The 72,089-nt window shown below is 40.6% G+C and overlaps 2 protein-coding genes across 2 annotated transcripts in view; one reads left to right on the top strand and one right to left on the bottom strand.

The window, feature by feature from the left end:
* The first annotated feature begins 3,970 nt into the window (after positions 1-3,970).
* Positions 3,971-56,618, top strand: enox1 (ecto-NOX disulfide-thiol exchanger 1). The gene is made up of 14 exons (XM_059342392.1): positions 3,971-4,070; positions 15,449-15,577; positions 21,385-21,552; positions 22,823-23,029; positions 23,758-23,991; positions 27,285-27,497; positions 30,309-30,415; positions 35,166-35,280; positions 36,262-36,473; positions 38,265-38,372; positions 41,540-41,596; positions 48,817-48,919; positions 54,753-54,838; positions 54,965-56,618. The coding sequence occupies exons 1-14, from the start codon at positions 3,971-3,973 to the stop codon at positions 55,094-55,096; spliced, it is 1,971 nt and encodes a 656-aa protein (XP_059198375.1). The 3' UTR covers positions 55,097-56,618.
* Positions 56,619-65,066: 8,448 nt separating this feature from the next.
* Positions 65,067-72,089, bottom strand: part of ttn.2 (titin, tandem duplicate 2) — a 219,891-nt gene continuing 212,868 nt past the window's right edge. The window contains exons 250-253 of the mRNA XM_059342393.1: positions 67,877-72,089; positions 66,918-67,819; positions 66,540-66,812; positions 65,067-66,367 (exon numbers count right to left, since the gene is read on the bottom strand). The exon at positions 67,877-72,089 is cut by the window's right edge and continues 675 nt beyond it. Of these exons, the coding sequence (XP_059198376.1) occupies positions 66,075-66,367; positions 66,540-66,812; positions 66,918-67,819; positions 67,877-72,089 (5,681 nt within the window). The 3' untranslated portion in view covers positions 65,067-66,074. The remainder of the gene's footprint in view (positions 66,368-66,539; positions 66,813-66,917; positions 67,820-67,876) is intronic.

Below are 72,089 nucleotides of genomic sequence, written 5' to 3' on the forward strand. Positions count from 1 at the left end.
AACTGAACACTGTGTGACCTTCAGCTCAGATCTGGATTTAAAAAAAATCTTCTCATATTTTATAAGCCAAACAGTGAAAGCAGTTGTGTTTTTTTCAGCCCGACTGCACGTCTGTAAATAATCAGATTAAATCTGAGATTTGTTTTTAACGATAAATCAGAAATATGAAACCGTTGAATGTGCAGCACATGTGGAATTATTCCTTCTCCATTCTGTCAGCTCCATGAATTCATTCTGCTCTGTTGTTGTAGGTGTCCTTGCAGAGGACACACACACACACACACACACACACACACACACACACACACACACACACACACACACAGGAGGAGGGGGATGGGAGCGTTGGAGCCGTGACAGCAGAGGAGTGTTTGGTTTTGCTGTCACACTGCATGATCCTCAGCTCTCACCTGCACACACACACACACACACACACACACATACACATGCACAAACACACACACAAACCCCCTCTGTGTCTCTGTGTGTTTATATGTGAGAGAGATTCAGTGTTTGTTTGATGCTGAAGCTGCAGCTCACATGATGCGTGATTGATCACACACACACACACACATACACACACACACACACACACACACACACATACACACACACACACACACACACACACACACACACACACACACACACACATTGTAGCATTCCATCTGGCAGAGGTCCACACAGTAATTCATGTTCATGTTGCATCTGTTCCTCAGAGCTGCAGAGGAACCTGTATGTCTGCACAAAGAGAAACCTCATTAACATTTTCACACATTCTACAGAACCAGAACCAGAACCAGTGCGTTTCTGTGGCTGCTGCATGTTTTCATTTTTAGCTGCGTCAGGCGCTCCACAGAAACGTCCCGACCCGTCCTCGCCCTGAGAGCTGCAGCGTGTCCTGCAGGTCGAGTGTGTGAGTGCATGAACATATGCGGCTGCAGACAGAATTTGCACTGAAAGACGACAGAATATTATTGAGTGTGCTTGTAAGAGCCACTATATCCTCTCCACCAGGCTTCTTCCTATTTATTCTTCCGTTTCTTCCGTGGTGTTTTTTCGGTCGACTCCTCCCAGAGTTTTGGTCTCACATACCCTAAAAAGGTATCAAATCGACCGGCTCGGCCATGACAAGCGTGCTGTGACTTTTCTAAGGGTTTCGACAAACGGTTCAAATTATTCAGCAAAAACATGCCAAAAAATCCCCCAATGCTATTCATAGCTAGAGTGCAGAGGGAGAGAAAAATTTGTCTAAAATAAATTTGGAAACTGCGCACCAGGCCGCAAATTCCACTCTACAGAAATAATTTATACATAGAAACGTTGGGAAATTTGTCTTCTCACTCACATTGGTGTGGTAAAGCTGTCAGAGTTATAGTTTGGGCGTAGGACGCACAGATGCGCCACCAACACCACCCACAGCCTCATACACCGCCGAGTAGAAAGGAGGGAAAATTTCTGGAGGAAAGAAGAGGTACCAGTTTCTTCTGATCACTCTAAAGAACAATTTCTTCATTTTTCTTCACAAAACACACATGTAGACGTTCAGGAAGAACTCAGGATGCTCAAAGTGAAGTCGGTTCACTGATAGGAGCTACGGTTTGGACAAAATGCTTTCTGTTTGAGGGGAACTTTTAGCTGGTTTTCTCTCTCTCAGTGGCATCAAATGTCACAGGAGCTGTGGTTGATTGCTCTGCTCTGATTGGTGGCAGCCAGCTCGCCCAGGTTGCTTGGCTACCAAAATATCTTTAGAAATTTTCTCGTGAAATATTAATGTTTTTAACCAACAGTTATTACAGCATCATAGTTTATTATAATCTATAATAATTGTGAACTCAGTAGTATTTCATCACAGAGATGCTACTGATCATTTATCATTTTATCACCTTTCATTATTACCAGAAGCCCACTGACCATATATCTATATCTATATCTACATCTTTATCTATATCTAGATATTGTTCTATATTATATCATAGTTTATATGTTGTTTATTTATTCTCTATGTAGGCTGGCATTCAGTTTTGCAAAGTCAAGTCGATTATTTAATTGACAGAATATTAACTGCCAGGTCATTTGTCATGCAGAAACATCAGAAAATGATATTTTCAGTCTCATTAATCTGCAGATTTCCACCTTTTATCTGTTTTATATTATGTTAAATTGAATGAACTAAATGTTTTAAGACATGATCCTGGACATTTTTACTGTTTTCGATATTTTATAGACTGAACAAATGAATAATCTGCAGAAGAATCTGTATAAAATTAATAATTATTGCAGCCCAGCATGGTTATTTTGCTGCTTTATGGTGATTATTAACAGCTCTGAGCTTCTCTTAGAGTTTTTGTATCAGAATATGAACTGAATAAATAATAACGACTCTGAGTCTTTGTCCTCAGCGTGAATTCATTCAATGATTCTGTTGTTCACACACAGATTAACTCTGATTCATGTTCACACACACACACATTCTGTTTGTGGTCAAACGTCTCTCACACACACACACACACACACACACAAACACACACTCTGTGTGTGTAATGCTAATTGGTGGGTCCTGCAGAGTGACAGAAGGAAGGTGTTTAAAATGCAGAGAGCGGTCACGGCTGGAGGAACTCTGCACAGAACTCCTCATCCGTTCCCTCCCTCTGTCTCCTCATCCTCCTCTTCCCCCCTCTCTCTCTCTCTCTCTCTCTCTCTCCCTCGCTCTCTCTCTCCCTCTCCTCTCTCTCTCTCCCTCTCACTCTCTCCCTCTCTCTCTCTCTCTCTCTCTCTCTCTCTCTCTCTCTCTCTCTCCCTCTCTCTCTCTCTCTCCCTCGCTCTCTCTCTCCCTCTCCTCTCTCTCTCTCCCTCTCTCTCTCTTTCTCTCTCTCTCTGACACCATCTGGTCAGTGTGTGTGTGACTCAGCGCTGTCGCCTGCTGTGTGTGTGTGCGTGTGCGTGCCTGCACGTGTGTGTGTGTGTGTGTGTGTGTGTGTGTGTGTGTGTGTCTGTGTGTGTGTGTGTGTGTGTGTGTGTGTGTGTGTGTGTGTGTGCAGTAATGAACAGTGAGCTGACAGTAACTGTTGGCTGGATCAACACTGTGTTTGTTGTGTGATTCACCTGAACATCATGTTGGTTCTGCAGCTCAGTAACACAGAGAGACGTAGGTCTGTCACCATAACTACTATATCGACTTATCGTTCGATATATTAAAATGGACACGGTTGTTTTTTTGGGACTCAGTATATATTGCCGTTTACTATCGTGATAGTTTCTGGGAAAAATTTTGTCCTAAAAAATATTGTGACATGCCTGTGTGTGTGTGTGTGCATGTATCTGTAACTTTAATAACATCAAAGGATCAAAGGCGTTGGGGTCGACCAATCAGAGCAGAGCAATCAACAGAATTAACTACACCTGCAGAATGTTCCTCAAACGGAAAGCATTTTTGGCAAAACCATAATACGTATCATTGATCCGACTTCACTTTGAGCGTGTTTAGTTTTCTGTATAATTTTAATACCAACATGTTGGAACATATTTTACGGAGATATTTATGTCATTTAGACAAAGCTTTTAGTTTATGGTCCCTGAGAAGATTCTGCCCCCTGTTGTGATATCTCTGGTTGTGTGTATGGAGAGACGAGCTGCTGCAGCTTTAATAATGTTCCTGCAGCGTCGTGTTTCCTCCTGACAGACAGACATGTTTCCTGTTTGTCTCTCATTAGTCAGACAGTCATGAAGCATCTCCGGTTTCTTTATTCTGCAGCCTGGCGTCATCACTGACCCCCCCCCCCCCCCCCCTCAGGCCTTAAATGGATTAAATGGATGAAACTGGAGCCACTACTAGCATCGGCTGAATTTTAAGCAATCCACGGTGGATTGATTCACAGAGTAAAGAGCAGCAGAGCTGTAACTGAGACGCACACACACACACACACACTCACATGTGTGTGTGTGTGTGTGTGTGTGTGTGTGGGTGGTAATGGAGGCCTTTGTAAGTAATGGTGACAACTTTGAAGTGGATTCGCTGGGGGATTGGGAGCCAGTGGAGGTTATGGAGGACAGGAGTGATGTGGTCATGGGTACCAGTGTGTGAGGAGATGAGCAGCAGAGTTTTGGATAAACTGTACACTGTAAAAAAAGAAAAGTTGGGTGAACTCAAAATTTCAAGGCAACAAACTTCGATAAAATTTTAAGTTGGACAATTAAACTAAATATTTTAAGTTTTGTTTTTGAGTTTGCTCAACTCTGAATTCAGATTTTTGAACTCATAATTTTACATTGTAATAACTTTTAATCCTGACTTCTGCTAACTTCTGCAATGTGCTGAATTGGCACGATTGTAATGCCGCTATGAAATGTCAGCTAATGTTGGGACCAGAATTTTGAGTTAGCATTGACACGCTAATGGCTACTCTTGTAGCTGTAACAAGCAGCGCCGCTAGCATCAGTTAGCCGCTAGCATCAGTTAGCCGCTAGCATCAGTTAGCCGCTAGCATCAGTTAGCCGCTAGTATCAGTTAGCCGCTAGCATCAGTTAGCCGCTAGCTTTCGCTGATGACCGAATTTCACCGCTTTCCCGCATTTCACAACAAAGAAATAAGAGTTATCAGAACTATTGTCCCTTGTTGTGAACCCCAACTTAAAGATATAAGTAACAACAACTCACCAACTTGTTTTTGAGCAGACAACTGGCTTCCTTTGTTGTGCTAACTTACATTATTGCCCTAAATGTCAATAATTTATATTTCCAAGTTTTACCAACTTAAATCACTGTTTTAGGCCAAAAAATACAAGTTGGCTTTTTTTGCAGTGTAGTTTCTTGAGTGTTTTGGATGGTGAACTGTAGAGCAGGCTGTTGCTGTAGTCAAGTCTGGATGTGATGAATGTGTGGGTGAGGGTCTCAGCAGCTGGAAAGGTGAGGGGTGGACGGAGGGGTGGATATTCATTATATTGAAGTACATTACTGTTTTACACAGTAATGTACTTTAATATAATGATTATATAGGTTTTAAACTATCTGATGCTGTGAGGCTGGAGTTAAACACACGGACAGGAAGGGAAATGAATGTTTTGCTGCCTCAGTTTGTGCATCAGGAGATAATTAGTGCTGATGAAGCCTTTCACTGCTCGTTCTGCTAATTTCAGTTGTGCAGGGCAGTGAGCTGACGGAGATAATCACTGCAAACAAACACTGACGGCTAGTTCACTGCTCCTACACACAGCTCTGCCTTTATTTTATTATTATTATTATTATAGATAGATATTTTATTCATCCTCATGGAAAAAATAGTGATCCGACATGTCAGAACATAATGAAGAGGTGACGTCTTCAGACACTTATAAATGTTTATTTCATTTGTATTAATAATAATTCGTCAGAATGAAAGTAATTCACTAAATCAGCTACAGAAATCCTGGAATCAGTAAAACACTATAAAACCTGCAGGGTTTTCACGTTAAAAGCCTGAAAAGAAAGATGTTTTGCACTTTGAGCCTTGCTTTAAGGCTTTTATTGTGAAACTTCTGCTCCGTGTTTTTGACGGTAGCTTAACAACAACAAAAACAGTATTTCTGTTTAAGAAATGAAAGTTTAAAGTGTGACGTAACTCTTGTTGTTCAGAGACAGAAATAAAGGAAATAAAGACATCTGTCTTTCTGCTCCTGGACCAAATATCTGATATTCTACAGGAGCTTGTTTTGTCAGAATAAAAGCCCCAACATTGTACACTAATTCTGTCCTCAACTCATTGTTAGTCAATTTATCATAATTTTACATTTCTACACATTAATTCCATAAGAGAACAATGTCCAACTCAGATACAGAAATCCTGAAATCAGTAAAACACTATAAAACCTGCAGATTTTTCACATTAAAAGCCTGAAAAGAAAGGTGTTTTGCACTTTGAGCCTTGCTTTCAGGCTTTTATTGTGAAACATCTGTTTTATTGACGGGAGCTCAACAACGACCAATAGATTGGAAGCAACAAAAAAAAACTTCCTGCAGGTTTTTCCACATTAAAAGCCTCCATGGAATCAGATCGGTCACCCCTTTTAGTTTGGCGTTAAGGCTTTTATTGTGAAATAAAAATGCAAATCAGCAGATATTCATTATTTTGAAGCAGGTGCAAAAAAATTGCTGTGTTTTGCTTAAAAAATAAAAATAAATAAAGTATGTAACTGAATAATATATTAAAACTGTTATTGTCAATATTTTGCTGTTTTTTTAACTTCAGGGCAAAAACAAATTTAGTCAATCAAACTTCCTGCAGATTTTTCACATTAAAAGCCTCCATGGCTCAAAATGTTTGTGTTTTCACCATTTTTTTTTAAAATAAATGTGTGAATCAGCAGATGTGGAGCTGCAGATGTTTATTCTCCGTTTATACGCTGATGAGACATTAATGTTAATGCAGATCGTTCTGCTGTGAGCTGAAGGGATCCAGCTGATTGGCTGTCTCTCTCTCTCTCTCTCTCTCTCTCTCTCTCCCTCTCTCTCTCTCTCTCTCTCTCTCTCTCTCTCTCTCTCTCCCTCTTCTCTCCTCTCTCTCTCTCTCTCTCTCTCTCTCTCTCTCTCTCTCTGTGTTTAATGGTGCCGTTCTAAAGGCTTTATTAGAAGTAATTTGCTGCAGAGCGCTGACTGATGTCCGGCCGTGACCCTGTCGCTCAGCTGAAGGGTAAAGAGGAGTCGGGCTCAGTGGAGCTGGCAGCTCACAGCTCTCAGCTACAGAGTCACAGCTTTACTATACAACATGTTGATTCACACTCTGAGGACACACATTACATCAGATATGTTTCTGTTTATCATGTTAGGCAGCTAAAGATGATTTAAATAGTAAATACATGGACACATCTCCTGCAGCGACCACGTTCATGGAAGGAGAGATGAAGAACTATATTTTGGATAACAGTTGACTGTGATTTTGCTGTATTATTCCTGGCAAATTTCCAGACAAACACGCTAAATGTTAATGAAACTCTGAGAAGGTTAATAAAGATTACATTTTTAACTATAAATTCGAACCTGGTCTCACAGGAATCCGTGAAATAGCCACAGGATAACTCAAATTTCTGCATAAAAATGGATTTTGATCACATTTCTAGCGAGAAATATGTTTTATTTTCTAAATATTCACTCATTGAATGTACATAATCACTTTGTATGTTGGAATAGCCACGGGATATATCATTAACTTGCATTGTAGCGAAATCCGTGTCAGTTTCACAGAAATTTGAGTGGTTCCGTGGCTATTCCACGGATTTTGAGTTAAGCGAATCCGTGCTGACTCAGTTTGTCTCCTATGCTGTTTGTTGGACCTTATCGCTCTTTATATTATTAAAAATAAATAAATAAATAATTCCGTGTCCTCCCTGATGCATTCTCGATGCCTGAAGAAATCACTGGACACAAAAAATATCTCATAAAAATAATTTATATTTTTAAATTTTTGGTTGTAACACACGAAAAATAGACATTTCATAGACTTTCATAGGTTAATGAAGTTAAGGACTGATGGCTAAGGATGCTGAGTAATTCAGATTAAAATAAATGAAATATTGGAAAATATAAAACATCATATTGCATATATAAGAATAAACTCTTTATGTTCAGCAGATCTGAACAGACAGTTTGGACTCTTTCAGTTATTATATTAAATACATTTTCAGTATTTTAATCACGAGAGGAGAGAAGTTATCGACTTGATATTCATTTCTAATAAAACCAAAAATAAATCAAAAAACATTTTACTGACTGTTTGAGCAGAAATAAATCAGACTATTCTGATTTTTTATCTGTTTTATCGATTATAATGATGTGTTGTGATGAATAAAAGCAGAAGAAGGTTAAAAACCTTCCTGAAGCTGCAGAATGAGCTCTTTGTCTCCAGTGTTTCCATAGATACTCAGCCTCATGAATATTCATGATGAATTATGAAACGTGTGAAGCTACACGCGGCGCTGCAGCGATCTGATGTTCACGGTGAAAACACACGAGCTCAGAGAAGAACACACATATTATATATATATGTGTGTGTGTGTGTGTGTATCAGACTGCTGCTGCAGGGTTATCATGAATAAATAACATGATGACATTCGTGTTTTATTGAGGAGAAGAAGAGTCATTTCACTCAGTTCTAACAGGAACACTAATATCATCATGTCATCATCTCAATCAGCTGTTTTTAAACATAAATAACAAAACTGCAAATAAAATTAAAGAACTAACAGAACACTTTATGTTTAGATGAATAAATAAAAACATGTTGATAGAAGAAGCACCAGACAACAGAAACAGAATCAAAATGCCTGCATACAAATATTAATACTTCTACTAATAATAATAATAATAATAATATTGATAAAAAATAGTATTAGTTTATAATAATGATAATAATAATAGTAATAATAATATCGATGATAATAATGATAATAATTATAATAATAATATTCATGATAATAATGATAATAGTAGTAATAACAATTATTATTAATAATAATAATAATAATTAATAATAATAATAAATAATAATAAAGATATTGATGATAATAATTGATAATAGTAGTAATACAATTAATAATTATAATAATAATATTGATGATAATAATGATAATAGTAGTAACTTACAATTATGATTATTTATTAATAATAATAATAATAATAATAATAATAAAGATATTGATGATAATAATGATAAAAGTAGTAATAAAATTAATAATAATAATAAAGATATTGATGATAATAATGATAATAGTAGTAATAAAATTAATAATAATATTACAAATATTGATAATAATAATAATAATAATAAACTGTGCAGCTGTGAAACATTAATAAAGAGTCAGATAAAAGCAGCTCTGTTGTTCAGAACAGGAAACTGACATCATACCTCCATGTGAGAGAACAAACATATTTACATATTTTACATAAAATAAACAACAACAGTGTGATGAGCCGTTTCCTGTCTGAGCTGTGTTGGTTCAGTGCTACAGCAGAGACTCTGTGAAGTGAATCATCAGACATGAAGCCATGTCTTTCTCTCTGCTGAAGTCATTAAAGTGAAATAAAACCATCTCTGCTATTTTTAACCCTTCGCTCTGCGTCAGATTTCCGTCTGTCGACACTTTACTGCTGAAGGAATTTATGGAATTTCCCAAAACACATTTTTATAAACGATCAGAGGAGTTGTTGCTGTGATTTATGGATCTTTTCTGAGGAACATTTGGGACTCATCAGGAACACATGTGTTGCTCTTTAAAGAGATCAGCCTGAACAACCAGCAGTTTCACAGCAACAAGAACATTCTCTGTTTTTACCATTTTAGTCCAATATTTTCTCTCTTTTAGCTCCATTTTTGGTCTCCACCAACCTCTGGGGCAAATATCTGTCTGTTCACTGTTAAACATTATCTTATATTCATCCAGAATCATTCAGACACCAAGAGATAAAACTCCATGCTGTGATCTGGTTTCAGAAACTTTAGATATTTAGTAGATTTGTGTATTTTGGCGATTTAATGAATGAAGGTGGATGCTTCATGTTTGGGTAATAACATTTGTTTCACACATTTGGTGCTAAATTTAACCATTTCCCAACCTCGAGCATAGATAAAAATGTTGAAAATTCCCTCCAGAATCCGACATTATGTAGATTTCTGTATTTTTTGTCAGTTTTGTGGTTGAGTTAAAGATATAAATAAGGTTCTTAAGGCTCAGTTGTGACTCAAAAGTTGTTTTTTTAGGGTTGAAACCATTCGTTACTCATTTGGTGCTAAATTTAACCATTTCTGACATCTCAAGAATCAATAAAAATGTCTAAACTCCCTTTAGAATCACACATTCATTCTCTCTTTTAGCTCCATTTTTGGTCTCCACCAAGCTCTAGGGCAAATATCTGTCTGTTCACTGTTAAACATTATCTTATATTCATCCAGAATCATTCAGACACCAAGAGAGAACAGTCCAAGCTGTGATCTGCTTTCAGAAAGTTTAGACATTTAGTAGTTTTGTGTATTTTGGCAATTTAATGAATGAAGTTGGATGCTTCATATTTGTGTAATAACATTTGTTTCACACATTTGGTGCTAAATTGAACCATTTCTGACCCTCAAGAATGGATAAAAATGTAGAAAATTCCCTTCAGAATCACATTATGTAGATTTCTGTATTCTTTGTCAGCTTTTATTGCATTAGAACAGGAGTTAAAGATATAAATAAGGTTCTTAAGGCTCAGTTGTATCTCAAAAGTTGTTTTATAGGGTTGACACCATATGTTATTCACATTTGATGCTAAATTTAACCTTTTTTTAATATCGAGAATGGATAAAAATTGTCAAACTTCCTCTAGAACCATTCAGACTCCAACACCAGCATAGAGAAATCAATGCTGTGATTTAATAACACATTTTTTTCACACATTTGTTGCTAAATGTGACAGTTTCTGACCCTCGAAAATGGATAAAAATGAAGAGTTAGTTTTTGTTGAGTTAGAACGAGAGTTAAAGATATAAATAAGGTTCTAAACCATTTGCTACTTACATTTGGTGCTAAATTTAACACATTTTTTACCTAATCAGAATCAATAACATGTCTAAACTCCTCCAGAATCCCACATTCAGACTCCCAGAGAGAAAAACCCATGCTGTGATCTGGTTTCAGAAAATTTCGATATTTAGTAGATTTGTGTATTTTGTGCAATTGTATGTCAGCACTTGTGTTGTGTTGCTGCTTATAGTGAATCTAGTGTCTCAGCCATCCGTCCTCTGAATGCTCCAGGTCTCTAGTTTGTGGTTGTAAAGTTTCATGAGGCTGATTCTCCTAGAGGTCACAGCATCTCATTTTATACACTGAGCTCAAGTTTCACTGCTGCGTGAGAGAAAACACGTCACCAACAGATCAGCTCAGGATGGATTTATCTGAGAGGTTGAGTCCAACTGCAGCATCCCAGTTGGCGTGTGTGTGTGTGTGTGTGTGTGTGTGTGTGTGAATGATTCAGAGATGTCAAGTGAGCTCATGAATAATAAACAGGACATGCATTCAGCTGTGAATATTTCATGGTGCGTGAAAGTGAGCAGAAACACTCAGCTGTGTTTGGCAGCGTCCACTCAGAGCTGAGAGGACGGACAGAGTCACAAACCAGGAGACAGAGACTAGGAGACAGAGACTAGGAGACAGAGTCAGGGACTAGGAGACAGAGTCAGGGACTAGGAGACAGAGACTAGGAGACAGAGTCAGGGACTAGGAGAAGGAGAAGAGAGGACGGGTTCATGAAGACGGAACAACCGGCTGAAGGTCACATCCTCCATCTGTCTCCGATAAATAACTCTGTTCAGCTTCTACAACATCACAGAGTCGGGGACTAGAATCACTAGGAGACAGAATCACTAGGAGACAGAATCACTAGGAGACAGACAGGGACTAGGAGACAGAATCACTAGGAGACAGAGTCACTAGGAGACAGATTCACTAGGAGACAGAGTCACTAGGAGACAGAGTCAGAGACTAGGAGACAGAGTCACTAGGAGACAGAGTCACTAGGAGACAGAGTCACTAGAAGACAGAGTCAGAGACTAGGAGACAGAATCGCTAGGAGACAGAGTCACTAGGAGACAGAGTCAGAGACTAGGAGACAGAGTCACTAGGAGACAGAGTCACTAGGAGACAGAGTCACTAGAAGACAGAGTCAGAGACTAGGAGACAGAATCACTAGGAGACAGAATCACTAGGAGACAGAGTCACTAGGAGACAGAATCACTAGGAGACAGAATCACTAGGAGACAGAGTCACTAGGAGACAGAGTCACTAGGAGACAGAATCACTAGGAGACAGAATCACTAGGAGACAGAATCACTAGGAGACAGAGTCACTAGGAGACAGAATCACTAGGAGACAGAATCACTAGGAGACAGAGTCAGAGACTAGGAGACAGAAGACCCTCTAGAGACTCTTTGGCTCTATATTTAGACTATTCAGACCCTCTAGAGAATCTTTTTCTAAGAAGTGACAAGGGACTTTTTTTTTGTTGTAAATTTGCAACTTTTTTCTCGAAATATTTTTATTTTTTAAGTTACCAAATACGGTTCTTTGCCCGATAAAGGGTTAACTGCAATGTGATTGAACTGGGCGAGCTAGCGTTACCACAAAGTCCAACATTAACATGTTAGTTCAGTGTTATTCAGAATGTAGTGGACATCCATAGGGATGAAGATGAGCAGCAGATGTGTTGTAAAGACATGTTGTCTGCTGTTACTATACTGGCTGAAAACAGGTTCTCAGTTGGTTCACAGGTTGAGAACCATCTGAGAACCACACTAGCACTGGCTGGGAACCTGCTCTGGTGGAAGAAGGGTAAGAGAGAAGCTTTAGTTCATCCTGTCGACTCTCTGAGCTGCTGCAGAGAGTACAAGTCTTTAAGTCTGTGATGCTACATTACACACACACACACACACACACACACACACACACACACACACACACACACACACACTCACACTCACACACACTCACAGGCAGTTGAGCAGTGACTCTCTGCTGGAGGTGTTTGTGTCTGTTTAGATTTCAGGTAACTGTCGGCTGAGGCCCATTAACCAGGTGACTCTACCTGATAAACACTGTGTGTGTGTGTGTGTGTGTGCGTGTGTGTGTGTGTGTGTGTGTGTGTGTGTGGTGCTTTACATAAACTCTGCTCCAGCCTGCTTCGAAGCAGAAAATTCACACTGAGATTTCTGTTCTGTGACGTCACGATTTAAAGAGACAGGCGCACCAATAAACAGCACACACACACCTGATTCACTGTCTTTCACATTAATTAAAACTGATGGTGTATGAATCAGGACGAACTGTGAGCAGTAAAGGTTCTGATTCTGTGGTTCTGCAGAGAACCAGCTGTTCTCTGCGTGTTAGAGAGCATTCCTGTCACATCATCCTAGTTGTTTTTGTTTGTTTCGTGTTATAAAGTGTCAGTAAACGGAGCAGCTGTCCTCCTGGCGTCCTGGAGCCGGAGCGACGTGCACACATGTCCTGTTCTGTGCAGAATCCAAAGAGATTAAATTTACAGTCGTATAAAACTAGTAAAGAGAGAAAAGCAGGAAGTTTGAAGTGATGATATTTCATCCTGAGGGAAACATTTCATGGTGATGTGTTACACAGAAACGTCTCTTACAGGAAAAGAAAAACTCTGATAAATCTGTCCTGAAATAAACTGCAGAGCATCTTCAGTCTGTGTGTACCATAGACTGGATATAAATAATGGAAGTAGTCACCGTGACGTCCCCCATTGGTTTGTGGCCCGTTGGAAGCCTCGAGTTCAGCGTTTATACTCGTCGCCATCTTGTTTCCAATACGTGGAGCAGACCATATTTGGACTGTGGAGGAGGAGAGGGATCTGATCAATTCAATTCAATTCAATTCAATTCAATTCAATTCAATTCAATTCAATTGGCTTTATTGGCATGACGTAACAATGTATATATTGCCAAAGCAACCATCAGAAAAAAAGATAACAAGATAAGGAAAGCAATATTTACAATAAATTATTATAATTCTGTTATTCATTTTAAAAGAAAAGAAAAACCAATAACAATAAAAGAAAGCAATATTTACAATCATTGAATTACAATCGACATATAATTTATATATTCCTGATCACTGACTACAGCCTCTCTACACCTCAACCTGACTGAGAGAAGCTGCTGCTAATTCATGTTAGCATTAACTGGGATGTTAGCTTTGGCTAGCAAAAAACAAACACAAAATGTATCTTTCTTACCTCAGAAAACTGAGCAGCGACTCCTTGGAGTGTCTGTTAGTCCAACCAAACACTGAACAAGACATTTTTACTGAACAAAACATTCAAATAAACTGTCATTAAGTGAAAATACAGTGAAAGGGTCAAAGTTATGAGACCAAATCGGTAAACGTCCTCTTTTCTATCTATATAACGTTATATATAACTTTATTGACACGTTGCCATGGATACGCATTGCTCTGCTTCTCTCCTGATGACGGCTCGCCTTATTAGTGACCTGTCATGACAGTACAGCTGATTAAAACAGACTTTATTAGCTTTATGTGTAACAACACGGTGATGTGTGTTAAACGGTGACGTTACATGTGTGTGTGAGGCCGTGATGGTGCCTGTGATGAGGAGGCGCTCCTGTCAGTCGTGTGAGGGCAGCAGAGCCCACAGGAGGAGGTGCTGTCTGGAGGACAGGTGGTTCAGATGGTTTAGCGGACGCCCACTGATCAGAGGGTCGGTGTTCGATCCCTGACCATGGTAGTCTGTCTATAGAAATCTATGAGAGAAGTCTGTTAAGTTCTGCTGCAGAAATATGAAGAAATATCAGAAATCAGAAACAGTTCAACAGTATTCTCCCATCATGCAACACTGTGTGGATATCCACTAAGTCAAGGAGCAGCAGAGTGTGTGTGTGTGTGTGTGTGTGTGTGTGTGTGTGTGTGTGTGTTGTCAGAATTGATCTGACAGCAGCTGATTCGTGTTCAGAGTCTCGGATCGCTGTCAGTCTGCTCTGATGTTTTCCAGCTTCACTCTGCAGCAAGGCAGGAAAACTAATGTCACACACACACGCACACACACACACATGCACGTACACACACACACACACACACTGTCCAAGTCTCCCAGTCTGTGTGTGTGTGTTTGTGAGAAAGAGAGAGCAGCTCAGAGCAGTTTTGTGTGTTTTCAAAGATTAGAAACTGCTGCTGAAAAGTTGTGTCACTGTGCAGGAATCAGTGTGTGTGTGTGTGTGTGTGTGTGTGTGTGTGTGTAGGATCATAACTTTGCTTCTTAATCACTTCGTGGTTCGTGAGCTCCTCTCTGGGTGATTCATCGAGGCTCTCGGGGGTTTCAGTCTGATCCTCTGCAGCTCCTTAACCCTTCACGTCCTGTTTTCATCCTCAGGTAAACCACCGCTGTGAGGTCACTGTGAGGTCACCGTGAGGTCACCGTGAGGTCGTTGCGCCGTCAGCCCGAGGGTCTGATGAGAGAGGAGAGGAGGAGCTGATATGGCCAGCGGTGAGGAGATAACACACACTCTGCCAAAATAAAAATAAAAAATTAAATTGGTATTAAAATGTGTTTTGATTTGCTTCTTTATTTATTTACTTGTGTATTAATTGCCCTTATTATTAATTTAAACAGTTTATTCATTCATTGTTAAATGTTTTTTCCTATACTTTCATTCAGACATGCTTAGAATAAATACATTTAAATGAATAAAAAAAGGAAAACTGAAATATCAATCATGTCACATTTGATCACACATTTACAAATAAAATAAATTAATAGTAAATTAAATTAACAAATAAATGTACAATTAAAGGGAAACATTAAAAACATTAAATATGAAAGTTAATAAATATGGGAAAAAATTATGCAAATTTTGTCAATTTTATTATGTTTGCATTCTGTGTGTGTTTATGTGTGTGTGTGTGTGTGTGTGTAGACGGTGCAGGGTGTGTGGGGGAGCAGACCCACCTAAGCGTCCCCGTGTCCGATCAGGGTGCCTGGGCCACCGCCATGACCAACCTGGGCATCGTCCCCGTGGGACTCAACGGCCAGCAGCTGGTCTCAGGTCAGTGATAATAATAATAATAATAGTAATAATAGTAATAATACATTTTATTTATATTGCATGTGATACAGGTTAAAAACATAACAGTCTAATTTTAAAAAGGATAAAACAGCTAAAACAGAAGAAAAAGTATACATATCTATCAATCTAAAAACCACCCGGACGGGAGGATCCAAAGGTTTTGCTAAAAAGCAAAGTTTTTAGTCCTTTTTTATGGACTGTGGTGCCCTCAGGGTGTCAGGAAGGGCGTTCCACAGCCCCATGGTGCTGAGTCTGGTTCTGGGTGTGTGGAGGCAGTTTGAGTGGGTGGAGTAGAGGGAGCGTGTTGTGTTTTGTGGGGTGAGTAGTTCTTGGGGGCAGATATGAGGGGGCATTTCTCTAGATGCATTGATGAGTTAGTAGGGAAACCTTATGTTCAATCCTGGTGGAAACAGGGAGCCAGTGAAGTTAGTGGAGAATGGGGGTGATATGTTCTGCGCCTGTCTTGCAAAATGCATATCCTCCTCTCTACACTCGCCGAGGTAGGTATTTCAGGTTCTGCCCTCCGATGGTTCGGGTTCTACCTATCAGGGAGATCTTTTAAAGTATCTTGGAAGGAAGAAGTGTCCAAACTACAAAACCTTTCCACTGGGGTGCCTCAAGGATCAGTGCCAGGCCCCCTTCTCTTCTCAATGTACACCACCTCACTTGGCACAATCATCCGCAATCATGGCCTCTCATACCATTGTTACGCCGATGATACCCAGCTGTTCTTTTCCTTCCCACCAAATGACCTCACAGTCTCGGCTCGTATCTCTGCTTGTCTTGTGGACATCTCCACCTGGATGACAGAACATCATCTTCAGCTTAACCTCCCAAAGACAGAGTTCCTTGTCATCCCACCCCGTCCCACCCTATATCAGCCTATCAATCTTCAGCTTGGATCCATGCAACTTGTGCCCACAAGCTGTGCACAGAACCTGGGTGTCATGACTGATGACCAACTGACCTTCAAGACTCGTGTGTCTTCAATTGCCAGATTGTGTCGATTCTCTCTGCTTTACGGAGGATTTGCTGGTTGCAAAAGGAACTTGAGTCTCTTAGTGTTACTCTGGTAATCTTAGAGCATGATTTCACAGTACTAGTCAGGCTGTTTCTGTCTTTGACTGAAGGACAATGATGTCACTTGAGTCAGCGGTGTCTGAAGAATAAAGACAGAAACAGAGAGAATTAATTCGGACACAGAGAAGAAGAGGTGTGTGTATGTGTGTTTGTGTGTCTGTGTGTGTGGGACAGTGATCACCATGATGGCAGTGCAGATCCAGAAGATGGAAAAATTATAATTAATTCAAATTTATGGACTTTGTAATGAGCCGACAGCCTCAGTTTGACTCCAGGCTCTTAAGGTTCCGACCTGGTGTGTGTGTGTGTGTGTGCGTGTGCATGCTGATGCTCTGATTGTCTTTAAATTGTCTAAAGTGGAAAAGCTTTAAAGCAGCTTTTAGTCCATGAGACATCAACTGAAACTGAGAATATAATAATAATAATAATTCTGCTGCTGTTAAACAGCTGATGGTGAACTGAATGCAACATTCAATGACAGTTAACACCCTCACACTGTTTGTCTCTCTCTCTCTGCTTCCCTGTGGTACATATATTGCAGTATCTACAGTACAGAATTACAGTATATAGTATATATATTGTAGTACGTCCTGACTGATGAACTCCCTGCAGATGTGTGCAGCACGTGTCTAGTTGTGGTGCAGAGAAGAGAGAATGACAGAGAATGAAAGAAAATGCATATCCTCCTCTCTACACTCGCTGAGCTAGGTATTTCAGGTTCTGCCCTCCGATGGTTCGGGTTCTACCTATCAGGAAGATCTTTTAAAGTATCTTGGAAGGAAGAAGTGTCCAAACTACAAAACCTTTCCACTGGGGTGCCTCAAGGATCAGTGCTAGGCCCCCTTCTCTTCTCAATTTACACCACCTCACTTGGCAGTCATGGCTTCACATACCATTGTTACGCCGATGATACCCAGCTCTTCCTGTCCTTCCCACCAAACGACCTCACAGTCTCGGCTCGTATCTCTGCTTGTCTTGTGGACATCTCCACCTGGATGACAGAACATCATCTTCAGCTCAACCTCTCAAAGACAGAGCTTCTCGTCATCCCACCCCGTCCCACCTTATATCAGCCTATCAATCTTCAGCTTGGATCCATGCAACTTGAAGCTTGAAGCTCTGCACAGAACTTGGGTATCATGACTGATGACCAACTGACATTTAAGGTTCATGTATCCTCCGATTTGCCCCGTACAACATCAAGAAAATCAGACCCTACCTGACCGAGCAATTGAACCAAATCCTGGTTGACATCACGCTTAGACTACTGCAACTCGCTTCTGGCGGGTCTTCCTGCTGCACCACCAAGCCTCTGCAGATTATCCACCTGCTATTCAACCAGCTGAGGAGAGCACATGTCACTCCGCTCCTCATCTCTCTGCACTGGCTTGCGGTCACATTAGCATCACATTAAAGCTTTGTCTCTTGCCTGAAAAATAGCAACGGGCACAGCCCCTTCTTATCTGAACTCCTTTGTTCAGGTCCACAAACCCTCCCGCCCACTACGCTCTCCCAGTGAAAGACGTCTGGCTCCTCTGCCGCTGAAGGCCTCTGTGTCTCAAACCAGACTCTTCTCCTCTGTAGTGAAATGAACTTCCAAACTCCATCCAATCTACTGAGTCTTTCTCAATCTTTAAGAAGAGACTAAAGACCCAAATCTTTACTGAACACCTTCACTCTTGATCTGAACAGATGACAACAATAAGTACCGCTCAGTGACCTAAAAGCACTTGCATCTTAATGGACTCAAACTTACTCTGCTATGTTTCTTGACTTCATCCTTGCTTGTGTTGTATTAACTCTCATTTGTGTGTCGCTTTGGATAAAAGCGTCTGCTAAATGACATTGTAGAATTGTAGAATGAGAGCAAATGAGAGAGAATGAGAGAGCAAATGAGAATGAAAGAGAGAGAGAGAGAGAGAGAATGAGAGAGAATAAGAGAGACAAAAAGAATGAGAGAGAACGACAGAGAATGAGAGAGAACAAGAGAGACTGAGAGAGAATGAGGTGGAGCAGCTCTCCTTTTTGTCTCTCTGTGTTTCTTGGCTCTGCCGTCCTTCCTCTCCTCCCTCTCAGTGTTTTTCCTCTGCTCTCATATTTCTCCTGTCTGCCTGGCGAGGCTGTGAGCCAGAGGAAAAATGAAGCTGGCTGCGATCGTTTGGCTCGGGGAGAAAAAGCAGCCGTGTGTGATTATGATGAATGTGTGGCAGAGAGATGTGTAATTCACCTGTCCGGGTTATCGCAGACAGAGCTGTAATGAGTTTTCCTAAGACCTGCCGGCTGCACGTGCTCAGATCCACGGAAGATTATCTCCACACTGTTCTCTGGTTATGAGCCTGAAGATTCCTGATAAACAACCACTTCTTCTCTTTTTACAAACTCTGTGTGATATATGTGAGGAAATATTCGGACCAAAATAATATCTGCACAAAAACATGAATCTTTAAATAAATGCACGAAAGGTTGTTTTCCAAAAATCATGGATCCAAAGTTTTGTCAGTGATAGATTATTATGCAAATATCAAAAATGGAAATCCTCACATTTAAAATACTTTATATTCTGCTGGAGAATTTAATCTGTGTTGTGTGTTACAAGTCAGTCAGACTCCAGATGCTGAGGCAATGCGATTCCAATGCGACTTTTCATTCTCAAGACTCCATTTCTTCATTTCCTCCTTCATTTTCACACTGTTCATAATCACCACGGCCACTAGAGGGTGCAGCTAAACAACACGAGAGAGAGAGAGCAAGAGTGAGAGAGTGAGAGAGAGAGAAAGAGAGAGTGAGATAGAGAGAGAGAGGAAGGTAAAGAATTGTATGATTTGGGGCGTGGCTTCCTTTGATTGACAGGTCACTAACAAAGCGAGCTGTCATCAGGAGAGAAGAAAAGCAATGTGTATCCACGGCAACGTGTCAGTAAAGTTATATATTAACATAAAAATGTTTACCAACGTTTAGCGATTTGGTCTCATAACTTTGACCCTTTCACTGTATTTTCATTTAATGACAATTTATTTGAACGTTTTGTTCATTAAATGTCTTGTTCAGCGTTTGGTGACTAACAGACACTCCAAGGAGTCGCAGCTCAGTTTTCTGAGGTCAGTAACATAACGTACGTAATGTAACGTACATTTAAAACTAACATCCAGTTAATGCTCCAGTTAATGCTAACATGAGTCAGTCAGGTTGAGGTATAGAGAGGCGTGTAGTCAGTGTCTTCAGTTCCCTCTCCTCCTCGAAAGTCCAAATATGGTCTGCTCCCCGTTTCAGGAAACAAGATGGTGACGCGTGTAACACTGAACTCGATGCCTCAAACAGACACAAACCAACATGTGACCTCACGGGGACTACATCCGATATTAAGACAGTCTGTGATTAGAGGAGAGAACCAGAACACACCTGAGACTGATCAGGATGAATCAGACTGTGAGCTGCAGGTGGTTTAACACAGTGATGTCAGCTGCAGGGACACAGAGAGGACACGCTGTCATCTGGACCTGTCCTCTGCAGGATGAATCTGCTTCTCGTCCTTTGTTTGTTTCTTCTCCTCCTGTTTGTTTGTGGCTGCAGCTCACTTCCTGTGCTGCTGTTGGAGGAAACACTGTGTGTGTTTGTAGAAGCTTTCAGCCTGAATCAGAGCTGTGTTCTGTCAATCCAGCTTCTCTTTCTGTCCCATTACTCTGTGAGACGTTTGTCCCCTCGCTGTGTGACGGCTCGCCTCGCCTCCAATCTCCATCACCTCCTGCTGCTCAGGGCGTGTGTGTGTGTGTGTGTGTGCGTGTGTGTGTGTGTGTTCCTGAAGATAGTGAAGCTGTTTTTCTCTCTGCTGCATGTGTGGGTATTGTCTGTATTTGGAACATGACTCCTCGTGTTCCTGCTGCAGGTTGTTCTGTTCTCATCCTGGTTTAACTGGAATGAAAAGGTGTCAGTGCAGTAAAAAGCCCTTCTGCTTCCCTCAGTGATGATTAATGTTCACGTACAAACCACAGTTTAGAGGAATCTGAAGCATTAATGAGAGCTAATGTATGTTTAATGACCTGTCTGCACAGTACTGCAGTACCTCACTGTATACACAGTACTGCAGTACCACACTGTACACACAGTACTACAGTACCACACTGTATACACAGTTCTGCAGTACCTCAATGTACACGCAGTACTGCAGTAGCACACTGTATACACAGTACTGCAGTGCCTCAATGTATACACAATACTGGAGTACCTCAATGTACACACAGTACTGCAGTATCACACTGTGCACACAATACTGCAGTACCTCACTGTACACACAGTACTGCAGTACCTCAATGTACACACAGTACTGCAGTACCAGACTGTACACACAATACTGCAGTATAACACTGTGCACACAATACTGCAGTACCTCACTGTACACACAGTACTGCAGTATCACAGAGAAGTACTCAGATACGTTCCTTAGATAAAGTAACATGACAACACAGTAGAAATATTCATACTAGTACGTCATAATACACTAAGACACCACGTTACTCATGCGGTAAAAGTATGCAAATACTCTCAACCTCCTGCAGTAAAAACAAACTATTAACAGTTTAATGCAGTAAAAGTACACAAGTATTGTCAGTTTTATGCAGTAAGTTAGTTCAACTTTTCTCTCATTTTTTATTTTTCTTACTGAAATATTGATTGTGTGTGTGTGTGTGTGTGTGTGTGTGTGTGTGCAGACTCTCTGTGTATCCAGAGGTTCGACCCCGGTCTGGGTCTCATCGCTCCCATTAACCCTCTGATGGCGGGCATCAGCCTGGTCCCGCCCCCGCCCGTTCCCCCCGACATGCCACTCGTCAAAGAGATCATCCACAGCAAGAGCTGCACGCTGTTCCCCCAGAACCCCAGTGAGACACACACACACTAACACAATCACACACACTTTATTAATAAATTATACCTTGCACGGGGCGTCAAATATGTTAATAAAAGGGTGTTATCATAAATGCTATCCCTCCCATAAGGATATCAAATATGTAAGGATGAACCTGAGCAACACTTGTGGGGATCTCATGGTTCAAATGTGTGTTTATATGGCTATTAATATTTATATTTATTTTTAATATTAATATTAATATTTATTTATTTATTTATTTATTTATTTATTTATTTATTTATTATTTATTAATATTTATTTATTATTAATATTTATTAATTATACTAAATTGTATGACTTGGTTTACTCTAAGTCACCTCAAGATGGGGCACCACTCGGTAAAACAGAGAAAAATAAAGCCAATTCACCTAAATCAGTCTCATAAAGTTATTAAAATATCAATTTGGAACACTGATTAATAATAAACTTAATAATTATAATCAAATACCACATTTATATTTAGTGATTGTTGAAGGAATTTGGAATTATTTTCATAGAAGAGGTTGACAGTGTACACCATTAAATGGACAGCATGTGTATTCCAAAAAGGTATTTATTCTAAATAAACAAGTAAAAGCAAATAAACACGCACAATCTATAGAATTCTATCAAGTCTAGATTAAATCATATTGTAAATACCATGCTGTGAAGGGATGGCCTGGGCCATGTGTGGCTGTACAAGCTTCCAAAAAACTGTGTATTTGTTGAAAGCCAACGGAAAGTATATTGTATGTAAATCAGTGTGTGAGCAAATCAAAGAAGTTAGTAAAGTTAGTTTGCATGTACGTCTGTGTAAAGCAAGGTTAACACACAACTTCAAATTATTTAGCTATACCAATATCACACCAATAATACTAAAAAAAACAACAACACATAAACCACATCATTGATTACAGGTCAATACTTTGTACTTAAGTTCTTGCTGATTTTCTTATTAGGCCCAGTTACATTACTCACAGTCCAGTGGAGGAAGGGGAGAAATCCTTTGGAAAGGGCATCGGAAGAAAGTTTTGTTTCAATAATTTGCTGCCGTGCAAATTAAGTTTCTGGCTCCTCATTGTTGTTGAGGAAGTCTTCTCTGGCAGTTGTAACAAACATGAGTTCAATCGTCTAATCTTCAGTGCAGATAAAGACTGGGAGTTATTTTCAGAATTGTTATTTATTTAAAAATCCCGACATCGGAATAGATATGACGGGGTTTAAGCTTGTCGTCATGGTGATGATGACTTCCTATCCCTCAGACCTCCCTCCCCCATCGACCCGGGAGCGCCCCCCCGGCTGTAAGACGGTGTTTGTCGGTGGTCTGCCGGAGAACGCCACGGAGGAGCTCATCAGGGAGGTGTTTGAGCAGAGCGGGGAGATCATCGCCATCCGCAAGAGCAAGAAGAACTTCTGCCACATCCGCTTCAGCGAGGAGTTCATGGTGGACAAGGCCATCTACCTGTCAGGTGAGCCGGCGCCCTCGCTGACCCCTGACCCCTGACCCCTGACCCCTGACCGCCCTCCCTCTACACCCTGTAACATGCTGCGGTTTCCTTCCTCCCCTCCAGAACTACCAGGAGAAGAATGGAAAAATACTCTGTTTCAACTGAAAATAGCAGTGGAACAATGTGATTAAACTGAATTACAAGTAAAAATACCAATATTCTACCTACAAATACTCTATTACAAGTAGAACTACGAGGAGAACAATGAAAAATGACTGTTACCAGTAAAATAATGTGAAAATACTCTGTTTCAGCTGAAAATACCAGTGGAACAATGTTAAAATACTCCATTACAAGTAAAAATACCAATAAAACAATGAAAAAATACTCTATTACAAGTAGAACTACAAGGAAAACGATAAAAAAAAATGACTCTGTTACCAGTAAAATAATGGGGAAATACTCTGTTTCAGCTGAAAAAAACAGTGTAACAATGAAAAAATACTCTGTTCTGAGTAGAACTACCAGTAGAATAATGTAAAATACTCTACTCTCTACTACTGTTGAGAATAAAAGTACCAGTACAGCAAAAAAGAAATACTCAATTACAAGTAGAAAGAAGTGAAAATACTCAATAACAAGTAAAACTAAAACTAATAAACAATCCAAAAATACTCTATTACAAGTAGAACTACCAGGTGAAGACACTTTGTTGTGATTAAATCAATAACAAACCGTCTCCTCCTCAGGGTACCGGATGCGGATCGGGTCCAGCACCGATAAGAAGGACTCGGGGAGGATCCACGTGGACTTCGCTCAGGCCCGGGACGACCTGTACGAGTGGGAGTGTCAGCAGCGGCTGCTGGCCCGTGAGGAGCGCCACCGCCGCAAGATCCACCAGGACCAGCTCAGACCGCCGTCCCCTCCTCCCATCATGCACTTCTCTGAGCACGAGGCGGCCATGCTGGCAGAGAAACTCAAAGGTACAAAATCAGGTTTTGTCTAAAGTGTCTCCATTTATTTATCTACATTTGAAATGAACCCTGGTCCGTCCCAGTGAGACACTCGACATGTCAAAAGATAATCATAAAGTCGTCCTCTAAGAGCAGATCAGAGAGTCCTCAGAGTCCTCAGAGTCCTCAGAGTTTCAGGAGGAGATCTCTGAGCCGTCACCATGGAGACGAGGATGCAATAATGCCTCTAATCAGCCTGGCAGGTCTGACATCACGTCCCTCTCAGTTACCAGCTGATCTCCTGCAGAGAAACACAGAAAGAATCTGAACAATTATTGATGAAGCTGGTGAACAAACCGCTCCGTTTGTCTCCTGCAGCCTGATGTGTTTATTACACAAACAAATAACAACAGACACCAGATAGAACCACAGACCTGAGAGGACATGAAGCAGTTAAATCAGACTAACTGCACCAAATAATATTACATTTAGTAAATTATAATTAATGTCAATGCTAGTTCAGGCTAACTAGCTTGGTTAGCACGGAACATTTGTTCTTCTAAATGATCGTCCGACTCCTCAGAGCGACTTTTAGTCCGACTAAACTCTGAACAAGATTTTTAAAATGTTCCATTAAACTTTGGTAAGCTCTCCCTGCTTCCTGCTCTGTTTGACCCTAAATAGACCATATGAGAATGTTTACTGAGGTCACAAATCAAGTCAGAAGTCGGATCATCCAGTCGCCCCCTGCTGGCCAGCAGACAGAATGCAGCTTAAAGCTTCACTCGTCACTCTGAGCTGCTGTTTGGGTTTTCTCTTCATTACTCTAACCTCTCCAGATGTTTCTTTGCAGACGTTTGGCAAAATCTTGGTGTTGCTGATTCTTATTGTGAAGGAGAAACAGAACAAATGATTAAACATCAGATTACTCAGCATCTAGCAGTCTGTTTATTCAGATTCCTACCAATAATACAATGAAAAAATACTGTTTGTCAAGTAAAACAATGTAAAAATATCCATTAAAAGTAAAAGTACCTGTAGAAGAATGAAAATAGTAACATTACTAGTAAAATTACCAATAAACAACATAAGAATATTTAATCACAAGTAAAAGTGTCAATGAAACAATGAAACAATGCTTTGTTACAAGTAAAACAATGTGAAAATACTTAATAACAAGTAAAACTACCAATGAACAATCTAGAAATACTCTATTAAAAGTAAAAGTACCAGTGCAAAAATATAAATATACTCTGATACAAGTACCAATAAACAATCTGAAAACACTCAGTTACAAGTACAAGTATCAAAGAACAATGAAAAAGTACTCCATTACAAATAAAAGTACCAGTACAATGATGTAAAAATATAAGGTAACGCTTTATATTAAGGTCCTTGTAATAACCATTAATTAACAAGTATTAAGGCATTGTTCTCGCTTTCGATCCCTTTAGCTGCAAAAAGCATAGTTAACTGTTAACAAGTGCATAGTTAACTTATAATAGATGAGCAATAAAGTATATTTTAATATCAATAAGCAAACAAAAGATTAATAAAGGCATGGCAAAGACATAATGGGTGGGTCATGGGTGTTTGTAATGCTATTATGAAGAATTATAAGATAACTATAAGGCTTTTATTAATGTTCTTATTATACATCTCTTATAGCCTGCTATTAGCTGTATTATAATGCCATTATTAACACTTATATAAGCTTATAAACACACAGTAATGTTAATAAGCATCTTGTAAGGACTTACAAGGGCCTTATTACTTGTTAATTAATGGTTATTAAGGACCTTATTATAAAGCGTTACCAGACATTTTAATGTGACATGTGGCCTGACCAACCTCTATAAATGGACCTTTGAGTCATTGAAAAACATCTTTGTGGTCCTTTAAGATCTGTATTTGAGTATCCCTGTAGAGGGTGTAGAGGATAAAGATAAAGCCCTGGGAGAGCCTGGTGAGAGGGGATGAGGCCAGGTTCTCCCCTGTGACCCTGAGCTGAGGACTAGAACCTTCACTCACAGATTATTGTGCAGCAGCGTGATGATGAGGAGAGTTTCAGCTCTCAGTCTGTGTGTTTCCCTCTCTCCTCTGGTGCTTTACATAAACAAGCTTTATGAATTCATTCTTGACTCGACGCAGCGGGGAGATGCGCCTCCTTTCTCCCGGCACTCGTCCCCGTTGAGCGGCGCCTCATTGTGCTCGCTGTAATGTGACTGTAATCTGCTGCGGAGAGTGAATGGGCCTTTATCTGAGGGGGAAGAGTCTCCTTACAGGTTGTGTGTGAGCTCATTAAACGCTCTCTAATTCACTCTGTTATTATTCAGATGGTCCCGCAGAGACTCGCCGAGGCCCAACGCAGCTCGCTCCGGTTTTGGTTGAAAAGTTTAAAAATGTAAAAGGCTCCTTGTGTTCGGCAGCTGTGGCGTGGATCACAGCGGCGTGAACGCTGAGCGCCCCCAGAGGACGCTGTTTGTTCAGGACGACTGAACGCTAAAGGTCCCGTGAAATCACTTCCACTTCAAATCTGCAGCTCAGACACACGAGGCGTGGTTCAGAGGACTCAGAGAGCTCTGAGAACACTGTGAACACACTCAAACTACAGAGGAAAAGATGGAAAACACTCTGTTACAAGCATAACTTCCAGGAGAACAATGTTAAAATACTCTGTTTCAACTGAAAATACCAGTTTAACAATGTTAAAATACTCCATTACAAGTAAAAAATACCAATAAACTATCTACAAATACTCTATTACAAGTAGAACTACGAGGAGAACAATGAAAAATGACTCTGTTACAGTAAAATAATGTGAAAATACTCTGTTTCAACTGAAAATACCAGTGTAACAATGTTAAAATACTGCACTACAAGTAAAAAAATACTAATAAAACAATGAAAAAATACTCTGTTACAAGTAAAACAATGTGAAAATACTCCAATAAAAAATGTAAAATACTTTGAGTAGAACTACTAGTAGAATAATGTAAAATACTCTGTTGAGAGTAAAAGTACCAGTACAGCAAATAAGAAATACTCTATAGCAAGTAAAACGAAGAGAAAAAACTCAATACTAAGTAAAACTAAAACTAATAAAGAGTCTAAAAAATACTCTATTACAGTAGAATTACCACTAAGTGAATAAATCAGTATAAAAATACTACTATAGTTTTCAGTAAAAGTACTCGTGTAACAATGGATGTATGAAATCCTGCTTTAACACTTTGCTTGAATAAAAATATATAAAAAGTATCAGCGTCCTTATTTTCCTGCAGTAAAAGAAAATTATTAAAATATTTTTATCTGCTGTTTAGACGACCAGAAGTTCAGCGAGGCCACAGCCGTGCTCTTCACGTGGATCGAGCGTGGCGAGGTGAACCGCCGCACCGCCAACCACTTCTACTCCATGATCCAATCAGCTAACAGCCACGTCAGACGCCTGATGAGCGAGAAGGCGACGCACGACGACGAGATGGAGCGAGCCAAGGAGCTGTTCAAGAACGCCCTGATGGCCATCCTCACTCAGTGTGAGTTGTTATTATTATTAGTATTATTATTATTATTATTATTATTATTGTCATTATTATATTGTAATAATAATAATAATAATAATAATTATTATTATTATTATTATTATTATTGTCATTATTATATTGTTATTATAATTATAATAATAATAATAATTATTATTATTATTATTTTATTATCATTGTTATTATAATAATAATAATTGTTATTATTATATTTTTTATTATGATAATTATTTTATTATAATCATTGTTAGATTATTATTATTTGCATTATTATATTGTTATTATAATTAAAATAATGATTATTATTATTATTTTATTATCATTGTTATAATAATAATAATAATTGTTATTATTATATTTTTTAATTATTATAATTATTTTATTATTTTAATCATTGTTAAATTATTATTATTATTATTATTTATTATCATTGTTATAATAATAATATTTATTATTATTATTATTATTTATTATCATTGTTATAATAATAATATTTATTATTATTATTATTATTATTATTATTATTATTATTATTATTAATATTATTGCTATTATTATTATTATTATTATTATACACGTAGACCTGTTCAGGAACATCCTCACACAGTGTAAGAAGTTATTATTATTATTATTATTATTATTATTATTCCTCACCTGCAGCACTCTTTAATAACTGTAGTATTTACAATCATTATCAGTATTATCTGGTTTCCATCAGATATTCAGGTTCTTCTGAACCAGATTAACTGGTTTCTGTGAACAGGGTCACTGCAGAACCAGAACCAGAACCAGAACCAGACTCAGTCTGAGGCTGTAAAGATACTTAATGAGAGCTGAGAGAGTCTGAGATAGATAAAGTCAATATCATATCAATAATAAGGAACCAGTCTCTGCAGTCTGCTGGGAGCCACAGAGGTGAGTCTGAGGTGAGTCTCTGCTGCCTGCTCCGGGTCCCAGACAGTCCAAACCAGTCCACATCAGTCCTGAATCCAGATCAGTCCAGAGTCCAGAGTTGAGCCAGATGTTGTTGATGTGTTGATGTGAGTGACTGGTGTTAAACATGAAACAGAAAACGATAGAAACAGTTTGAAAGACGACGTTTAACCTCAGAATGTCTGTTTTCATTCAATATTAATTTCTGTCCACACTGACAGTAACTGTAAGCAAATGAATGACATCACAGCGTCATGTGATCAAACATCCTGAGGGCAGAGATAAACAGTCAAACAGGCATTCTGGGTAATGTGGTCTTAGTGAGTCGTGTTGGAACAGCAGCAGCAGCTGATGTAAGTAAGACGTTCAGAGCAGAGGAGAGAGCTGCTGCCACATGATCACATGATCACATGATCACATGATCAATACAGCTGATCACATCAATGATCTCCACTCTGTCATCATCTGCTCAGAGTCCCCACCCTGCAGGACTCTGCAGGACCATCTGGTCTCAGTGGTCTGATGGCAGCAGTTTCATATTCAGTCCAGAAGCAACTTTTTTAAAGCTCTGTTTTTTTGTTTTTTTTATATATCGTCACTAAAACACTGAAGTCATGAGTCAGAGTGAATAAATCCATCAGTGAGGAGACACGCCCTGTTTATACTGCTAACCTGCAGTAAAATGTGTTATTATGTCTCTTGTATGTGAATCTTTGTGCATCCTGGGGTCCCTAAACAGTCTGTGAGCTGCATAAATCGAGGAGACAACAAGGCCATTATCTGTGCAGGAAACCTGACTACTCCTCTCTGTTTCATATGATAGTTGATTAAATATTTGGGCTGTTTTTAGACGTGACATACCCACTTTATGCACTTTATCAGAAGCTGTTTGGGGCAGAACCCATGCAGTGTTTCTCCTGCAGTAAAATGTGTTATTGTGTCCTTTTGTATGTGAATCTTTGTGCATCCTGGGGTCCCTAAACAGTCTGTGAGCTGCATAAATCGGGTCTGACTGGAAAGCTGAGACTCTTGTGGATTCAATGAGCCCAATTTTCTTCATGTGTGATGATGTTAGTGAGTGAAATTTGAGCTCAGTGTATAAAATGAGCTGCTGTGACCTCTAGGATAATCACAGCCTCATGAAACTTTACAACCACAAACTCCTGGTGTCTAAATGTGGGATTCTAGAGAAAGTTTAGACTTGAAACGGAACAGACAGATATTGGCCCCAGAGGTTGGTGGAGACCAAAAATGGAGCTAAAAGAGAGAAAATAATGGTCTAAAATGGTAAAAACAGAGAATCTTCTTGTTGCTGTGAAGCTGCTGGTTGTGGGTTTTGAAATATGACAAATGATCTCTTTAAAGAGCGACACACGTGTTCCTGATGAGTCCCAAATGTTCCTCAGGACGTCCGTCTTAAACAGAACGGATCCATAAATCACAGCAACAACTCCTCTGATCGTTTTCCTCCTAGAGCTCTTGGAGTTTTGACATTTTTATTGATTTCTCCAGTGAAGAAAAATGGAAGATTTAGCATCAAATCTGTCAGTGGATGGTGTCAACCAAACGCTGCTGCAACAAGTGGAAGAGCCGAATAACATTTAAGTTAATATTTGCATCAGATCAGCAGATATTTGTTATTATTAAGGACTCAGTTCATCTTTAATCCTGTTGGACTTGGAGCTGAGCAGGTGATGACGGTGTTGGACGTCCTGTGGTCCGTGTCTCTCCTCCTGCTGTTTGAGCCTCAGTCAGTGCTGCAACGCCACATAAACGGCTTGTTTTGTCTTGACCCCTTCCTCCTCCTCCTCCTCCTCCTCCTCCTCCTCATCCTCTTCCTCCTCCTCCTCCTGCTTCCTGTTCACCCCAAAGTCGAGCAGATCACCGCCGTTTTCACCGCCGCCACCAGGCAAAAGGCATGGGACCATTTCTCAAAAGCTCAGCGCAAGAACATAGACATTTGGCGCAAGCAGTGTGAGGTTGGTACCTTTGTGTGTCCTCGTCCCGCTGACAGACAGACAGACAGACAAACAGACAGACAGACAGACAGACAGACAGACAAACAGACAGACAAACAGACAGACAGACAGCGTCCTCTGATCGTCTCCTCCTCCTGCAGCTCGGATCTGAAGCAAAGATCTGACGCCTCCTCGAAAGTGTGAGGCGCTGCTATGGCAACAGAGATTTCCAGGGTTAAGCCTGTGATCAATTATTCAGCAGCCGTCAGATCCACAAACCGACAGAGTGTTTGTGTGTAGAAGGAGGAGAGTTTGTCCGTTCAGCCTGTTGCTCCGCAGGAGTTCACTGTCAATCTGCAGAAATAAAAACAAATACAAGAAAGAAATAAAGTCTAATATCGTTATATTGGCTCTTTATTATGGCCGGGCAACATGTTCTCACTCCAAACTCCTCCCACGTTGAGTCAGGACCTCCTCGCGTCACGTTTTAACCCACTGGGTTCCACTTCAGCATCGTTTTCAACATGCATGATAGTCTGATAGGACTCCTTCAACATCCCCAGCCAACCTCCGCAGGACGCCGTGCTCATCCTGCAGCATGGCGACCCTGCTGCTGACTGGAGGAACCCGTTTCAAATATCATCAGTCGATTGAATGCTCGTTACCTGCTGGTAGGTGCAGCAGGTCTTTATCAGCTCATTCCATGGCTGCTTGCTGAAAACAAAGCGGTTAAGTTTAGTTAAAAGGCTGTAGTTTCATTACCATTCTGTTACAATAGCGCTTCTCTAAGGTGAAGACAAAAACTGTTTGGTTAGTTGTTACAAAAGACAATTTAAAAAGAAAAATAAGTGCTTGGAGTTATGTTTAAAGAGCAACAACACAAGCACCAGAAGTGATATAAGGCTTGTTTCCATCAGGTACTTCCCCCTCTAGTGACCTCTATGGGTGTGACTTGGGAGAGAGGATCTGCCCAAGATCACCGGTTAGCGGCTCAGAAAGTACCTGCCTCAGGTCGGTACTTTCTGAGCCGCTACTGATTAGTTGACGCTGATTGGATACTGTGTATCCGGACGTGTGGACTTCATGTTGACTCAAACTTGAGTACACAAGTTGAGAGCAGACGTGAGATCTGATCGAAAGAGACAAAATACAGACAGAAAACGAGTTTCCGTGCTACAGAAGTCCTCAAACATGAAACCTGATGAGTTCAGAGGTAGAGATGAGTTATTGTTGTAGTCATTTCTGTGGAAAATATATTTGTAATACTTTGATCATTTGTGGGGGAAAAAAATCACTGATTTAAGAGGAAAAAATCACTAATTTACAAGGAAAAAATCACTAATTTAAGAGAAAAAAATCACTAATTTACAAGGAAAAAATCACTGATTTAAGAGAAAAAATGACTAATTTATGAGAAAAAAATGACTAATTTAAGAGAAAAAAATCACTAATTTACAAGGAAAAAAATCACTGATTTAAGAGAAAAAAATCACTAATTTACAAGGAAAAAACAGTGATTTAAAAGAAAAAAATCACTAATTTAAGAGAAAAAAATCACTAATTTACAAGGAAAAATCACCAATTTAAAAGAAAAAATCACTAATTTACAAGGAAAAAATTTGTCGTCGTTAGTATAGAAGAGCCATCCGTCCTTCCTGAGCTGCGACCTGCACGGACTTTGTTGCTCTTTATACCGCTCACTGTACAGCAGCCTGGAGCAGGATGGGAGTGAGAAGATGTTCCCATTTGCAGAAACATGTGGAAAGAATTCTTCACATTTCAGACCTTGAACTAATTTTCCTTTTCACATGTTTTTCATTGAATCATACAGTAAATTTATATATATATAAGGATGAGAATTTGTTTTTATTTCTGCATTTTCAATTCAGTGTGATCAGTGATATTGAGAGTCGACAGCACAGATTTTATTTTGTGTCCATAAAGAGGTAAGAGACAGTGAGACTCAGCCGTCCCCGGTAACGGATACCGCCTGTGGTAAGTCTGCATCGCTATAGCAACAGTGTGTTCCCGCCTGGAGAGGAAGTGATGCTGCTGCAGCTCTCACTGTCTCTGAGAAACACCACTGAGTTCAGTCCCATCTAACAGAGTTAGTGGACAGGAAACTAATCAACAACTGGTTTGATAATTGCTTGAACTTTTTTTTAACCCAAAATGCCAAATTTTCTACAGAAAACATTAATAAACTGAAGCCCTGAGAGGTCAGAAGAAACTCTCATCCAATCTGTTTTCTCTCTTCTGTGTCGATGATTTAAATGAGCTATAATAACTTTTAACTCATTATTTAACCTCCTCAGTTCTCAAACCATCAGTGAGAATACTATCTATTTTTATAGATTCTATTTTATATCTATTTTAAGTTATGTTAGAGCTGGGGTCGGCAACCTCTACTTATTGCCATTGTCGACCAAAAAAAGAGAAAAAATGTCCGAATGGAGCCGCAAACCTTATTTTGAGCCTCACAATGAAGATGTAACAGCTTACTAAGTATGAATTAGCCTACCAACATCACTAATAGGTCATAATGAGCATTTATTAGTATAAATTTGTCAGAATGAAGCGAGGAGCCAAGTGCCAATTAGAGGCTGGACACCAAAGAAACATCTCAGATGTGAAATCAAAAGCTGGCCTAGCGAGAGAAACTTAACCCTTTATCAGGCAAAGAACTATATTTGGTAACTTCAGGTAATATTTCGAGAAAAAAGTTGCAAATTTACTAGATTAAAGTGGCAAATCTACAAGAAAAAAGTTGCAGATTTACAAGAAAAAAGTGGGAAAAAAGAAACTTTTTTCTCCCAGATTCACCACTTTAAATCTCATAAATCTGCAAATTTTTTTCTCATAGATTTGCCACTTTAATCTTGTAAACTTTTTTCTCAAAATATTATTTTCGTATGGAATTTACACATTCTGTCAGTATGTAATATCCTCCAATATTCTCGAGGGTTGAAATTTGTTTTCTGAAGGGAGTCTGGTGGTCATAGAACACTACACTGCAAAAAAAGAAAAGTTGGGTGAACTCAAAATTTCAAGGCAACAAACTTCGATAAAATTTTAAGTTGGACAATTAAACTAAATATTTTAAGTTTTGTTTTTGAGTTTGCTCAACTCTGAATTTCTCTGGCACGATTGTAACGCCGCTATGAAATGTCAGCTAATGTTGTGACCACAATTTTGAGTTAGCATTGATACGCTAATGGCTACTCTTGTAGCTGTAACAAGCAGCGCCGCTAGCATCAGTTAGCTGCTAGCATCAGTTAGTCGCTAGCATCAGTTAGCCGCTAGTATCAGTTAGCCGCTAGCTTTCGCTAATGACCGAATTTCACAACAAAGAAATAAGAGTTATCAGAACTATTGTCCCTTGTTTTGAACCCCAACTTAAAGATATAAGTAACAACAACTCACCAACTTGTTTTTGAGCTAAATGTCAGTAATTTATATTTCCAAGTTTTACCAACTTAAATCACTGTTTTAGGCCAAAAAATACAAGTTGGCTTTTTTGCAGTGTAGATTTAAAAAAAAGTTAAAACAGTTTGAAATGTTTGCTGTTGTAATACTCGTTTTGGCCACAAGAGGCAGAAGTGCACCACGACTTATTGTTCTGAATAATAAAGTAAAGCTCACTGATTAAAGTTCACCCCCACATCAAAAACACATATTTATCCTCTTACTAGAAATCATTTTTATCACCTTTTTCCCTCATATAATAGAACTAGATGGGATTTCAGTTGTGGAGTTGAAAGAGCCAAAAATACATTAATCTGCAGAGTGTGTTGTGGAAATACAGCAGAAAGGAAACAGTTTGTGGAGTAAAGTGCTCACACAGAGCTCTGCAGACTCTCCTCAGTAACTGGGTCAGGACTATAACACACACAGCTAAACACACACACATATAGCTCTGTTACATCAGAGAGAAGGAGACACACAGATTTCAAGGTGAAATGTAAAAATATATATAAAACTTGCAGACGCACTAAACTATAAAGATTATCTTCAGTCATAAACACACGAGACAAAACACCAGACTCACAAAATGGATCTGCAGACATAAAAAGACTTTCAGTGCTCCAGAAGTCATCAGCCATTTCTGTGGAAAATATATTTGTAATACTTATGATCATTTTTGTTTTATGTTAATTTAACTAGAAAAAACTCAAAAAACTCAAAAAATTTATGAAAAAAGCACAAATTTACGAGAAAAAATCACAAATTTACTAGAAAAATCACAAATTTACTAGAAAAATCACTAATTTATGAGAAAAAAATCACTAGTTACTAGAAAAAAATTTAAATTTACAAGAAAAATCACAAATTTACTAGAAAAATCACTAATTTACTAGAAAAATCACTAATTTATGAGAGAAAAATCCCTAGTTTACTAGAAATTTTTTTTTTGAATTTACAAGAAAAATCACAAATTTACAAGGAAAAAGAATCACCAATTTACTAGAAAATAGCTAATTAGCTAATTTCCAAAAAACCCCACAAATTTGCAAAAAAAAAAATTCACAAATTTGCAAAAAAAATCACAAATGTCTGAGAAAAAAATCATGAGAGAAATCACAAATTTACTAGTAAATAAAATATATGAGAAAATTGATCTGCGGATTATTTTTCTCAAAGAGACAACAGAAAGACAGAAAAAGACTCACAGTGCTACAGAAGTCCTGAAACATGAAAGGTGATGAGTCGAGCGGTAGATGAGTTATTATAATTCTGTAAACATCAGGAGATAAGTGTGTGTCTGTTGCAGGAGCTGAGGAACGCTCACAGTGAGGAGATCATGGGCATCAGGAGGGAGGAGGAGATGGAGATGTCTGACGACGACGACGAGGAGAATCAATGCAAGAGACTGAGGACGGACAACGGTACACACACACACACACACACACACACACACACAGTTGTATCTGTCTATATTTACACTACCGGTCAAAAGTTTTAGAACACCCCAATTTTTCCATTTTTTATTGAAATTCAAGCAGTTCAAGTCAAATGAACAGCTTGAAAGGGTCCAAAGGTAAGTGGTGAACTGCCAGAGGTAAATAAAAAAAGGTAAGCTTAACCAAAACTGGAAAATAATGTACATTTCAGAATTATACAAGTAGGCCTTTTTCAGGGAACAAGAAATGGGTTAACAACTTAACTCTATGGAGTTTTGGGCTATTTTTGAATTCTTTTCATGTCTTTGTAAGTCATTTTGTGTCTTTTTTTGTCATTTTGTGTCTTTTTTTAGTCATTTTGTGTCTTTTTTTAGTCCTTTAGTCCAACATAAAATGTGATTTTGAATCTTTTTTTTACTTTCAAAACACTATCATGCTTAATAAAGAATTTTAAATGTTGCAAATGTGCATTAATTTCAGAGTACACTGAGACATTAAACTGCATCATTTTCAATTAAATTCTGGAAAAGTTGGTGTGTTCTAAAACTTTTGACCAGTAGTGTATATATATATAGACTGCAACTTTTTTTCTTGTAGATTTGCCACTTTAATCTAGTAAATTTGAAGTTACCAAATATAGTTCTGTGCCTGATAAAGGGTTAACAAGTTGCAATATAAACAAGTAGAAATATTAAAATATTAACAATTATATTAAAAATGAAATAAAAGCTTTTTGAGATTTGATGAGATTTAAGATAGTTCTTGTTTTTACTGTACAAGCTTTTATTATTACTGTATTTGTTCTTCCTGCCAATATTAATGATTCCTTCCTGCGTTGCTCCTCACCTTCTTCTTGCAGGTTGAGCAAGAGGAGAGCTGCAGAAGCTGCTGTGTTTCGGATATATAAAGTATTTTACTGTGTGTTTCTGATATAAACTGTCATTATCTATGTGTGTGTGTGTACAGGAGCGTTCGGCGAGCAGACGCAGGCGTCTCTGCGGGAGGAGAACGACTCTCTGCGCTGGCAGCTGGACGCCTACAGGAACGAGGCGGAGCTGCTGAGGAAGGAGAGCCGAGCGGGTCGGCCGGACGACGAGCACGCACACACACACGCACACATCCAGAGCACGGAGGCTCAGGTGCAGCTGCTGCAGCACAACATGCACAACATGCAGCAGGTGAGTCACACACACACACACACACACACACACACACACACACACACACACACACACTGCAGACATGAACCAGCTGATCCTGGATCAGTTTCTGTCTTTAAACCTTCACAGCGTCTCTCTGAATGAACATTAACAGTGTTATATGTTGGGGATGTTTCATTACACTTTTAACAGAAAGAACAGTAACAATGACATCATCACAGTGCAAGAGAGGAGGCAAGGCAAGGCAAGTTTATTAGTATAGCACAATTCAACACAAGGTTATTCAAAGTGCTTTACATACACATTAAAAAAAGCAAGACACAATTGGAAAGAGTAAAAACAGTCAATTAAAACAGGGAAATATAAATAAAAATACAAATCAGATAAATTAAGATACAGCAGGATAATAAAATAGATAAAATAATAAAAAGCACAAGTCAAACATTGCATAGTTAAAAAGTAAGGGCAGTAGAGTAGAGTACGCTCACACATATACCAGAAAAAAATGTACAAATTTGCAAGAAAAAATCACAAATTTATGAGTAAAAAAAAAATACAAGAGAAAAATCACAGATTTACCAGAAAAAACCTCACAAATGAACAAGAAAAAAAAATCTAAAATTAATGAGAAAAAGAAATACAAGAGAAAAATTACAAATTTACTAAAAAAAATCACAAATTTACAAAAATAATTCACAAATTTATGAGAAATAATTCACAAATTTAGGAGAGAAAAAAATACAAGAAAAAAACCCACAAACGTAATATTACAGGTGATGTCACGGTGACTACGTCCATTATTTATACAGACAACCTGCTGAACACACTGTTGCAGAGCAGTGTGTGTGTGTGTGTGTGTGTGAGCTTGCTGAGTTAACTTTACTTTCCTCGAGCAAACAAACAAACAAACAAACAAACAACGAAGCAGAAAATAAAAACCCAGAGCTGAGTTTATTCCTCTGCTGACTCAGAGCTCCCAGAATCCTTCACTCTCTGATTTCATGAAGCGGAGTTCTCGTTCTGCACAGTTAGCCTGATGTGACTCGACTTCCTGTCTGTCTCTATCTGAAGTGACAGCACTGATGGAAGCAGACACACACACACACACACACACACTCACTCTCTCTCTCTCTCTCTCTCTCTCTCTCTCTCTCTCTCTGTCGCTTCTCGTCTGTCAGCAGAAACTCTGGAAGAAAAGCTGCTTTAATGTTACAACTTGATGTTGGAATTATAATACTTGTGTTCTTTAACTGCATGAAACTGGGAATACTTATGTACTATTACTGCATTAAACTCATAACGTGTACTTTTACTGCATGAAACTGAAAATACTTGTGTACTTTTACTGCATGAAATTGAGAACAAGTATTATCAGTTTCATGCAGTTAAAGTATACAAGTAATATCAGTTTCATGCAGTAAAAATACACAAGTATTATCAGTTTCATGCAGAAAAAGTACACAAGTATTCCCAGTTTCAAGCAGTACATTAGTTGGACTTTTCTTTCATTTTTTATAGCAACAGTTATTAAACAGTTATTATAAAATGAAACCATATGAGAAGTTTACATTGAAGAAGAAGTATAATGCAGAATAAAATACTATATATATAAATACTTATATCAAGTACAAGTACTTTAAAATTGTACTTGAGTGCAGTGCTTTTCTTAATGTAAGTGTACTCTGAGCTGCTGATTACAGGCTTATTTAACTGACTCTCATGTATTTATACTTTTATTTGTATGTTTCCTTTGTGTGTGTGTGTGTGTGTGTGTGTGTGTGTGTGTGTGTGTGTGTGTGTGTGTTGCAGCAATTGCTGAGTCTGCAGGAGCAGCTGACGAGTAAGGAGGCGGAGCTGCAGCAGGCGAGAGACGAGCAGTGTTTCCTGGAGGGCGAGCTGCTCAACCTGAGGGACAAGGTGAAACATCTAAGACGTCAGATTACATCAGACTCAGCCTCTTCACCATAACTCACATATTCTCACTTTGAAGACACTGGGCCGCCCTCTGCATGATAATAATAATAATACAATTTATTTATAGAGCTGGTGATGCAGGAGGTCAGTGAGGTAGGAGGGGACCTGGTGATGGAGGAGGTCAGTGTGGTAGGAGGGGCCTAGTGATGGAGGAGGTCAGTGAGGTAGGAGGGGGCCTGGTGATGGAGGAGGTCAGTGTGGTAGGAGGGGGCCTGGTGATGGAGGAGGTCAGTGAGGTAGGAGAGGGCCTGGCGATGGAGGAGGTCAATGAGGTAGGAGGGGGCCTGGTGATGGAGGAGGTCAGTGAGGTAGGAGGGGACCTGGTGATGGAGGAGGTCAGTGTGGTAGGAGGGGGCATGGTGATGGAGGAGGTCAGTGTGGTAGGAGGGGGCCTGGTGATGGAGGAGGTCAGTGAGGTAGGAGAGGGCCTGGTGATGGAGGAGGTCAGTGAGGTAGGAGATGGCCTGGTGATGGAGGAGGTCAGTGAGGTAGGAGGGGGCCTGGTGATGGAGGAGGTCAGTGAGGTAGGAGATGGCCTGGTGATGGAGGAGGTCAGTGAGGTAGGAGGGGGCCTGGTGATGGAGGAGGTCAGTGAGGTAGGAGAGGGCCTGGTGATGGAGGAGGTCAGTGAGGTAGGAGGGGGCCTGGTGATGGAGGAGGTCAGTGAGGTAGGAGAGGGCCTGGTGATGGAGGAGGTCAGTGAGGTAGGAGGGGGCCTGGTGATGGAGGAGGTCAGTGAGGTAGGAGGGAGCCTGATTGCTGTCAAAGATGACTCTGAGGTTGCAGATCTGGTGGGACAGGGACAGAGTGTCCATGGTGAGGCTGAAGTTGTCTGTCTGGTTTTTAACTTTGTGAATTTAAACACTTGGGTAGGTTGAGGAAAGTGAGAAAAGTCACTTAATTCCATAATTATTCCACCTCCTGCATCCTGTTGTAAACACAGAGAGGTTGAATTTGGAGATGAAGTCAAAACTGAAGATGTGATCTGAGAAAAAAAAAATGCTTCGTATTATTATTGTAACCTCACATCTGTAAAACACACAGAAAGTTTAGAACCAGATAACTGACCTCCAGCTACACAAACCATCATAGACACAGTGAAAAATTTTAAGTTGTCAAGTTTGGAGAAAAATTCACGATTTATAGTTTGGACTATATAAAAAAATTTAATACAATTAAATTACCGTGTAAGAACATCAAAAAGTCGCCCAGTCACACCAGATGAGATCACACATTATTTATTCCTGACCTCAAATATAAGAAATACATATTTCCTAAACCAGCGCCCCCTACTGGTGGGAGGAGGAATAATGTCAAACAACCAGCTGTCATGTTCAGCTCTCTGCTGAGGCCTCATGCTCTCTAAAGTCAGTGTTACACACACACACACACACACACACACACACACACACACACACACATACACACACACACTCTCAGAGGATGATGGAGGGATGAAGGGGGTTGGAAGGACACGAGGGCTGCTATGGCAACAGGCCCGCCAGGATGTTTTTATCTGTGTTCTCCTGCAGAGAGGTGAGTGTGTCTGTGTGTGTGTGTGTGTGTGTGTGTGTGTGTGTGTGTGTGTGTGTATGTCTAAGTGCTTATTTGTGTTTAAGAAGCTTTTTTAATGAAATAACATTTAAAAAAAGTTACAGAATGTCAACACACTGAATATTTTTACACACACTCTCTGATCTGTGAGTGATTCTGGACATCTGGACCCCTTTCAGTCGCCTGAACGTGAATAAATCGTCACAGTAAACCTGCACACTGCAGAGTGTTTACTTGTCTCGTCTAGGGTGAATTCACATATTTTTCATTTCTGCTCTTTATGGAAATTATGGAAATAGACGTCAATTTTCCCCTGAATCTGTTTCTATTGACTCTGCAGCTCTGCAGCTCAGCTCGTCTTTACACGAGGAATAAAACTGTCAGCGATCATTACTGTGGTTTAATATGATGCATCAGTCAATAACTGCTGCAGGAAACTGATCTGACTGCACACACACTCACACACACACTCACACACACACACACACAAGAAGACATTAAGAGAACCCAGGCTAAAAACCCCCACAAATTTACTCGAAAAAAATTACAAATTTACTAGAAAAAACAATCACAAATTTAAGAGAAAAAAATCCCAAGTTTACAAGAAAAAAACCACACATTTACGAGGAAAAAAAATCACAAATTTACAATAAAAAAATCACAAATTTACTAGATAAAAAATAAAAATGTACTAGAAAAAATAATCACAAATTTAAGAGAAAAAATCCCAAGTTTACTAGAAAAAAATCATACATTTACGAGGAAAAAATCACAGATAAAAATTACAAATTTACTGTTCCTATTGACTCTGCAGCTCAGCTTGTCTTTACATGAGGAATAAAACTGTCAGCAATCATTACTGTTGTTTAATATGATGCATCAGTCAATAACTGCTGCAGGAAACTGATCTGACTGCACACACACACACACACACACACACACACACACGAAGAGACATTAAGAGAACCCAGGCTAAAAAAACCCACAAATTTACTAGAAAAAATTACAAATTTACTAGAAAAAATAATCACAAATTTAAGAGAAAAAATCCCAAGTTTCTGAAATAAAAAACCCCATTTACGAGAAAAAAAATCAAAAACGTATGAGAAAAAAATCACAAATTTATGAGAAAAAATTCACAAATTTACAATAAAAAAATCACACATTTACTAGATAAAAATTACAAATTTACTAGAAAAAAATCACAAATTTACTAGATAAAAATCTGTTTCTATTGACTGCAGCTCAGCTTGTCTTTACACGAGGAATAAAACTGTCAGCAATCATTACTGTTGTTTAATATGATGCATCAGTCAATAACTGCTGCAGGAAACTGATCTGACTGCACACACACACACACACACACTCACACACACACACACACACACACACACACACACACACAGGAAGAGACATGAAGAGAACAAGCTTGTGTCTCAGGCTCATCAGTGATGTAGTGTGTGTTGCTGTTTCTCTAACAGAGACATGTATAAACCAGCAGCAGAGACAACAGCTCCTCTGCTGCAGCTCTGACTCTGATCTCTGTGTGTCTGCAGCTGCTGCTCAGTAACGGCGAGGCTGTGGAGGGGAGCGACGCAGAGCCGCTCCAAACGGTAAAAACTGTAGAAAAACTGCAGCAGCAGGGTCACAGCAGCTCTGGAGCTCTGGTTCACCGGCTCAGGGAGAGAACAAGTGTCTACAAAACGTTTCAATCAACCGAACACACACAGAAGACTAGAGAGACTCCTGTCAGGTCAATAACAGAAGATGAGCAGCAGCTTCAGCACGTTTATCTTTGTGACATGAGAAACAAAGCTGCACTGTAAACAATAGTCTTGTAAATTAACAGCAAAAATACTGGCAGCAGGGTTTCCAGCATTCTACTGTTAATCTTACAGTTCCTCTACTGTTATTTACTTTATTTACACTATGTTACTGAGATAAAACCAAACACTGAATTACAGTAAAATCCTGCATTTCATTGATTTTTACAGGAGACTAAAACACAGCATAGTGCTGAGGCTAGTTGCAATATTGTTGCAGTATACTATGCAGTTATTTTTGTGTAAATAGAGCATATTACTGTCTGAAAGCCAATTACTACGAATTAAGTGCTGTCTTCACTGTAACCTCAGTAATTTTAATATACCATATACTGAATGAGTTAGTTAAATAAAATACAGCTGTTAAAAAATGTGGACAGGTGACTTCCGGTAATGGCGGCAGAGTGATCACACGCCTGGCGTTTGCTCCCTGATCATTTGTAACTTTTACATATCGACACTCAGATTTTCTGAAGTATTTTCTTTTCAGCATAACATTTTTGGAGCCGAAATGAGTAAATCCCACGGGACCCGCGGCAAAAGCCAGCCTCAGCTGACTCAACACTTCAGCCCGAACGATAAAGACGGTAGCAAGGCGGAAGCTAGCAGTGTAGCAACAGGTGGAGCCCAACCGCTAACGCTGGACATGCTCATCGGGGAACTCCAGAAACTACGCAAAGATGTAGCAGGGGAACTCACCACCTCCCTGAATACTGCCATGGCTCCTATCCAAGCGTCTCTCCAGCAGATCGCTGATACCGTAGCCTCACATACAGCTACTATCTCTGCAATGGAAACAGCCCTCACCTCCCACTCAGATGACCTGACAACTCTGCAGCGCGAAGTGGACACACTGAAGTCCAAGGTAGAGACCACCACTCAGATAAACGAAAAGCTGCAGCTGGCTGTCGAGGACTTGGTTTCACGATCCAAACGGCATAATCTCCGTGTGATCGGCGTCCCAGAGGGAGCGGAGGGGGCCGACGCACGGCTCTTCATGACTGAGCTGTTTCAGGAGGTAACCGGAGACGCTTTGCTGGATACAAGTTTTGAACTGGATCGCGCTCACCGCAGTCTGGGGCCGAAGCCGGCACAGGGCTCCCGGCCCATCCTGGTACGCTTTCACCGGTACATCCAGAAAGAGCGAGTGCTGCTATGGGCGAAGAAAACACGGAGCATCTCTTACCAGGGTTATCCCATCAGGATCTTTGAGGATTTCAGCGCCTCACTCGCCAAGAAACGGGCATCATTCAACAAAGTGAAGTCTCTCCTTTATAAGGACGGGATACGCTTCGGGCTGATCTACCCGGCGCGGTTACGGGTCACTGTTAACGGACAGTCGCGCATATTTGACTCCGCGGATGAAGCGGAGCGTTTCTACCGTGATCTCAGCAGTGAGTAAAAACATGACATCTTTAAAGGGGCACAGGCGGAGCTGGGTGACTCAGCCCCGTTTTTTCTGCTAAGATTACCTACAAACTTACAACTAAGCTCCTAGTATGTAAGATTCAATTGTTATTTCAAATTTGATTGCACTGTTAAACATTTGCTTAAAGTTTTCTTATGAAGAGCACAATTGGTTATTGTTAAGTATGGAAAACTGGTTCACTAAGGTTTTTATGCTGTTTAATGCCAAATTCAGAGGTGTTCACATTTTCACAGTCCAAAGGGAAGCAGACTCCTATAAGTCTATCGGTTGTGTAAAGTAGTAGTTCCTGCATGCTCATCGGGGGTTAAAGATGAGGTTAGGACAAATATTTAAGTTTCTTTTGAACTTGAAGGTGTCACTAAGGACATCTGCTGTTGTTTTGCTTGGGACTTTTTTTTTTTTTTTTTTTTTGTATGTCTTTGGTAGAGGAGTGCTCTTTTTTTTCTTTAGACTCTTACGATGGCACTGTATATGTGGTTGCCTGTTTGCATTCTATTAATAATAGACCTGGCTAAGGCACCATCCCATCAGAGCAACACAAAACTTTATATCTTGGCGCTGATTCTATGACAGACATGAGCCAGAGAGACATGCTACGAACCATCAGGTTCACGAGCTGGAATGTTAGGGGACTTGGTGGACCTATTAAAAGGACAAAAGTACTTTCACACCTTAAGGGTTTGAAAACAGACATTGCGTTTCTACAAGAAACTCATCTTCGTCTGTGTGATCATACCAGACTACGCAAACCCTGGGTTGGACAAGTTTTTCACTCAAACTTCAATAGTCGATCAAGAGGCACAGCTATTTTACTGCACAAGCGAATACAGTTTTCACCAGAACAGGTTATATCCGATCCCAATGGTCGTTATATTATTGTTGTTGGTGTGTTGTTCCAAACTCCTGTTATTTTGGTGTGTGTTTATGCCCCGAACTGGGACTGCCCTAATTTTATGTCTTCACTATTCTCATCCATCCCGTGCCTAAATACACATCACCTTATCTTTGGTGGGGACCTTAACTTATCTGTCAATCCCACACTTGACAGATCGTGTTCAAGAAAATTGACTCAATCCAAAGCAGCTAAATGCTTGTCTGTATTCACAGATCAAATTGGCAGTGTGGACGTGTGGCGTTTCTACCACCCAACAGCAAAAGAGTTTTCATTCTATTCTCAAGTTCATCAAACGTATTCTCGAATCGACTACTTTTTTCTTGATAAGATTTTATTACCCTCAGTGAAACAATGTGAATACTCATCGATAGTTATTTCAGATCATGCCCCCCTCTTATTAGACTTAGCACTTGTCCCTAAAACCAAAAGCCACTCTACCTGGAGATTAAACACCGGGCTATTATCATCTGACAAATTTTGTGAATTTATTTCTGACAAGATTTCATGCTTTCTCGAAAATAACAAATCTGATTCTACATCACCTTCTCTCCTATGGGAAACTTTCAAAGCAGTAATACGTGGAGAGATTATCTCATATAGCGCAAGGATACGAAAAGAGGAAAAACAAAGAAAACTTGAACTGATGGAAGCAATTCTTCAAATTGACAGAAAACACTCCATTTCAGCCAATCCCACTCTCCAGATGGAGAGACTTAAATTACAGACTGAATTTGACCTCATTTCCACAAACAAGGCCGAGTTTCTGTTAAGACGTACAAAGGGCACGTATTATGAATATGGAAACAAGGCAAGTCGGTTACTAGCAAGGCAACTAAAACATCAATCCGCTTCCCAATTCATCGCACAAATTCGTAAGAACCCCCAGACTTTAGTTACAGACCCAACCGAGATAAATAATATTTTTGCTTCATATTATTCTGATTTATATAAATCTGAAGCCTCATCAGACACTACCTCAATGAACAAATTCTTAGAGAACTTAGTCTTCCCTTTAATTGATACTAATTCTAAAAATACCCTTGATGCTCCTCTCAGCTTGGAAGAGGTGAAAGCCAGCCTTAAATTAATGCAAAGCGGCAAGGCACCAGGCCTAGATGGTTTCCCATCTGAATTTTACCAGAAATTTTCTGATCAACTCACGCCCCTGCTATTGGATATGTTTAACGACTCCTTTGAGCTCGGCACCCTTCCTTTGTCCTTAACTCAAGCGTCAATATCACTCATCCCAAAGAAAAATAAAAACCTTGAAGATTGCAGCAGCTGGCGTCCCGTCAGTTTGCTCAACAGTGATATTAAGCTACTGGCTAAGACCCTTGCTGGACGCCTCGACCCCTGCCTACTAAACATTATCTCAAAAGACCAGACTGGTTTTATAAGGGGCAGACAGTTATCCTCAAATATACGCCGTCTGCTCAACATAATACTGTCAAAACCTGAATCACAAGACCCTGAAATGGTAATTTCTATGGATGCCGAAAAGGCTTTTGACAGAGTGGAGTGGAATTATTTATTTTCAGTTCTAAATAGGTTTGGTTTTGGTAAAAATTTTATCTCGTGGATTAAACTGCTATACAGCACCCCAATTGCTAGTGTAAGGACTAACTTGACACAGTCAAATTTCTTTCCTTTAACACGCGGCTGCCGCCAAGGATGTCCGCTATCACCATTGCTGTTCGCCATTGCGATTGAACCGCTTTCCATTGCCCTTAGGAGCTCACAGCTCTTTACTGGTGTCTATAGGAATGGGTCTGAGCACAGAGTATCGCTTTATGCCGATGACCTCTTACTCTATGTCTCTAACCCCAATGTCTGCATTGACAAGATTCTGGACATTTTACACACATTTGGTTCCTTTTCTGGTTATAAATTAAACATTAATAAAAGTGAATGCTTCCCACTCAACGACGCAGCAAAACAGATCCCGGCTCAGACACTACCATTTCGCTTAGCCTCTTCTAGTTTTCAATATTTAGGCATCAATGTCTTAAATAGTCTTCCTTTACTGTATAAACATAACATTGCAGAACTGGTCAGAAAGGTTAAGTCAGATCTGCTACGCTGGAATACCCTCCCATTGTCGCTTCTAGGTAGAATCAACTCTATTAAAATGAATGTCCTACCAAAATTTTTATTTATTTTTCAGTGCCTACCTATTTACCTGCCCAAATCATTTTTCAAAGAGTTGGATAAGATTATTTCACATTTCATTTGGGCAGGAAAGACCCCAAGGGCAAAGTACTCAGTTTTGCAAAGAGCCAAAGATGAGGGTGGCCTTGCTCTGCCGGACTTCAGGGCATACTATTGGGCAGCCAACATTCAAAAAGTCTATACCTGGCACAACTTCCCCAGCACAGACTGGTGTCAGATGGAAGCCTACTCTTGTAACCCTATCTCTTTATCAGCTTTAATATGTGCCCCTTTAAATGTACCCCCTACTAAAGTCATCTCCAACCCAATTGTTTTGTCTACTATAAAAATCCTGAAACAGTTTAAACGGCATTTTAAAATCACTTCTCTTTCTCTACTAATGCCCTTTTGTGAAAACCATTTATTTCCACCCGCGGCACTTGACTCAACTTACAATCGGTGGAAAGACAAAGGGCTGGTGAATTTTGATCAGCTTTTTGATGTGGACATTTTTACCTCCTTTGAGAACCTCCGAATTAAATTTGCCCTTCCACAATCTAATTTATTTAGATATTTTCAAACCAGAGATTTTGTCCGTTGTAATTTTCCCAATTTTCCCCACAAACCACCTCGTACTCTTATTGATGTGATTCTTTCTCTTCCTGTGGTCCGTGGATTCATTTCAATTGCGGTAAAATTAATCATGTCATCACTATCATCCCCACTGGCAACTAGGAATTCATGGGAAAAGGAGCTAGGTTGTACCTTGTCAGACGAATGGTGGCAAAGGGCCCTTGACAGGGTTAACTCCACCTCATCTTGTGCCAGTCTGACATTAATTCAATTCAAGGTCCTACACAGGATACATTTTTCCAAAACTAAACTTAAAAAACTTTTTAATACAAGCGATACATGTGACAGATGCTCTCTGTCACCAGCTAGTCATACACACATGTTTTTTTCCTGTCCGAGACTAAGCTCATTCTGGTTGTCTTTTTACAATACTTTTTCAAAAGCTTTAAACAAGCCGATACCTTCCAGCTCTTTAACCTCCATCTTTGGAGTGCCTAAAAATTACACCCACTTCACCAACAGGGAAAACAACTCAATTGCTTTTGCATCTCTGGTAGCCCGCAGACGTATCTTACTTCATTGGAAGGATAAGAATCCTCCCTCCCCTAACTCTTGGCTAAAGGATCTAATGTCATTTCTACACTTAGAAAAAATCAAGTTCAGTATTAGGGGGTGCTCCGACAACTTTTATAAAACTTGGAATCCCATTCTTTCCCTAATTGAGTCTATTTCATTGTTAGATGATTAACATAGATGGTTCTAATTAAGATAAATTGATATAACTTTTAAATGGCCAGTAATTGTTTTTAGTAAACTGATTTGGTGGTCAAACTCAAGGCACAACATATACAAATTGTTATAGCTATTTTGTTTGTTTTTTCTAAGCATTCTGTATATCTCCTCTAAATTTCCCTTTTTATTTTATTTTATTATTTAGTATTGTTATTATTTGTTTGGTTTTATGTGTATGTATATTTGTGTATGTATATATGTATATTTTTACTTTTATTTTTGTTTGTTTTTTTATTTTTATTTTTTTATTGTTCATTTGGCTACCGTTCACCCCTCCTGTTTTTCTTTGAGGGGGAGAGAGTTGTATTTTCTCATTATCATTACTATTTATAGTTTTTTGCTTATTTTATGTGAATGTAACTCTCTGGTTCGGGGGGTGGGGGGTTGTTCTAAAAGGGGGAAAAATGGGTGAATTGTACCTTTCCTGATTGAATATGTATTATGTCCTGACAACCCAATAAAGATATATATGAAAAAAAAAAAAAAAAGAAAAAAAAAAAATGTGGACAAGAAGAGACTATAGAGAAATATCATATAATTTTACTCGTAACTTCTTTACTTTTGGCTTTTACATGCATATATTTTACTCTTCAAACTGTATTTTTACGTCTAACCAGAGCAATTTTTGTATTTTTGTAGCTTAGATTGAATGAAAGTGACAGTGAATCATTTGGACACGTTGGGCTGATAACAACCTGCTGAGCTGCCAGCAGGCGGAGCAGGTCAGCAGGGTTATAGAGAAAGTTCAGTTCAGATATAGTCCAGTTTAGATGGGCTGCTTCTGTGTCCTCACACACACACACACGCACACAAATACACACACACACACACACACACACACACACACTCGTCAGATGAACTTGTGACCTGAAGCTGCTGGAGTGGAACGTGACTGAAGAACACAGATACATAAAACATGTTTCTGACCTGTTTCTGAGTGCTTTTAATCATATCATGTGTGTGTTTGTGTGTGTGTGTGTGTGTGTGTGTGTGTGTGTGTGTGTGTGTGTGTGTGTGTGTATACAGTATTTTCTGTACATCTAAGTGCTTCTTTGTCCTCTGCAGGATTCATGTTTGTTCTGGATGAACTGTGTGAACTTCAGATCTTTTACTATAAGTGCCAATAAAACTAATGTGTGTGTGTGTGTGTGTGTGTGTGTGTGTGTGTTCCAGCCGGTGAACGGGTGTGTTCCTGCGCTGTTCCTCGGCAGAGAGAGGAGGAGTGAGGTCCTCCTGAGAGGGGGCGTGGCCTCAGAGAAGGAGGCGCTGCTGCTCGGTAAACACACAACAACACCTGACGGCTGCAATATTCATTATTTCTGTCCTGTCAGCTGCATATGACTCCTAATTATACAGGTGCATCTCAATAAATCAGAATATCATAGAAAGTTTATTTATGTCAGGAATTAATTCAAAAAGGTGAAATAACACATTATATAGATCCATTACACACAGAAGGAAACATTCCATGTCTTCATTTATTGAATTTCTTCTAATTATAATGACTTATTATGGCTTACATTTAATGAAGACCTAAAATTCAGTGTCTCAAAATATTTTAATATTACAAAAGACCAATTTTAAAAAGTATGTTTAATATGTAAATGTTGCCTCTGAAAAGTATGTCCATCTATATGACTCAATACTTGGTTAGGGCTGTTTTACTTGAACTACTGGAAATGGACTTTTACATCATATTCTAATGTATCGAGATGATCCTGTAGATACTGTTTGTGTCAATCTGACCCTGAAGAGAAGAGATGACTCGTGTTCATTTATCAACATCACTCCATAAAAGAAATAAAGACACAAAATGACCAAAAAAGACACAAAATGACCATAAAAGAAACAACATGGCAAAAAAAGACACAAATTGACCACAAAAATACATAAAATGACCACAAAATGACACAAAATGACCAAAAAGAACCTGTAAAATTCCTGAAGACTTCTCTCCATTTTCTCTCTTTCTGTTATTGTGTATTGCGGATTTGCTTAACTCAAAATCCGTGGAATAGCCACGGAATCACTCAAATTTCCGTTAAACTGACACGGATTTCGCTACAATGCAAGTTAATGACAGTCATATCCCGTGGCTATTCCATGGATATTTTTTCCTATTGGTTTGTTCCAAGTCACGTGACTTTCAAGGTTTCGGCGGTCAAATTTTTCTGCTGTTTTATTTTGTAATCTGTAATCTACCGGATGTGTGATGCGATCTCATTGAGGCTCTCCTGTTTTAGTTAAAATATCTTCATTAAACAAACATTGTTGTTGTTTTTTTAGCGATTTAAAGTGATTATGTACATTCACTGAGTGAATATTTAGAAAATAAAACATATTTCTCGCTAGAAATGTAATCAAAATCCATTTTTATGCAGAAACTAAGTCAAAATATTGATTTTTTCACTAAAAATGAGAGAACTGTCCGCCGTGTTTTTTGTTCTGACAGCTCACTTAAGAGCTGATATTTCGACATTTTCCATGGTTTTCTTGATAATAACCACAATCATTATCAAAAAACCATGTTAAATGTCCAGATATCAGCTCTTAAATTAAACTCTTATAGGCTATTTTTGTTGTCATCATTATATTTGTCCAAACAAATGTACCTTTAGTTGTACCAGCCACTAAAATTAACAAAAATCGATGAAGCAAAAGGTTAATTATGAGCAAATGATGTAGTATAAAGTGCGACAAAGTCCGTGATCATCAGTTTCTTTCCTGCAGCTGGAAGCCGTTTAGTTCTGGGATGTTTGTTTGTTTGTTTATTTGTTTGACTGGAGCTCACAGACAGAAACAGACAGAGCAGAGAGTGTGTTGGAGCTCTGAAGCTGTTTGTTCACATTAAAGATGGAGGCGCTCGTCACGGTTCTGGTGTCTGGGGGGTCGGGGGGCTTTCAACCAGAACCAGTGGAACCAGAACTGTCTCTTCTTCTCTTGCTCTCTTCCTCTGAGTGCTCAGTGTGCAGCAGCTGGACTGAATTCATTCCTGCTGCTTTTGTTCTTCTGTATAAATCGCGGTGCTCCAGCAGCTCTCAGCGCGGCGCAGCCATCTGTATTATCTGTGCTGGAGCTTTGTCCGGAGCAGAGCAGAGCAGAGCAGAGCAGGAGGAGCAGCAGCTCATTTATCTCTCTTAGTGGAGCCACAAAATCCTGATATGAAGGAGCGAGGAGGCGCGGCGCTCCGTCTTCCTCTGACTGCCTGAATCTGCTGCAGCCTCGCTAACAGAAACACACACAGTTTATATTCACACACAGATCTATTCTTGGGACATGTCGTATATATAACTCACAGCATTAAAGGAGCAGGTTTTCAACATGCCACCACATTAGTGTAGCGGCTTAGCACTCTCTCTGCGTTGTGTCATTTAGTTGAAACGAGGACATCTGATTGGCATCCAGCCATTTATTCTGGTAACTGGTAATACACAGTAACAGGTGCATCCCTCATTAAACCACAAGGTCCAAATGCCGTAATTGCATTACAATAAACACAAAATACAAAAATCATACCTGGTAATACACAATAACAGATGCATCCCTCTGAAAAATATAAAATTAAAAGACACTGTCAAGTTTCTACTAAAATAAAGTGAAATTAAATTAATATATTAAAAAAAAAGACACCACAAGGTCCAAATGCAGCTGCCCCCGGGGTGCACGACACTAAACCCCAGGGGTGCTGCGTTCAATACCCATGGTTATTTAGAGATGGCAAGTGGAATCACTAATGACCTGATTAACTATGTTACATTAGCTTCAGCCTGAATACAGGGTTGCTGCTGGGTTCTTAAAGGTAGTAAAAGGTAGGAAATGAAATTAGCCAAAAATAAGGCCATTAAAAAGTATTTAACCCATAAGAACCTATGGTGACACCAGTGTAACAAACACTTTAAATCTTCTAGAATCTCCCGTATTCAGCTTTATGCTTCACATTAACTCATTAAATCCCTAAGAGACGTATACTCAACACCTTTGTGTGGTGGTCATGTGACTTTGACAAGAAGTGACTTCTCCAAAATGTGTCTGTGCATGTGTGTATTTAAAAAGGTATTGAAATGTATTAAATTCAACTTAAATATTTCTGTATATACCCTGGAATAGTGGAATATTTGATGGTTGTGTTTGGGGTGAATGTGGTGAAAACAGCAGATCCTTCCACTCAGGCTGTCTGTGGAGCTGACAGAGAATAAATGTATTAAACAGAGAACTCCTGAGAACAAAGCAGACACCCGCAGAGCTTTTTACATTTATGAACGATTCTCTGGTGGAGAGCTGAAGCTGCTGACCTCCGAGTCGTTTTGCTTCTTTCTGTGGATTAAATTGAGCCTCAAAGTTTTGTTTACAACCATGAAAATTATATTCAAGAAAGGGCACTCGGTCTGTGGGGCTCAAAGTGACAGGAAATATATATTTCATTTTATTATTTTTTTAAACAAAATACACATCAAAATAAGTAATGTCTGTGTGTTCCTCAGCATATCACACACACACACACACACACACACACACCCCTCCATGTCTGCAGGAGCTGCAGCTTTGATTTTATTGGGTGTGCTTGAAAAAGCACACTATATGTTATTCACCGGACCTATTCTTATTCTTCCGGGTTTTTTCTGGTCGCACATACACCAAAAAGGTATCAAATCGACCAGCGCTCGAGGCCGCAGATACCACTCTACAGAAATAATTTATACATAGAAACACAGAAAAATTTGTTTTCTCACTCACATTGGTGTGGTAAAGCTGTCAGAGTTATAGTTTGGGCGTAGGACGCACAGATGATCCACCAACACGCACCAACAGCCCCATAGACCGCCATGGTAAAAAGGCGGGAACATTTCTGGAGCAGAGCTACCAGTTTGTTCTGATCGCTCTAAAAAACTATTTCTTAAATTTTCTTCACAAAACACATATGTAGACGTTCAGGAAGAACCTCAGGATGCTGAGAGTGAAGTTGTTAATCTGATAGGAGCTACAGTTTTCCCCAAAATGCTTTCTGTTCCAGGGGCACGTTCACCTGTTTTTTCTGTTTCAGTGGTGGAACAGGAGCAGTTGATTTCAGTTGATTGTTCTGCTTTCTCATACACACACTAACTGAAAACTGTCAGTTTACACTAACTGATTGGCTTCATACACTAACTGACGGCACTAGTATCAGACAGACAGACACACACACCAACACCTGGTTTATCTTACTTGACTTCCTCCTCTTTTCCATTTTGAAAACAGTTCAAATTGTAATGTGATAATGTATGGGAGAGGGTCACGGGCCAGAGTCAAGCACACTCAAAATATCTTTAGAAATGTTCTAGTTTTAAGTTTCTAGTCTTAACTCTGACCAACAACAACAACAACAACAACAACAACAACAACAACAACAACAACAACAACAGTAACCTGCTGTATTACTGCAGTACTCTCACACTGTTGCTCTGTAAAGTAAAGTCCAAGTTGTTTTTTCTTCTCTCATTTGCTGCAGTTTCTTTTGGTGCTGCAAGTTTGAAATTTAATTTGCACGCGCGCACAAACACACACACACACACACACACACACACACATGCACACACACATACACACACCCACACACACACACACAGACACACACACACACACACACACACACACACACACACACACACATACAGAGTCCTCTCTGTTCCATGTGAGCAGGTCTGGTGGAAGGAATTGAATTAGGCCTGTCTGTAATTGGCAGCGTTTCGCCACATAAATCAGGGAAATAAATATTGGCTGTGCCGGGTCCTCCAGGGGACTCCACTCTAGCCCCTCCCCCTCTCTGCACCCCACCCCCCACCCCACCTCCTCTCCCTCTCCCTCCCCCTCCCCCCTCACTGCCTGTGCATGGCTATCTACCTTAGCAGGACCTCTCACTAGTAATCAGCTCAGGAGCAGTTTGTGCTCCGGCCAGAGTTTCTTCTGGAGTCGTTTGTTTATTGTGCAGCAGTTTGATGCTGCAGCTGCTAAACTCACATCCACCGTCAGCTCTCTCTCTCGCTCTCTCTCTCTCTCTCTTTCTCTCGCTCTCTCTCTCTATCTCTCGCTCTTTCGCTCTCTCACTCTCTCTCTCTCTCTCCCGCTGCTGCTCTCTTGCTCGCTCTCTCGTTCGCTCACTCTTACTCTGCTGCTGTCGGTCGCTCTATCTGTCTCGCTCTCTCGCTGCTGCTCCCTCTATCTCTCACTCTCTCACTCACTCACTCTGTCTCTCCTTCTTGCTTGTCTCTCTGTTTCTCCCTCTCTGTCTCTCATTCTCTCGCTCGCTCGCTCTTTCACTGCTGCTCGCTCTATCTCTCTCTTGCTCTCTCTCCCTTGCTTTCTCTCGCTCACTCCCTCACGCTCTTTCTCCCTCTCTCTGTCTCTCCCTCTCACTCTCTATATCTCTCACTCTTTCGCTCTCTCACTCTCTCTCTCGCCCTCTCTTGTCCTCTCTAGTCTGTCTGTCTCAAGTTCTCTCACTCGCTATCTCTCACTCTCTCTCGTTCGCCCTTGCAATCTCTCTCTCTCCTTTCTCTGCTTCTCGCTCTCTCTCTCTGTCTCTCCCTATTTGTCTCTCGTTCTCTCAATCACTATCTCTCACTCTCTCTTGTTCTCTCTGTCTCTCTGTCTCTCACTCTCTCTTGCTTGCTCTCCCTTTCTCTATTTCTCTCGCTCTCTATCACTCGCTCTCTTGCTCTTTCACTTGCTGTCGCTCTTTCGCCCTCGCTGTTGCTCCCTCTATCTCTCGCTTTTTCACACTCATTGTCACTCACTCTCTCGCTCTCGCTCTCACTCGCTCTCCTCCCTAAAAAAATTACCCAATCATTTAGTATACGTAATAATTTAAAAAATTGAATAACATTTTTTCAAAAAAAAATCAACAAAGCGGTTAAAATTCTGTAATTAGATTAATATTTGATTGTAACAATCAGGATTGAAGTCAGCGAAAGTTTTAAGTCAGTGAAAGTGGAAAATCATATTTATACATAATTTTATGTCAGTTTTTTAGACATTTCTGTCCCTTAAAGACGAGGCGCATTAATGGCATCCTTCTGTGAAAACAAGCATCTTTTTACATTTCTTTGTTTTTTGTTCCTGTCGTCTTCTCTCAGGCATCATTTCCACCTTCCTGCACGTCCATCCGTTCGGCGCCAACCTGGAATATCTGTGGTCGTACATCCAGAGACTGGACTCAAAGGTAAACACTGGAAACACAAACACACAACAGGAGAGACAATTCTGGTTTTGGTTCTTCTGACTCCATTTGTCTTCTAACATCATCTCCTGTCCCTCTATGTCTCTCTGTGTCCTCTGTCCTCCTCAGGTGTCTGCGGGGCAGCTGGAGCGGCTGATGCTGCGCCTCCCTTTGATGTTCCGTCAGGAGCTGAGTGGCGTCGGAGCGACTCTGGAGAAACGCTGGAAGTTCTGCGGCTTCGACAGCCTCGGCTCGGCGTGACACAGGGAGAACGCACACACACACTGACCTGGACAGAGACACTGACTCCACCTGTGTGTGTGTGTGTGTGTGTGTGTGATGTTGGACACACGGCGGCGGTGTCGGGCCACACCAGCTGAAGTCAAACCAAAGCTGAAAAACTGTCGTGCCAAACAGCAGAATGAGAGCGTTCGCTGCCTGTTTTGTCCAGATTTTATCAGTTTAGCGTCCCGCGGCGTGACGAGGCTGCAGGCTGTTTGGAGATGAAGCAGACGAACCTCGAAGCAAACTGCAGGAGTTTACACAGCAACTGTTTAATCTGTCATCAGAGAGTTGCAGTGATCCGTGTGTGATCTCGTGATATTAAACAAACTAACAGTGATATGTACAAAGTCAATGCAAAGACGAGCGTGACGTGGAGTTATTGTGTGAACTTGAAGCCTGAGAATCTCCTGCACAGCATCGCTCTGCTGCACCAGACTCCATGGAGAAAACCATCGTTTTAACAGCAGTGTTCTTGTGTTCTTCAGACCTGAAAAAGCATCAATTCAGCTTCATGTTGGAGTTATTTCAGCATCCTTTAGATCCGTTTATTCACATTAAATCACAGAGAAATGTCTTTATTCTGCTTCATATTCATGTATTAGTGCTGAACCAGCAGTCATCCAGACACAGTTCTTGGAGAAAGATCAGATTAATAATGGAGATGGGGATGTGGTTATTTCAGTGTTTTTGGCATCTACACTGGCTCGTATTGCACAAATAAACACAACAATTCTGTGGTCAAACTGCAAAAATCCACTGCAAAGCCAAAACTAATGAAAAAACCCTGCAATTCAGAAGTCAGTGAGTCATGTGGAGTCATGTGGAAAAAAATGGAATTAATTACGACAAAAAACACAAACTGTTCCATCAAGAAACATTCAGAAACTTTAGGAAAATGTGTGTGAAGTGTTCCTGCAGATGAAATCCATTCATGTCTTTGTGCTGTTGTTAGATTCACAGATTATTATAAAACATTATGAAAGACATATTGACAGATTTGCAGTTGCTATGTAATCAAAACATGAAGTCATGTTAATTTCTTAGGAATGTTTGAATGAACATAACGAGGGGAAACATCTGCAGCATTTAGAATCATCAGTGACGTTTTTTTTTCTTGGATATAAATGTGTAAAAGGAGAATATTATTCTATGAAAACTGTATAAAAGAGTTGGAAATATGAGAGAATAACTGTGTTTAAAGGATGATGTGAGAAGAGTAAATTAAATCATTACGCTTAATTTATTTCATAATACTGTAAGAAGAAGCTGAAGTTACATAATGTGTTTAAATATGATGAATTATGGTCCTGACTGTCTCCTGCTTCTGTTCAAATAATCGTCTTAAGTTAAAGAGTTAGAAGGTTTTAATTTCCAAAGACCTCAAAGCTGTCGCATCACTAATGATATGATGTGATTTTGTACTGCACTTCCATAAACTTTGTTTTCTTATTTAAATAAAGTTGTTGTCATCAGAGAGATGCAGTAACCAGTTACACTTTCTTTCTTTCTTTCTGTTTGACTTCTTTAAACGGTCGGTCAGCTGGACTCACTTATTCCTTAAAGCTCCACAGGATGATGTAACTGCTCCCAACCACAGAGAGCTTCTGATGAAACACAGGCGTAACCCTCACTGTGTGTGAGTGTGTGTGTGTGTGTGTGTGTGTGTGTGTGTGTGTGATATCTAGATGAGGATCTAGGGCAGAGCTCCATTGTGTCAAACACAATCTGTGATAAACCTGCAGACTGAACATGTGCACATTTCTTTTTCTCTCTTTCAGCTCAAGAAAACTGAATTTCAAAGAGACGTTCATGCAGAGAAGTCCACGTATTTTATGATTTTTTTATGGATTGACTGAAAGCCTGCAGTCGATGCAGACTGTTACAGCTTCAGTTAACGTCTGCGCAGTCGATGCAGACTGTTACAGCTTCAGTTAACGTCTGTGCAGCTGATGCAGACTGTTACAGCTTTAGATAACGTCTGCACAGTCGGTGAAGACTGTTACAGCTTTAGATAACGTCTGCGCAGTCGGTGAAGACTGCTACAGCTTTAGATAATGTCTGCGCAGTCGATGCAGACTGTTACAGCTTTAGATAACGTCTGCGCAGTCGGTGAAGACTTACAGCTTTAGATAACGTCTGCGCAGTGGGTGAAGACTGTTACAGCTTTAGATAACGTCTGCGCAGTTGGTTCAGACTGTTACAGCTTTAGATAACGTCTGCGCAGTTGGTTCAGACTGTTACAGCTTTAGATAACGTCTGCACAGTTGGTTCAGACTGTTGCAGCTTTAGATAACGTCTGCACAGTTGGTTCTGACTGTTACAGCATTAGATAGCGTCTGCGCAGTCGTTGAAGGCTGTTACAGCTTTAGATAGCGTCTGCGCAGTCGGTGAAGGCTGTTACAGCTTTAGATAGCGTCTGCGCAGTCGGTGAAGGCTGTTACAGCTTTAGATAGCGTCTGCGCAGTCGGTGAAGGCTGCTACAGCTTTAGATAGCGTCTGCGCAGTCGGTGAAGGCTGTTACAGCTTTAGATAATGTCTGCACAGACTGTTGCGCCATCAACTGTGTGTGAGCTGATGGTGAGACAAAGATTTAATCCATTTATGTCTCTATTCAGCATTCATTTCTATCTATTTTTCTTGATAAGAGTTTTATTAATCTGAGATGACAGAGTCTCGTCTCTGTAATTACTCCCGTCGTCTTTTTTCTGGAGTTTGCAGATCAAAACATGAACAGAATGAATTTCATCATTTCTTCAGTTTAACCTTGTGACACTTATTAAAACAGCATCTGTTATTTCATTAACATATTCATTTTATAGCTCTGTCAGCTGTAATGAATCAAACGTGTCACATTAGTTTACATTATTAGATTACAGACGGCAGCTCGTGTCTGTCCGGTTCCAGCAGCAGCTCCGTGTCCTCGGGGCCGACACAACAAGAATCCAGTCGTACAGTTTGAGGTTCCTGGACAGGAGAAACACATAATGACACGACGGGCCGAGCTGATGGAGGAAGCTCTGCAGTATTTATGTCTCTGTTCAGTTTACTGAGTCAACAGCAGGCTTCTCTCTCTCTCTGCGGGCCTCTCGCTCCTCATGTCACCATTTGTACACAACAGCTGGCAGCAGCTGCAGTCCCACATCCACCAGCTCATCATACACTTCATACGGGTTATACAGGATAAGGACATCAGCTGGGAAAAAATGCAGAAAAATAGGCTGTTGTTATTTTACGTCTGGATCATTTTAACATTTTTATTGTTCAAATCGGTGTCATGATCTAAGAGTGTTTTTTTCAGCCTGTATGAAGACGTCGTCACTGTGAAATCACACGTCGGTTTGTGCAGGACGGGTCTAAATCTTGGAGCAACACGGGAAGGAAGCGTCGGCACATCATTGAAAACATCGTCACATTATTTTTGAGAAATCGCAGCTTCAAAATAACAAATCAAATCAGTGGAATGATCTGTCTGGACGTCTCCTCTGGTACTGGTTTGAACTGGTTCTAACACACCAGCAGCTCGGTCAAACTGGTGAAACTGGATCGTATTCAAACCTGATTTGTTTTTTAGTTTAGATTTAAATTTTGTCATTATTATGAAACCAAGATCTTACTCATTTCGGTTCATTTTTGTGAAAAAAACAAAACAAAAAAAAACATATATATATATATATATATATATGGTCTAATTCCATATCACATTAAAAACATATCAATATATTATTTATATCAATAAATGGGCGATAGCCCAGCCCTACTAAGACTGGACGCAGCGATGATGATCCTGCAGAATATACAGATCCAACAGTCTGCTGCACTGCAAATTATTTGTTTCTTACCAAGATAAAGAAAAAAACTTAGATTTAGAAGATAATTGATCTTGTTTTAAGAGTTTATTTATAGTGTTCAACATGCTTATTTCTAGATTTAACAATCTTAATTCAAGAAATCTTGTCAGGTGAAATTATCTTTCCATGCAGCAAGATCATTTCCCTCAGGCTTTAATTTTTTTAAAATCTTGTTTTTAGACTAAACACCTTATTTGCAGTGTGACTATAAGCTCTGCAGTCCCCATGATGTTTCTGTTTACATATCCGTCTCAGATGGAGAACCTTGCAGTGACGGGGTGTGAGTGGGGCAGGGGTAGGGTAGGCAACCCGCGGCTCTGGAGCCACATGTGGCTCTTCAGGCCATCTACAGCGGCTCAATGTGACTCTGATCGAAAGTTATTTCTTAACATTTTAATTATAATTTATCATTGGTGTAGGCCCACATCAATTTGTATTCTTCAATTGTAAAAAATTTGTGGTTTATAAACAGGTCAGTAAAACATTTTCTTTTAACATTTTCGCCAACTAAAATGTGCATCATAGCTTATGAAAGTCTATGGCCCGACACCTTAACCTCTAAATTTTCCCAATTTCAAGTCTTGTTTTGACAAAAACCATATTAATAACTGCTCATTGTGACCTATTAGTAATGTTGGTAGGTTGAATAGGCTTTAATTAAGGCTGTTTTATCTTAATTGTAAGGCTAAAAATAATTGTGGCTCCATTCCGTGATTTTTACTCTTTTTTTTGGCCAACAATGGCTCTTTTGTTATTAAAGGTTGCCGACCCCTGGACCAGGGGGACTGGACTGTTAAAAGGATTCAATGACCACTGTCTTGTGTTCTCATTAGTTCAGTTTGGGTGTGCCATGGTGATGAGATGGCAATCTGGAGCTGCCATTCTCAACGGGTACCCTCTTGAGTATTTCTCAGGGACATTTGACATGCTATTGTGTTGTAAACTGAGCAGTAAAAGCAGTCCAGCACAATTCGCCTTATAAAATACATTTCTTGTGCATCACATAACAGACTCAGTGACGTACTCGTGTTTTTCCCGGCTGGTGATCAGGACGGAGACTTCAGCGACAGAAAGTTCTTTAACATTTCTGTAAAACAAAACTGGACCTGGAGAAATAATAATGGCTAATTTACAGTTTTAAACTGTTATTACAGCAGTATTTTCTCCAGATGAAGGTGTTGTACAACACAAGGGAACAAAAAGAAACAGAATAGTGAGAGAACAGGATTAGTAAAGCTGTGTCTGTGTTCTTCCTTCTCACTGTTCCTGTCCTCTATCTCTTTCTCACAGTCCCTCCTCTTCCATTTATCTCCTTCTCTCTCCGTCTCTGCCTCTATTGTTCTGGGCTCTGAAAGCAACATCAAACACAAACAGAAATTACAGAGGATGTAGCTGTCAGCGCTGGATGAGGATTCCTCAGGCCAGTAATTACTTCCAGCTCCCGGTGCTCGCTCTGTGTCGGATAAACACACAGATCCAATATGATGCTCGGTGGTCAGACGGGCCAAAGGTTTGACTCAAATAAAACGGCCGCTATGGATCAGGGAGGAGTTCTTTATTTACACATTTACACATGCAGGTGATGCTTGTTGTGTCTTCTCACCACTGAGCATCCTCATTGTAAACCACATGAGGTGGTGTGAGCTTTAACACCACAGAATCAGTTCTTTTATATACCGCTCTGCAAGTTCACAGATCAAACATGAACCCAGCTATTGGATAAAGTGCAAAAATATCTGCTTCTGCACCCGTTTTGAAAGTTATTTGGTGATTTTAACTGTATCAGCTCATCAGTAGAGCTGAGTAGGAGCCTGGTCCGTCTGCTGGCAGGTCCACTAGGTTGTTATCAGCACATTCAATGGCTGACTGAGTCATCCTGCTCTTCTGGGGCCTCATGTATCAATAATAATAATAACTTCATTTATAAAGCACCTTTTAAAAACAGCAGTTTACAAAGTGCTTCCACAGAGAGATAAAGTTCTCTTCTCGTTGGCTTTTAACACCACGTAGAGTGTTGATTTTATGTTGATTTCATGTTGATTTGAATATTTTATTTATTTATTATTATGATTATTTATTTTTTTATTTGTATACATGCATATTTTATTTTGTGCGGGCAGTACATTTTATATTTTATTTTACTTATTTTTATCCCATTTTTAATTTATTTTATCTTATTGTATCTTACTGTTCTATTGTTTACGACAGCTCTTTGTATTGTTATCTATTTGTTGTTTGTGCAGCACTTTGGAAACCTTGTGTTTGCTAACATTGTGCTTTATAAATAAAGTGGATTGGATTGTAAAGTTAATCACAACGAGAATGACGCCATAAGGCTAAAAACAATTCTAATATTAAAAGTAAAACATTATGAGACAGAGCAGGAACAATCACAAGACATTCTCAGATACACAGAAAATAAAAGGGAAAAGGAGTAAAAAAAGTAGAAAGTGAAGAAGTAAAAAAGAGTGGTGAGATAGACAGCATTACATAAAAGCAAGTCTATAAAAGTGGGTTTTAAGAAGTGATGGGTTGGGTATTTATTTTGACTTTGTGATCTGAGGACGCGGGTCGGTTCATATGGAGTTAGAAATTCTGTTAAATCGCTGGGAGCCAGACCCGAAAGAGCTTTAAAAGTGATCAGTAAAATCTTAAAATCAATCCTAAAACGAACAGGGAGCCAGAACAAAGAAGCTAAAATCACACCAGCCCGGGTGAGGTGTCGTCTGTTAAAACCAGACCAAGAAGCCGGGCCGCTGCGTTCTGAACCAGTTGGAGGAGACAAAGGGATTTTGGGGAGATGGCATTACAGTAATCTAAACGTAACCTAATTGGGAGAATATAACACAAAAATATTGCGTACGCTGTTTTTCCCGCACACGCCACATGTTTTACTGCACCGCTTCCTGTCTACCTGTTCACCTGTTGGGAAGTTTCACGTCTGAAGCTCCATTTAACCCATAACAACCCAGACCCAGTAATCCCTGAAGGAAAATGATGGGGGATATACCACAGACCAAGTGGACCACATAGAACACATTTATGATGTTTTTTTAAATACTAGCCCTAAATGTCAAAGATCTGTGATGTAACATATATGTCACATCGGGTGTTTATGGTATTTATTTTTATGATATTTCTTATTTTAATATGAATAAACTCGACACCTTTTCTGCTTACAGAAACACAAATTTGCCTTTTTTTTGCATCTTTACAACATATATTAAAAATGTGACATTAATAGTGCTGTTTAACAACAAATTATTTTTCAGATTTGTTTTTAAGTAACAAAATAACAATAAATCAATAATAAATAAAAATAAATAACAAACCCTAATGGGGTTAAATGCAATAAAGGACGCCCTATTAACAGATTAGAATTGTTAAATGGGTTTAAACTTAGCCTAGTAACAAAAAATAAGCTTTTTGAAATTAGCTACTTTTGTAGATTTCTGTTTCCAGTCACAGCCACATTTAGGAGAAGTCACTAAAGTGTTTGTTACACCCATCATGTCACCGAGGGTTCTTATGAGTTAAGCTCTGAACTGTCTACAGTTACCCGACCACCTGACCATCCTTGTTACTGTTATAAGAAGAAGAATGTGACTTACATTACAACAAACGCTCCAACTGGGGAAGTATTTTTAAAGATGAGTTTTGGGGCTTTTGTCTTTATTTGATAGACAGCAGGGATACCTTCAGTATATCAGCCATGTCCTCTTTTCCTTTTTGATACATTCTGTTTTTAATTGGTATCTTACACAGAGTTACAGTCTTTCAGAATCAGGGTCATATTTATATATGACTGCTGTTTGAACTGATGTAGTTTTCAGAAACTAGAAGATGTGACCTTTTAAATGAAGCCTCATGCATGAAATTAAAAAATGCTTCTCCACCACATACAGTGCATGTTACAGTGTTAACTGCAGCCTCATTATGAATCATATGAAAGATTTGACACAAACTAAAGTGGCCGCTGCCAGACGGAGCGTTTTCTCACATCAGATATTTTGGTCCTTCTTTCTCCATCCTATTTTCAAAGAAGAAGAAAAAAAAAATCAGCTCAGCAGCCAACTCGCCTGCTGGCCAAAAAAATCTATCACTTGCTCTACATCCTGAGTGTGTGTGTGTGTGTGTGTGTGTGCTGCTGGTCTATAAATAATGTGCTGAGCAGCAGCAGCAGCAGAGGGAGCAGCCCTCCATTAGCCGAGCTGCATCTCTAATGAAGCCTGTTGACAGCGGCTGTAATTAGCCTCGGCTCTTTGTGTTCTCTTTGTCGGCTGCGGTGTCGAGACGTTCCTTCATATCCCCCGCCGCCGTCTGTCACGTCTCGTCACCGACGCCTGCTTGTCATTACACCTGGCAGCCATTACTGTGAGAAATCTCTTGTGTGAAATCCTATGTAGGCTATTGTGGTGCTGCTGGAGGTTGGCAGCTGTGTGAGAATGACGGCAGCAAATGATGCGTCCAAACTCTGTTACGGTCCTGAGACACGGTCTGCTGGTGTCTCCTCTGTGAAGCTGCAGATTATAACAGTTACATGTACTTCATCCACTGCTGGACATTTACAATCACAAGACAGGAATCATCTTGTTTCTTCAGATAGTCCTGGCACATGACATCAGGATAAAAACTGGTGCTATAAAGGTGTTTTTATTTGATTTTGGCCTTTGTTTTGATGACAAAGTAAATTAGGTTGTTTAGGCATCTTTCTTTCAACTTCAGTTAATATAAAAATAATGACTATTGTTATCCTTTGAAGATTTACACAGGGGCCATGTAATAAAATACTTTTACTGTAAATACTTGTGTACTGTTGATTGATCCATGTTACAGCAGCTTCCTGTTGTGTGGAGCAGGTTGACATCAGGGTCACACTGACACCTGGTGGCCATTGTGACACACTGCATGTTATCCATGAACTAATGTTAGTGGGATCAATTCATTGATATTTTTAATATTTTCATGGGATTTGTTGAAAATAAGAACATTATAAATAAAGTGTCCACTCTGAATATTGATTAGATGAATAAATACAAATACTAACCTCTCTTTTTTGTGACACTACTATGACGTTTTAATACATTTTTAATGTCATGTCAATATTATGAAAAATGTGACGGCATAAAATGATTGAAAAAATTATTGTTTGATAAAAAGAATCATAATAAATTTGATAACTTTTGACAAAAATCAACATGTTCCATATTACTTTTTTTTCGGGGGGTGGGGGGGGGGGGGGGGGTAGTTGGACAAACAATATTAACACATATATCAATAGAGTAAAATTGACCTATTTTAAGTTATTTCAGGCATTTTAAATTTTGCAAATTTGTCATAAATGGTCAAATTTAAAATGTCTAAAATGCTTCAAATGGGTCAAGTACTCTGTTGATACATGTAGTATAGTTTGTCCAAAAATATCAGAAAAAACACAATATTTTTGGTTGTCCAAAACTGTTCCCTTAGAAAAAAAGTCATACGATTTTTTTTTTTTTAAATTGTCCAATTTTAAAATGACTAAAAATGCTTCAAATGGGTCAATTATACCCTGTTGATACACGTGGTAGTATAGTTTGTCCAATAATAATGAAAATACAGCATATTATGGGATGTCCAAAAACGTCCCCCTCAAAAAAAGTTATACTCTAGGATGTCGATTATTTTCAAAAATGGTTAAACTTAAGGGCGTCCCAGTGGCAAACCTGGTAGAGTGCATACCACGCAGGCCTTGTCATAGAGGCGGCCTGGGTTCGAATCCGACTTGGAGCCCTTTCCAGCATGTCTTCTCCTCTAATTGTCCTCAAACTTTCAAATGGGTCAATTATACTATATTAAACCCCCCTCAAAAAGTAATACTATAGTATGTTGTCAAAATTTCATTAAAAACGTAATAGTATATTATGTCATCCAGATTTCATTAAAAAAAAGTCATAGTACAGTATGTTGTCAAATTTATTTGAGCTGATCACCCAGTAAGTATGTTAATGTTGTGCTTCATTGACGTGTGTTGCACTTTTTGTGATTGTCCAATGAAAATAAAAGCAAAAAAATGTAAAACATAAACAAACACAAAAAAACACAGCAGAGACCTCCTGTAGTGCTGATAATCATGCTTTATTAAATCAATAATTGGAGAAAAACTCAAGGAGGCTGCGAAAATAGTCAACGCTACAACCTATTCGTCGGTCAAACCAAAGTGCGGGGCGACATGCGAGGCCACGCAGTGGCAGTTGGTTTCGGCTGCTTGGCGGCGCCCAGCTTGACCGACCTCCTAAAAACTAACACACAAACACACTGCAGGCCTCCAAGAGACAGCTCTGCCTCTGCAAACAAGCACAGACGGGACTCTGGTTTCACGTGATTGGCCAGGTTGATGGTACAGCTGAAGAGTCCGAGCAAGTGGTCGGTTGCCAGAAGCAGAGCACAAAACAAAAAAAAAAACACTTGTGCTCAGGGAGTGCAGGCCGCTCGCACTGTGAGCATGTCATCGAAATGGCGGTATGACATAATCAGTCAGAGCGCGAGGTCCAGTCGTCCTGCTTACATGAGGGTAAATGCAAACAGCACTCAGGATCTCACGCTCTTGTTACAATGCAACAGCACCGCAGTGCATTCATAGTTTTGTCTCTGCTTGAGTTAACGTCAACAGGGAGCCTCTCTACCTGTTGAGGCAATCTTAAGACTTCAACTTATCGTTGAGGCACAGAGTTTAGTTTCTTAGTTTAACAGGGTATTCGTTCCTGGGGAAACTTTCTCCTGTTAAACTACATTAAGTTTCATTTTGTTTCAGTTAATATATTGTCATAAATAACAATTCATACATTTCCCATAACCGTTAAATTCGGCTATATACATTATGTACATGTCACAGAAAAATGGATCAAAAATCCTAAGTCATAGTTATCCAATATGGCACATTTTATAACAACTTTAGACTTTTGTCTAGTTTGGCATAAATTAATGTCAAGATTGGTACAAAAATAGTTCATATTTACAAGAACAGAAATCCGGATCTTTATCAAGTAGATTATTTCGCTCAATTAATAAATAAAAAGGCATGGAAGTTGGGAAAAGGGGAAGATTGGAAGATTAGATTTTTTTTTTTACACTGATCGAATGCTAATGTGAACAGTCGCTGTGTCGGATCCGAGCTCGTTCGACAGCTTGAGGGTGTAGGTTCCAGCGTCCTCCTCCTTCACCCCGGTGATGATGAGGGTGGTCAGATCCTCCGTGGTGTCGATGTGGAAGCGTCCACCGGCAGTCACCTCGATGGTTCTGCTGCCACGGGACCACTCGATGTGTTTGGCGTCGCCTGAAAAGGCGCAGGTGACTGTCAGGATTTTGCCCGGCTCGATGCTGATGTCCTCTGGCAGAGCCTCGATCCTGGGCGCAGAACCTGGAAACCACCGGACAAGTACGTCAGTGCACCACAATATTTGACAAGATACTGTTAGTCATTATGATGTTTGATTTGCAGCCATACCTTTCAAAATAAGTTATATTTTGTTTCCTCAGTTAGTTGATATATAGCTACTTTTAAAATCCCACCAACTCATGTCAGTACTTACCGATTGCTCTGAATGAGGATCCCTCGCTCTGCGAGCTCATGGCGTACGTCTCTGATGTCATGGATGACATGCTGGACATGGACATGGTCTCAAACTTCATCTCTGCAGCCATGCTGCTGAAGGAGCTGGACTCCATCATGGATGACATCATCGCCTGCTGAGCTGAGGAGGAGCTGAAAGACGACGACTCCTCCATCATGTGCATTTCTTTCTTCATCATCATGGATGAGCTCACGGACGATGACGCCTCCTTGTGACTCATCGCCATCGATCCTGAAGAGGGTAGAGATGAAAAATATGTAAATCATGAGAGTAACTCTTAAGTTAAGGATATGAGTTGTATAAGATTAAGTAAATCTGCTGTAGGCAGGTGCTCACCTTTAAGTGCCAGTTGCTGCTCACGGTAGGCTGTGACCTTCATGCGTATGGACTGGAACACCTGTCCGGTGAAGGAGAAGGAGGATTTGGATACTCCTCCCTCTGAGGTCATCTCACAGATGTACTCTCCCTGATCGCTGTCTGCTAAGTCGTGGATGAGCAGGCTGCAGGAGCCCTCAGAGTAATGCATCTCGAAGTGGCTGCTCTGTGAAAGCCTCCTCCCGTTGACGTACCACACCACCTCCCTGACGCTGCTCTCACAGACGCAGGACATCCTCACCGAGCCCTCGCTGGCCTCTGCCGTTAGCTGGCTCAGGACCTTGGGAGGTTTTGGTGTTGGGGATTTGACGGTGGGTGGGGACACAACCCGCTTTGGGGACATAATAGGAGGAGGAGATTTCATCCTCGGGGGTGATTTGATTCCCTCAGGCTCAGGGGACTTCAGGGCTCTTGGTGATTTGAGGCCTGAAGGTTCTGGGGACTTGATGCCTTTTGGTGTTTTGATTCCAACAGGTTCTGGAGATTTGACGCCTTTTGGTGTTTTGATTCCTGCAGGTTCTGGAGATTTGACACCGCGAGGTGTTTTTACTTCCTCAGGTGCGGGTGACTTAACTCTCTCCGGGGACTTGATTGGTTGTGGTGACTTGAGTCTGGGTTCAGGAGATTTTATTCCCCGTGGTGACTTAACTCCCTCGGGTTCAGGGGATTTGACACTTGGAGCAGGAGATTTTACTCCAGGTGCTGGAGATTTTACTCCAGGTGCTGGAGATTTTACTCCAGGTGCTGGAGAGGGTGCGGCTGGCTCTGGAGACTTGACGCTGATTGGAGACTTAATGCCCTCTGGTTCAGGAGATTTCACACTCGGTGTAGGCGACTTCACGCTTGGCGTTGGTGACTTCACACTCGGAGCGGGAGATGTTACGCTTGGTTCAGGAGACTTGACGCTTGGAGTTGGTGACTTAACTGAAGGTTCAGGAGACTTGACGCTGGGGACAGGGGAGGTTATGGAGGGAACAGGTGATGTGACTGAAGGCTCTGGTGACTTCACACTGGGAGTGGGTGATTTCACAGAAGGCTCAGGGGATTTGACAGCCTTGACCTCCTCTTTGGGAGCTGGTCTGCGAATGGTCAAGGTGAAGTGAGCTTCCTGCCTGCCTGCTGAGTTCTCTACCACCACTGTGTAACTGCCCTCATCAGAGACTGTCACAGAGGAGATGTCCAGGCTGGACTTGTACTGAGTGCTGGTCACCTGGATGCGGTGAGATGAGACGATTGTCTTGGTCTCGTGCATCCATGTCACAGTTGGTGTAGGCTCTCCATCGATATCACAGGAGAATCTGGCTGTTTCTCCCTCTGAAACTGTCACAGACTGAGGTTTGGTGAGGAATCTGGCAGGAAGAGAAGGCTTAACCTTGTGGACCGCAACTTCCTCTGTAACAGCAGCAGCAGATGTCTTCAGTTTCGCTTCAGATGTGGTGCGTTTCCCACTCAGAGAAAACTTTTCTGAGGAGTAGGAGGAATCAGATGACAGGTATTCCGCTGAGGCGTACTTGATGGATGAATCGTACCTCTCAGCAGAGGAGTACCTCTCAGAGGAAGCGGCGTATCTTTCACGTGTGCTGACCTCACGCGTCTCAGTAAACTTGGTCTTGCTCTCTTCCACCTCAAAGTGGGTCTCTGAAGAGTAGCCAGCTTTGAAGTGGGTGGTGTGATAGTGGTCAACTTTAGTGGCTTCAGGGACATGTCCCTTGGCAGCATCCTGATCCCTGCGGCGAGAGGAGAAGGTGGTGTAGCCACTTCCTGACACGTCCAGGGTGGCGTAATCAGAAGTTTCTCCTTTGGAGTTGGAGCACACACAGCGGTAGGTGCCACTGTCCTCCTCCTGGCAGTCCAGAATAGTGATGGACAAAACTCCACTCATGTTGGAGAAGACATATTTGTGACTGCTTTCAGAGATCGCAGTTCCATTGTGGAGCCACGCAACCTCGGCCTCAGGCTTGCTTTGGATGTTCAGGGTGAATTTGGTGTCTTGGCCAATTGGGATGCGATGGGAGCGCATCCTGACCGTCACACGGGGAGCGTGGTCCAGGCTGAACGGTGTCTGGCTAACAACCTGATACTTCCTCTCAGACTTCAGAGCAGCCTTTCTGGCCTCATATCGCGACATGATGTCAAAGCGGGCAGACCGCTCAAACCTGGAGGAGGAGCGGGATGATCTCTCAACAGACCTGATGGGGCTGGGAGAGCGAGGACGAGTCCTCTCAGGGGTGGGGGACCTCCTCACCACAATCTCTCCCTCTACTTCCACAGGAGGCCTGGACCGTGATGGTCTGATCAGCTCTGACACTGGACGCATGAGCTCGATGTATGTTGGAGACAGAGACCTTCTCCTCCTCATATACTGAGAAACTGTGCGCTTCTTCTTTGTCTCAGCTACCTCTGCAGCCTCGTACCTGACCTCCTGCCTCCTCTCTTCAACTTCCACTGCACGCCGCTCAGTGCGAACAGGGCTGCCAGTAGGAGAGGCAGAGAAGCCGAGCTCCAGTTCATCCTCCAGCATAATTTTCTCCTCCTCTGTTCTCCTCATGGAAAGGTAGTCATCCACGGGCATCAGCAGTTCCTCGTCACTCAGGTCTCCCAGAGATCTCCTTCTGGATCTGAAAGAGATCTCTGATTCAGGAGAAGGTGAACGGCGTGCAGGCCTGACAGTCTCCAAGTCGTCCAGAGTGAGTTTTGGAATACGCCATCTCGGCCTGTACTGGTCGGTGATTCTTGGAAGGGGCATTACGTAGAACTGCTCCCACCTGGACAGGCGAATACGTCTCTGCCTCTTCTGCACAATCCTCTCCATCCTCTCGGGAACCTCATACTGGTCTCTCAGCTTCCTGTACCACTTCATGTCAGAGAGAGGCACAAACTGTTTGATAGCTTTGTCCTCATCCAGATCTCTGGGATCATGAGTCACAGGCTCAGGGATCTCATATGGCATAAAGATCCTCCTCTCCTCCTCCAGCTTCTTAGTTTCGGACTTCTCCACTGTGATGTCGAACTCGCCCTCAACGTTCTTGGTGCTCACTGCAGGCTTGTACATCTCTGCAGCAAATTTGAGCGCCTCCTGGGCAGTGGGGTTGAAAGGTACTAGTTCCTCAGTGGCAACAATTTTCATGGCCATCTTGTTGGTCTTTTCGATTTGTTTCTGCACGTGTCTGTATTTCTCTTCCTCGCTCTTGTATTCTCTCCTGGTGTAGGTAAGGCGGTCCACCTTCAGTGTAGCCTGGCAGCTTGCAGATCCAGCACAGTTCTTTGCAGTAACCTTGTATACACCGGAGTCCTCCAGCAGAGTATCTCTGATGTGCAACACATGGTAGTCAACGTCCTCCTCTATGACAACCACCTTGGGACCAAACTGTAGTGGCTTACCGTCCTTCTCCCATTTCAGAGTAGGAGTTGGGATTCCTGAGACTCTGAGCTCGAAGCGAACGCTGTGTCCCTCGACACAGTCAACGTTAGCCAGCAGACGTTTGAACATGGGCCTCATACTTTCCTTCATTTCAGGATGAGGTGTCACAGTGAGACGGGCCTTGCAGCTGTCTTCTCCGAACTTGTTGTGGGCCATGACGGTGTACTCTGCATCATCATTGACATCCAGGTTGTGGATCATCAGCTGGTACAGACCCTTATCACTGGTGAACGTGTACTTGCTGTCATCCTCACCAGGCTTGATTCTCTCTCCGTTCTTAAGCCATGTTACATGAGGCTCCGGGTGCACGGTGATCGTCACACCGAAGCGCACATCTTCACCAATGTAGGCAGAACGATTGTAGAGAGGCAGAGTGAACTCGGGTGGTCTCTGCAGGAGTTTTGTCTTGTCAACTCTCCTCCTTAGTTTCTTGATTGTGCGGCTGGTGTAGTGCTCTCTGAAGCTTCTCACCGTCTCAACAAAGAGTTCTCCGTAGGAACTGTCCTCTCCGTCATCACTCACCACCTTGCATCTGTACACACCATCATCACTCTCTTCGATGTCCTTCACATAGATGCTAGCAAAGCCGTTAGTGTAACTTATTTCATACTTGGTGCTGGCGTGTAGCTGACGGGTACCGTGGTACCAAGTCACCTGAGTACTCTTGTTATAGTTGGCGATGCTACAAGTGAATCTGACATGGCCACCTTCCTCAGCTGAGCCATGCATGACTGGACCAGTGCGGAGGCCATAGTACTCAGTTCCAATCTTCACCTTACCCACAGCCAGTCCTCTCTGGTTCTTGAAGGCGCCACCATAGGCCACACGAGCTGATGATACAATAGTATCTATTCTCTTGACCAGAGTCTGGTAGTACCTTCTGTGTCTCAGTGTCTTGATGGCCTTGCTGCTGACATGCTCGATCTTCATCTTGAGCCACGGGTGCTCCAAAGCCTCATGGGCTGTCATACGGAGCTTCCTGTCTTTGACTAGAAGTCTGTCCACAAAGTCCATAGCCTCTAGGCTGATGTCCTTGAATGCTTCACTGTCAAAGATGTACTCACAGCTGGAGATGTTCTCAATCATCTTTGTAGTGGACTCTGCCCCAAATGGATTGAGGCCACTGAGCAAAACGTAGGCCATGACACCAACAGACCACATGTCAGTGGCTGTGGTGACCAGGTCGTGGCGGTGGACCTCAGGTGCGCAGTACTCAGGAGCTGAGAACAGCATCCTGATGTTTTCTCCAGGCACCAGCAGCCTGGCCTGACCCATCTCAATGATCTTTACTGTGGTGCTTCTCCTTGTGGTGTAGACGATGTTGTCTGGGCGGATATCAAAGTGGCCCAAGTTGTGGCTGTGCATGAACTTAAGGGCGGAGCAGACTTGTCTCAGGTAGCGGACGATCTCCTGCTCTGAAAGCTCAAAGTTGGCCGTGCCAAGGCGCTCGAAGATATCCACTCCCGAAATAAATTCAAAGATCAGGATGATCTCCTCCATGCTTTCAAAGTATTCATGTAGGTAGATGACATTCATGTGCCTTGCTACATTGAGGGCTTCGATTTCTCTGAGTACCAACTCGCGGTCCATTCCTTTGACCTTGATAAACTTGGCCATGAAGGTCTTCTTTGTGGCAATCTCCATGCAGCGGTGGACCACTCCAAACTGGCAGCGAGCAAGTTCCTCAGAGATGATGTACTTGGAGGACAGCT

The sequence above is a fragment of the Centropristis striata genome, chromosome 10 (genome assembly GCF_030273125.1).
Source record: "Centropristis striata isolate RG_2023a ecotype Rhode Island chromosome 10, C.striata_1.0, whole genome shotgun sequence".
NCBI lineage: Eukaryota > Metazoa > Chordata > Actinopteri > Perciformes > Serranidae > Centropristis > Centropristis striata.

What these genes read in the sequence shown, in the direction of transcription:
- enox1 (XM_059342392.1), top strand. Translation starts at nt 3,971, where the DNA reads ATGGAGGCCTTTGTAAGTAATGGTGACAACTTTGAAGTGGATTCGCTG. An exon ending in GCTGTTCCCCCAGAACCCCA is followed by an intron (nt 21,553 to 22,822) that starts GTGAGACACACA and finishes CCTATCCCTCAG; the next exon opens with ACCTCCCTCCCCCATCGACC. An exon ending in GAGACTGAGGACGGACAACG is followed by an intron (nt 35,281 to 36,261) that starts GTACACACACAC and finishes GTGTGTGTACAG; the next exon opens with GAGCGTTCGGCGAGCAGACG.